This window comes from Vitis vinifera, chromosome 5 (genome assembly GCF_030704535.1).
Source record: "Vitis vinifera cultivar Pinot Noir 40024 chromosome 5, ASM3070453v1".
NCBI lineage: Eukaryota > Viridiplantae > Streptophyta > Magnoliopsida > Vitales > Vitaceae > Vitis > Vitis vinifera.
This window is the reverse complement of record NC_081809.1, coordinates 8,173,041-8,245,129: the sequence shown is the minus strand read 5'-3', so window position 1 is coordinate 8,245,129 and position 72,089 is coordinate 8,173,041. Positions and strand designations below refer to the sequence as shown.

Below are 72,089 nucleotides of genomic sequence, written 5' to 3'. Positions count from 1 at the left end.
ATAACTCCCCTTATTTCACACTTTTTCAAAAGGTTCCGGATTACAAGTCCCTTAGAGTCTTTGGCTGCTTGTGTTACCCATTCATCCGTCCTTACAACAGTCACAAACTTCAATATCGTTCTGTTCAAAGTCTATTTCTTGGTTATAGTCTTCATAACAAAGGATTTTTGTGTCTTGACTTTCTGACTGGACGAGTTTACATCACTCCTCATGTTGTTTTTTATGAGGGACAATTTTCTCTAGCTAAAACTCACCCTCTCTCCCCAACCAAAGACACTTCAACAAATACTTTAACTCCAGCCATTATAACTTCCTTTCCTTCTCCAACCTTTTGTTCTAATGGCAGCCACACATCTTCACTTTCTTCCTCTCCTTCCACGAGTGAAGCTTCTGATTGTGTGAGTAGTCCTACTGTTACTCCTGCCTCTAGTACCTTACCCGAAGCTATACATGAGGATCAACCTCCTTCTCCTTCCCCTGCTCCACGCATGACAACAAGGCTAATGCGAGGTATAACCAAGAAGAAGACCATTCTTGATCTCTCTGCTGTAAAGATCTCAGAACCGTATACACTCAAACAAGCTCTCAAGGATCCAAATTGGATTCAAGCTATGGATTTAGAAATTGCTGCTCTTCATCGGAATCAAACTTGGGATCTTGTTGAACAACCTTCTGAAGTTAATCTAATAGGCTGTAAGTGGGTATACAAGTTGAAACACAAGCTAGATGGGAGCATAGAGAGATATAAAGCCCGACTTGTGGCTAAGGGGTATAACCAAACTCATGGTCTTGATTATTTTGAGACCTTTAGTCCGGTGGTTAAGGCTGCAACCATTCGAATCATACTAACTGTGGCTCTCAGTTTTCATTTGGCAGCTTGATGTTCACAATGCTTTTCTCAATGGTGAGTTAGAAGAGCAAGTCTACATGTCTCAACCTCATGGCTACTTGGATACTACATTCCCAACCAAAGTGTGTCGATTGAAGAATGCTCTATATGGTTTGAAACAAGCACCACGAGCCTGGTTTCAACGACTCAGTTCTGCCGTTATACAGTGGGGATTCAGCAACTCTAGAACTGATAGTTCTATGTTTCTACACTTTGGTGAGTCTACTACTTTGATTGTTCTTGTCTATGTTGATGATATAATCATCACTGGCTGCTCCTCAACACAGATTTCCTCACTCATTGCTAAGTTTGATTCTATTTTTACTTTGAGAGATTTGGAACAGCTATCATACTTCCTCGGTATAGAAGTCTCTTACCATGAAGGCTCTATGAATTTAAGCCAAACCAAATACGTTTCTAATCTGCTTCATCGAATTGAAATGTTTGATACCAAACCAGCAAAAACACCCAGAGCTGTTGGGAAGAATTTGTCCAAGTTTGATGGTGATCCTATGGACGAAGTCACTCAATATCGAAGTGTGGTAGGGGCACTTCAGTATCTAACAATAACAAGGCTTGATATAGCTTTTGCAGTTAATAAGGCATGTCAATTCATGCAACAGCATACCTCAGCTCATTGGCTTTCAGTCAAAAGAATTCTTCGTTATCTTAAAGGAACAATGCAAGATGGGTTATTGCTGAGTCCTTCAAACAATTTGACAATCGAAGGCTTCTCAGATGCAGATTGGGGTGCTCAACCTGATGATAGGCGAAGTTCTAGTGGCTATTTGGTGTATCTGGGAGGTAACTTAGTCTCTTGGTCCTCTACCAAACAAAAGGTGGTGTCTCGCAGCAGTGCCGAGTCTGAATATCGTGGCCTTGCCTTAGCTACTGTAGAAATTATATGGATGCAAGCCTTGTTGCAAGAGTTATGTGTTCCTATACCTGTGATTCCCCTGCTCTGGTATGATAATATCAGTGCTTATCATATGGCAAAGAACCCTGTGTTTCATGCTAGAACGAAGCACATTGAAATAGATCTTCACTTAATCCGAGATCAAGTCATACGAGGCAAAATACAACTGCATTTTGTTCCTACTGAAGATCAGCCAGCTGATCTTTTGACTAAGCATCTTACAAGTTCTCGGTTCTTGTCTCTCAAGTCACAGCTTTGCATAGCTCCAAGACCCTTTCACTTGAAGGGGGATGATAAGCCAAAGATAGAGAAAGTGGTTATAGATCTCACGTGATAGTCTTTACTTGCTTTCTGTTTCCTTTATTTGTGTTGTTCTGTTGTAACAACTTCTTTCTAGAAGCTCTTGTGAGTTGTACTTTCTGTTATGACAGCTATCTCTACAGCTGTCTTTACTTCTTGTAATAGAGTTTCTTGAACAATATATAAACTCTCTTTCACTCTTGTTTCTCCTACGAAGAGAACAGAGTTTTGCCTTCTCAAATTCTAACTAATATGATCTAATCGTTTGTAGCATTTCGACTTGTGGAACAATGGATCAACTTTCTTTTATAGAGGTCTAAGCACTTTTACTGAATCAAGAATGTTGTGATAGAGCTTCAGAATCCTTCTGCAAATGTCATCAACAAGAATGGAGGCAACCATGGTTGTGGAAGAGGCAAATTCAATCATGAGGAGAATGCAATTAAGGTTGCAATAACTCTGGCTTTTCTGGTCATGAACATACTATTGGCAATAACATGTATGTTTACCAGATTTGTGGACTTCCAATTGTTTGTGCTACCCACATCTAAGGATCTGCAATAATCGTAAACTTAGTTTCATACTTTGTAATATCTTTTTCTCAAATATAGTTCAATCCAAAAGGGATATTTGTGTCTCCATCCCTCTGGCCAAATATTCATTTCACCTGATGTAATCTTCAATAAGTTGGAGTTTCCTTACATTGAGTTTCTCTCATCTTTAATCAATGTTTTGTCCTCTCAATCCACACGTATACTCCCAACTTTGTCTTCAACCTTTTGTTAAGGAAGAGAATATTCTTTTGAGTGATGGGCACAAGTCAGAAAGTATGAGTGATCTTGAGAGAACCAACATTTCTTCACAATTGCATGATATACCAGCCCAGCCTACACCTTCTATTTTAGACATCACTCTACCTCTAGAGATTGATCCACCCTTACTATCCACTCTTGGTCAACCACCCTTATAAAAGTTTGTACCACTAAATCAAACCTTTCTACTCATCCCATGGTGACTTGGAGTAAAGCTAGAATATACATGCCCAAAATGTTTAATACTCTTAAGCATCCATTGCCTATTTCTCTTGGTCTTTTTGAGAAAGAGCCTCCCTCAGTCAAACAAGCTCTTGGTGATCTTAATTGGAAGAAAGCCATAAATGTTGACTTTCAAGCTTTCATGAAGAATCACTTAGATTGAGTTCCTTATCATCCAAGAATATGTTGTTGGGAATAAATGAGTTTTCAAGCTAAAATACAATCCTAATGGTAGTGAAGGGGTTTCATCAAATCCTTTTGGTGGATTTCTCTGAAACCTATAGTCTAGTTATCAAACCTTCTATTATTTGGGTCTGTTTTGAATATTATTATGCAACAAGGATGGAATATTGACCTACTAGATATAAAAAATGATTTTTTCAATGACTATTTACAAGAGGATGTTATACAAGTCAATCTATTCTACAAAACCTCAATTTGCATGCAAGTTAATTAAGGAAACCCTTTGTGGGTTGAAGTAAGCACCAAGGTCATGGTTCAATGGACTTAAGTAAGCATTCTTGAATTGGGGTTTCACTAATTCGCAACTTGATGTATCTCCATTTATGTACGAGTCAAGAGGTAATTATTAATTTTATTGGATTATGTCGATGATATCTTAATTCCAGGTAACAATTTAACAATTATGTTAAAGTTAGCAAGTGCATTAAATTCTAGCTTTGCCCTTAAGGGTCTTGGCTCCACTTCTTCCTTGGAATTCAAGCATTTTGGGACTATTGGGTTGTATGTAACTCATTCCAAATATATTATTGATTTACTAAAAGACGGATGGAGCTAAACCTCTACCAACTCATGTTAACTTGGAGAGAATATTACCAAAGAGAGATAAAAATCCTATGGCAAAACTCTCACTCTATAAGAGTACTACTAGAGCCTTACAATATGTCATAAGTATGCATCTTGATATTTCCACTATGGTTTACAAGTTGAGTCGATCTTTACAAGCTCATGTAAATGTTCATGGGCACACATGTGAAAGAGTGTTTTGTTATTGCAAAGGCATAATAACTCATAGTTTTCACTTCCAAACTAGAAAACATTTCATCAATGTTGATTGGGCAAGCTACCTAGATGACAAACAATCTACTAGTAGTTGTAGTGTATTTTTAAGAGGAATTCTCATGTCTCGGAGCTCCAAAAAGCAAAACGTAGCATCATGATAAAGTATATATAGAGTAGGAATATTATGCTCTAACTCAAGTTGTTGCAAAATGAACTTGATTGCATTCTTTGCTGAGAGAGTTAGGAATTCAACTTAAATTCTCACTAGTAATTTAGAATGACAACCAAGGAATAATTTTGTCGTCAATTAACCTAGTTTATCACTCTCAAATAAAGCACATTAAGATTGACATGCATTTTGTTTGAGGTAAGGTTCTTCAAAAGGCTATGAAGATATACTTCATTCCTTCAACAACCTAAATAGCAATGTTTTTACTAAATATTTACCAATGACATATTTTTAAGTTCAAAAGCAAATTTGAAGTGAGTGAATCCACCTTTTGTTTGAGGGAGCACATGTAAATATAGGTATGCTCATCGCCATGTCTATTGTGGCCTCGGCATTTGCTAAATAAAGTTTGTTTAATTGTTGTACTAAATTTATAGGAATAGTTAAGACCATAAAATTTCTGAAAGTTAGTAACTTCTTCTATTAATACAAGTTTCTTTTCTAGCTCCATTTATATTTTACAAAGACCGAGCTCATGATTCCACTATATATCAAAAAATATATATACAAAAAATGAGTCAAAATTGTTGTGAGGAATCATGTGAATAAATATAAAGGCATAAGATAATTCTTATTTTTATATAAAAATTGACACTACTCTTTATTTTAAAATCGGAATCAGCTTAAATTTAAATTTTATATTCATGATGCTGATATACAGAAGCTAATGTCAATGGATTCTATAGGGCAAGACATTTTGAAGAGCTAAAAGTGTGTTTTACAAAAGGAAATTAATGTTGAATGTGATTTATAATTTACAAAGAAAATAATTTTTTTGCTTCAAGAAGTAAAGCAATTGCAGTCAAAGACTATAGCCAAACTGCTATCGGTTTCATACTCCCTTTTTTGGGATAATTGTGTTTTGGACACAGTTGAACCCAAAAATTAAGTTTTGGTCCATAAAAGTTTACTATATAAACTTAAGATCTAAAGGAAGTGTGCTAATTGAGAAGAAAAATGTGAATTTTTTATCTTTTTCAAAATGACCTTTGTTGACTATAAAAAAAAAGAGTAAAAAAGTATTAATTTAAATTTTATTCATTTTGTAAACCTCACTAAAATTTAATATAATTTAGTAATTTAGAAAAAAAATACTTTTTTTCCAAAAAATAAAAATAAGTGTATATAAAAAATAATTAAAAATATATCAAATTTATTTTTTAAAAATGATATATTTTTAGAATATATTTTTAAAATAATAATAATTTTTTAAAATAATTATTAAAAAAAATAAGATAAAAAAATTAATCAAATATTATAATAAAAAATAATTTTTAAAAAAAATTAGCCTTTTCATGTTTTATATCCTCCCATGTAACTTAACTTTGACGTAGTCCGAAACACCGTCCGCCTTTTTTTTCTTTCTTGACAAGGTGGCATGGTGACGTGCATCCTGTGGAAAATGTCACGTTGGTGCATTAAATGATGTGGATAAGAAACGAGAACATATCGTCCTTTCCTTTGTCTTTTCACCATCACATCGTCCGACCCTTGGCAATGGGTCAACAATTTCTCCCTATTCTATTTAGGCTCTAATTTCAAGCGCCAAAGCCGGCCGGCATGGCAAGTAGGACCTGTTGTCGTTGTTATGTGGAAAACCATATAGTTCCAATTTTCTTGATAAATTCTAAATTAAATTAGATATTTTTTTTTTTATAAAAATATTGATAGACTGTCCTAAACTTCATGCATAAGTAAACTCCAAAACACTGCCCTTTAGACTTGGGATTGTCCTCCCCGCCTATACTGTTCACACCAAAAAGGACTAGTATAAAAATCATATGAAACCTAACAAATTATAAATACAAATTATCAATGTGAGTTTTATATTTAAAAAAAAATCTAAAAATCCAACATTCATGATAATCATGAGCGTTTAGAGTAAAAAATAAATTCACAATCATAGCAATATCCTCCTTTTAACCTTATTCCCTTTAAATTGCTTGTGATAGTATTATTGTTTCTCCAAAAAAAAAAAATATTATATAAGTGATTTTATTTTCAGATTTTTAAAATTGTTTCTTAAAATTTGTGAATCATATATATAATTTTTCTTTAAAAAAAAATATTTTTTAAGCTGAAAATGCTTTTTAAAATCACTATTAAATGGACTCTTAAAATATGTTTGATGATGATTTTAAAAATTATTTATAATATTTTTAATACTTAAAAATAAAAATAAAAATAAAAATTAGTGTTATAAATATTATAAACGTTTCCTATAATCATTATCAAACGTATTTTTATAGCTGTTTGATAGCAATTCTAAAAATTATTTTTAATATTCTTAATACTTGAAAATTTTTATCATTCAACTGTTAAAAATATTTTCTAAAATCATTTCCAAATGCACTCTTAATGTATGTTTAATAGTAATTCTAAAAAATATTTTTGATATTTTTAATACTTAAAAAATAAAAAATTTTAAATATTAAAAAAATTAAAAATATTTTTCAAAATTATTATCAAATACACCCTTAATTTTCCTCGGGTATAAGATGACATATGACATATGAGTGTCATGATTACTTCTTAATCTTTTGACATTTAAGATGGAATATATTATTAGTGAGTGTGACTATGACTCCTTCAAAATGCTTGCCACTTCAAACTTTTATTTTTAAAATTTTTTAATTTAGGCCTACCATACGGGCTTTTTCTTTAATACGAAGGCATATATAATACTAATGTAGGATAAAACTACTGTCTTATTATCAAATAATGTCGTATTATAATCACAATGATCTTATTATAATCACTTCGATGACCAAATCTTTGAAGGCAACATGATATAGTTGCTGCTGTAAGTTGCCAATTTGCTACTCAAATCCAGGAGAGCTAGAAACATTTTCCACACAAACATTAATTGGTACCCAAAAGAGAAAAAAAAGTTCATCTCCAACTTGTACATAAATCCATACTTCCCCAATCTTTCATAATCAATTCCAAAATGGAAGAATACATTTTATTACAGGCACTGAATCTTATTCAATATCTAGACATACAACTGATAAGGCCCAATGAGATCATGTTACAACAATGAAGAAATCAAGTAATAAGAAATTTTCTGGGAAATATGGGTTTCTTTTCCATCCTTTTCTCGGACTTTTCTGTGGATTAATTTCTACATACTCCTACTTTACATTTCTATAAAGCAACTTTTCCTAAGTCAATTTCTTGTACTTCTATCTTTTTGACCCGTCAATCACTATGAAAGTAATCATCAAAGGATGGAGAATTCCGCTTTTTGCTTTCTTGGTCAATGACCCTTTGCCCCACTGGAATTTGCCGCATCCCCATCTTCTCACTAACCGTCGAAAACTATGCATCACTATGTTCAGATCCTCCAAAACAGGAATCAAAGCTCCTGTAAGCCGCCAGATCTAATGAAAACGTCATACCAGAACTCCATGCCATCATCCATCATGTTTGAAATTTGTCCATAGGCGAGTTCCGGTGTCTGAAGCTGTAATTCGTCTGCGACTGCTGGGAAATCTGACGCCATGCTTGAATTATCAGAGGACAGCGCGTCTGACCAAAAACTTTCATCGATTTCAGGAAATGATTCCGTTGAGTACTCCTCCATCTGTTCATTCTTGACGCCAGTGCTGTGTGTTTCCATGGTCCTTGTTGAGGAGTCTGTAAATGAAGAGAATTCACTGGAGGACGGTTGAGGGGACATTTTTCCGGAGGAATTAAAAGAATCCGAGTCACATGTGGAAGCTGCTGCAGTAAAGTGGCCTTTGGAATCCGGAGTGGCCAATTTTTTTTTGAGCCTCTTTTTCAGGTGTGTGTGCCAGACATTTTTTATCTCGTTGTCGGTCCGACCCGGGAGGCTGGCTGCTATGGCCGACCATCTGTGAAGGAAGGAAACCGATTCCATATAAGATACTTGCACAAATTTCATGATATATATAAACTCAAAAAGTGATGTACTTCATTGACAATTAATCTAATTTTAATAACAGGTGGAGAATCTTTTGAGCTCTAATATTTGATTCTTTGATAATTGAGAAGGCAATATATGATCTAGATCCTTACTTATTGCCAAGCTTTTCATGTAACTCAATGATGGTATCCTCTTCTTCTCTGCTGAAATTTCCTCTCTTGATATCAGGTCGTAAGTAGTTTATCCATCGGAGTCTGCAACTCTTCCCACATCTTAGTAATCCTGCATATCACAGGAGATAGAGAAGGTTAAGCCACCACAAAAAGTGCTATATTCACTGAAAAAATTGGATGTTTTCCTTCCTCGCTAGAGGGTAGTAGAGATATGGAAACATGAGAGAAATAGCAGATGGGTTTTGGAGGAGTACCGGCTTGTTTTGGAAGGGCTCGCCAGTTTCCATGGCCATGTTGTAGAACGTAGGCCGTCAAAATTTGATCTTCCTGAGTCGTCCATGGCCCCTTCTTCAATCCCACCTTATCACAACAAGGAGCTCTTACCATCTTGTTTGTTCTCCAATAGGAACACCACTACTCTAACCTCTGGCTAGCTCTGCTTTCCTCAATCTGGAAGTGATTTTCCCTGTTGTCGTGTGGGTATTTATCCTACCATATAGACGTACTATTCCAAAGCCACGAGGGTTAATGTGCTGGAAGATTAGTAGTCCAAGAAAGCAACTTTGCTGCAATTTCCCGGAAGGAGGATATTTTCTCTCTCTCTCTCTCTTCAAGTTTGAATGAGTTAGGTTAGCTTCAATAGGCTTTCCTATTTCTATTTTTAATATAAAAGCAAACAGTAGATTACTAGATTCTACATTGGATGTAAAAATTCTTAAAAACCGATTTTAATAAATTGTAAAACGTTGAAAAACATAGGAAAAATTTAAGGCTTGTTTGTCTTCTTCTCTTAAACTTGTTTTAAAAAATTATTTTTAAATTAAAAGTTAAAAAATAAAAGTAATTTTTAAAATTAAATTTCTAAAAATATGATAAGACGGATCCCAATTTTTTTTTAAAAAAAAAAAATAGATGAAAATAATTTTAATTTATTTTTAAAATTTGTTCTTTATTTTTAAAAGTTAATTTCAAAAAACAATTGATGAAACAAGATTACAAATTTTTAAAAATAGTTTTTTACTTTTAAAAACAAAAAACAACCGAATAAATTTGAAAAACATAACAAAAATTTAAGGTTTGTTTGCCTTTTTCTCTTAAACTTGTTTTTTAAAATTATTTTTAAATTAAAAATTAAAAAATAAAATTAATTATTAAAAATAATTTTCTAAAAATATGATAAGGTTGAATCCTATTTTTCTTTTATTTTTAAAAATAGATAAAAATAATTTTAATTTATTTTTTAAAAATTGTTCTTTATTTTTAAAAGTTAATTTCAAAAAACAACTGATGAAAAATAATTTTTATAAATTTTTATAAACAGTTTTTTATATTTAAAAACAAAAACAACTGAATAAATTCTAATATTTTTTTATATATAAATATTTTTTAATTTTAGGTCAGGAACTGTTAATTAATTAAAATAATAATTTATGATCCTCGTGAGTCATGAACCTCCATAAGCCCTGGCTATTGATTCCAAGTGCAGGAGTTGGCCATGCACCGTGGAAAAATTGTGCATACACTTTTGAAATTAGAAAAAGTAACCTTAACGTGACATATCATATATGGTCCCGACAAAAATAAGTCACATGTTTCCGGATCGTAAATTCCAAGATTGATTGGATTATTTTAATATTTTTCTCTCTTTTTTTCAACCTGTATATATTATTATTATGAGTTCAAAGTTTAACTTGATAGTCTAAAAATGATATTTTGATTGTTCAACGTTTATTTAAATTAGAATAAATTCGAAAAATTAATTTTATTTTTAAATTTTTAAATATAACTTTACTCTTGAAAATGATTTAAAATTATATTTTAAGAAGCATTTTTAAAATGTATTTTTTGATAAAGATTTCAAAAATTTGAAAAAAAAAAAAAAAGAAGAGCATCTCAAGTCTGATACACAAGGCATGTATGTCAAAGAAGAGGATCATAATTTGACTCCAGTAGCCAATGAAAGTGATGGGGGAGAGTACACATTTGTTGACTGAGGTTACTTGGGTGTAAAAGGAATGTAAGTTGGGAGGATCCGGGAAGCAGGCAAGGGCAATAGCTTGCAACTTAGAACAATAAGACGAATGAAAAATGACTGGTCAGCCATTTTCCAAGTCAAGTCCTTGGCCAATGTTTTTATTAAGTCACATTCCATTGACGACTTGACACATAGATATATATATAATTTTGACCCAAAATAGAAAAAAAAAAATCACATATCTACATTCTTTAAAATTTTAAAGATTTTTTTTTTAAAAAAAAAAATAGAATCGAACCCATTTTAAAAATAAGATGGAAATCACATTTTGAAAATGCCCACTCATATTTTATAGCGAAATTGTATTTTTAAAATATGGTTTTATATTTATTTATTTCTCTACCATTATTTATGATTTTTAATTTAAAAATAAAATGAATCATAAAAAATATGTAAAAGGCATGCTAGAATAAATTTGTAAGAAAAGGTTTTTTTTTTTATTTTGATTAGTTCTTTGCAAATCCACATTTGTGGTGAGTAATATAAATTTAGGAAAGTATTTAGGAAGGGAAAAAATATTATAAATTTTTATATTTGATTTTATCATCGAAAAATTAAAAAAAAAAATCCAATATAATTAAATTTAATTACATATTTATGTATTTTAAAATTATTTAATTCAATAATTTTACATAAATGAATTAGATTTAAAATGATTTATTAATTTTTGTTTCAAAATTCCTAAAAATCAAATGTAGCCTAAATATTTCAGATGGGATTTGCCTCATGTGCGTTGAAAACGAAATTTAATGAAATGGAATAGAATGGAATGGAATAGTCTAACTAAATATCTTTCATGGTTGGCGGTGGTGACTCTGCAGACAACTGGCTGCCTTCATTTATTCAACACAAGATATCAAGATGGTCTGAACTCTGAAGCTAGTCCAGTGATATTGTGTCTGCAAATGATCTCATTCAAATGATAACTCAATGATAACCAAGATGTTTGTGTGGGGCCTCCCTGCTTAACCACTCTTGTCGTTAACCGCCATATATAATATGCCTTTGCCTCCAGCAAAAGGATGAGTACAGAATCAGAAGACTATTTACGTACGTCTTCTGCCTTTTTTTTTTTTTTGTTTTTTTTTCCACTCAATAAGAAAACCTGTAACTCCAAAATCAAAGAGAAAGAAAAAATTATTATTGCTACTATTTTTTATTTTATTTTTTAACTTTCATCATTTATGTCTTGTGAGTTTGAATTTCATTCCACTTGGCCTTCATTTGTCCGTTTTATTTATATATTTAATTACTTGTTGATGCATATTATTCAACTAGGATGAAAAACATGTGTAGGACTTTACTTCTTGCGTCCACATTCAAACATTAGGAAAATTGATGAATGTGACCAATTCCCTAGTGACATACTTAAGGTTTGAATCAATGAACTCGATTGTAGTATTGTTGCTTTTAAGATAATTAATAGCATTTAAAAGTGTACGATGTGATTTTTTTTATCTCTTTTGAGTTTTACTTTATGAAATGAAAATTAATGATAATTATTCTTCAATTTGTTTTTTAAAATTATTTATTCAAAAAATTAATAATATGATTATAAATCATTACAAGCATTTGTTAGTGCTCGTTCTTTCAATTTATTTACAATTTAATATATGAAACTGATAACTTTTTAATTTATTTGTTGATGTATTAGATTAGGTTGGGATTGCATCAAGCTAATTTGGTCCACCCAATATTCAAATATCTCATGTGGGGCATTCAAGAGAATTTTTTATAATTGAATTTTGGAAAACTTATCCAAATATTATTTTAAGGTTTTACCATATAAACCTAATATTTTAACACTAAATAATTACTTTTTTATTCTAATATTCCATTTCTTAGAGTTTTCACACATAGTCTTGAAAGAAAGTCTAATAAAGATAAAAGATACATCCATCTATTTATCTCGATAAAGGTCAAATCGAAGTAATCCATAAAGAAGTGCTTAATATTGCATCGAAAATGTTAAAAAACAATACAGGTGTTGATCGATGTAAGAGATTTCATATATGGTTTTTATTTTTACATCTACTATTTAGTAAAAATAAAATAAAATAAAATCTAAACAAAATTAAAGAATTGTGATACATAAAATTTAAATTATTTATATGCCCTCTAAATAAATCCATAATCAAGAACATAAAATAACGTCAATAACCCAGTCTTACACGGAACTTCTATAACCAATTTTGATAATAAAACCAAATCTTACACGAAACTTTTATAACCAAATTTGGTAATAAATCTCAATTGAATCTTTTCCACTTTTTGAAATGTTTATTCTAATTTCATGACTCATACTTCATTGCCTTGTGTATAAGTAATGTCATTTTTCTTAGCATCGACTATTCTCCATTCAAATTCTTCATCCACTTTCTTTCAAGGAATACAACGGAATTAAATGCTTCCCAATAGTATGATACTTTTCAAAATTTTGCCTCTTTGCAACAAAAGCCAATTGAATTAAATATTGTGTATTAAAAATATTATTATTATTATTATTTTTCATTTTGAACCTCTAATTGGTGAAATTACAGATACGTAATAGGAAAACATTAACCTCAAAAATGCAGATTATCAATCCTCAATAATTGTGAAGATGCTATAAGGCGATCAAATTCAATGTTGGCAGGCTCATAATTTTCATTACAAATCTATGTCCGATGTGCATTAGAATGCATATGGCATTCTTCAGTAATGGACTTGAAAAAAAACTTAGACAGAATAATTATTAAAGTCAATTAAATAATAATAATAATAATAATAATAATGGTATGTTACATTTTTTACTAAAATAAATCTTATTATATATTTCTTATAAAATCAAGCACATACTTTCTCATTATCAGTCTTGAACTTCATTGGTTGGACAGCATGGTCCCATTGAATGGGCAGATAGGCGGGGTCCTCAAGTGGGCATAGTGGCACCACGTGTCCAAGTCAACACAATAGTATGTTACAAATTTGGAGTGCTAATTTTTCAAAGTCAATATTTTGGGCTACATTGAACTTGTATACAAAAATCTACCGCAACTTATTGTTTATACATTTATTCATATCTCGTGCACGTGGTGTCTTCAATATATATATATATATATAAATACACGATTTCTATGTAACTATGGGTTTTTTTTTCTCGTTTCATTTGTCCCAAACCATATTAATAATTAATACTATCTTGACTCAAAGAAATTAAATTTTACACAAATGATTATTTGTCGAATCTTTCAATAACTCTTTTATATTAATAAATAATTAAATAAGTAGCAAGGTACGACCCTTTTAAGGCTAATATTACTTGATATCTAAATACTATTATTTCTTAATTATGGTCAAAAGTTTTAATTATAAATTATATAAGTATTTGAAGAACACTTGCCGTGACCAAAATTTAAGATGAACAAGGTAAGATGTTTTTGAGGTAAAAATAATTTCATTGGCTTAATTAAAAAAAGAAAGAGTTAAAGTTGGTTACTAACATTGAAATAACACATTGTTTATTTTGAGTTGTTTTCACCTTTGTTATCTTGACTAATCCATCATTAATTATTTCAAATTTTGACTATTTCCTTTGATCCAATCTAACCTTTCTTTTATAGATATTGTTGATTATTTCCATGAACTTTTGTTTTGTATTGGTCATTAGTGATCATCAACTTTCATGGCACTTTGCCTTTATTTATTTTTTAGGTAAGCCTTTTTCCCTTGAGACAATCTCCAAGGGTAGCAAACCCAAGAAGCAAAAAGTTCACTTGGCTAGTTTGGTCATTCTTTTTATACCAATTTGTAAGAATTTTGTGTATAATTTTTTAAAAGTAAAGAGGAGGTTAGCAAACCCAAAAAGTAGAAAGCTCACTTGGCTAGTTTGGTCATTCTTCTTATACCAATTTGTAAGAATTTTGTGTACAACTTTTTTAAAGTAAAGAGGAGATAATCATAATGGTGGCACTATGTCGAAGGCCAAATCTTTCCTTACGGACCATAGTGATCATCGAGCTTGAAGTTGAGGTCCATGTATCCTCGTTAGAATGAATATATATATTCATTCGAGGATTCCATCACCTTATAGCCTGATTTGACACAAAATAAGATGGAGGTGAGGAATAAATTTGCAAGTCGGGATGGAGGAGCCTTATCTAACCTCACATCATCCTATTCATCTATTTTAAGCTTAATAAAAATTTCTACACGTATTCATCTATTTTTGTCAAAATGGTGTAGGGCTTAATTAATGTTGACAACTTAATATAAAAACTAAAAAATGGTAATTAGTATACTGACTCTATCTAATTAGATCATGCAGAAAGTCAAGAGCTTAGAGTGGATACACACTGTGATTAGGTACGCGGTTTATAAATTCAAATCTATGTGGGGGTTGAGCTTAATCTATAGCCTGGTCTTCAAGTAAAGCATAAACTAGCACGCTACTTCTGTTGTTGGGACTATCAAAAAAAATATTTTACATGCGTGAAGATTAGTTCAAAATGATCCAAGTATACGTAAGCATTGTCAAGTCTGGTAATATGGAGAAATCTGTGAGCGGCAACGCAAAAGGACTAAAATTGAATGCATCAAACTGACGCGATTCGAAAAGTCTACACTGGGTTTAAAAGGTTGTCAAAAAATTTTGATGTTCAGAACGGTTCAATACGAGCAGTTGAGAGGATTTTCAGTATTGTAATGAGCAGTTGGAATGGTTGAGTGATGTCTGATGAGCTCCGGTCCCTGTCAAAGACACTAAAAAATATTAATGGACCGAGTTCAGCAAAGTTAAGTCGAATAAATGATTGTCAACTTTCGTACGGGCTAAAGTTATTTACTTATTAATTCATTTTCAGCCTGCAGTTTGAATTGAAACGTTCAATCAGACATTAAAATTTCAGATTTAAGGCCCATTTCAATGTCTAGATGATTTGGTCGTGGATTTGTCAGGTAGGTGGGATCAATTCCCAAGGATCATGGATGCCCTAGTTGATTTCTCACTTTCCATCCAGGATTTTCAACACGGAAACTCAAAGGTGAATTGCCAATATAAAATTGCAATCTGATTGTTTTTGGGACTGATTTCCAATATTCGACAGCTCATGATTGTATCAGTCCAAAACTACAGTAGACCTCTTATAATGAAGCCATAAGTCATTATCTAGATTTGGTCACCTTAATAATTATAATAATAATAATAATAATAATGCCATTCTCATTGACCTGCTCCATGGATTACGCATTTGAAGTATTCGATCAAGTTAAAAATAATAATAACAATGATTAGTTGGATAAAGTCTTTGATCTTTTCTTGTTCTTGAGGCTTAGCATCTAAACTTACATCCGTGCCAAGCCTAATTTCCCCGTTCACTGCTAAACTTGGGTTGATTAAGAGTCGAGCTAATCCAATACATTTCAAGCTCATTCAAGGTAGGGAATCCAAAGATGGTCCATGTCCCTAGCCTTGGCTCCTCCATCTGTGTTTTAAAAGTATGTTTAAAATTTAAGGTCTATTTGAAAAACATGTATGATAAGTTTTTGATAGAAATTTGTTTTTTAAGAAATATTTCTAAAAAAGGTTACCATTTAGATATAAATTGATGGATAATATAAATAACATGACAAATATCGGGTCTAATTGTCGTAAGATAAATGAGAATTCCATCAAGTTTCCTAGAATGAGTAGTAGTGTTTCCATCGATAAAAAAAAAAGCTTAAAATTCTACTCAAGTGGGACATCAATGACATTTTTATACATCAACATAACATGAGAAATAAGATTTAATCCCAATGAGATATGTCTGGCTAAATGCCAAGAAACTAACACAAGAGTTTAAGATCTTTCATCCCAAAAGACTTGTATTTATAGGTAGGCTTTGATATCTCAAATCTCATCTCTATCATTTACTACAACCAAGCTAACATATTGTCCACATAAAAAAAAAAATAACCTAGTACCTTAACTCGATGAGGTAAAAAAATTCACAATTGAAAGCCATATGATTAAATGCACTAAAATTAATGATCTAACAATTAAAGCAATTACCCAACTTGATGAAGAAAGCATAACATTATAACTATTACCAATGTTAATTTGAAATAACTTATCTTATTATTTCTCAAACTTTATCAATAGTGAGTTGATTGATGAGTGTTGTCAAATTTTGCATGTTTGGATCACATGCAAACAATGTTGCAATAATTATGTAAAAAGCTTTTCGAATTTCAAATTTCTATTTCACGGTACAATTATACTTCATAGACCAAATTGATGATAATAATGACGATGAATATTGGTTAAGTTAGTGTGTTGTTACTGGGTGGAAGTTGAGTTGTATTGCTGAATTCTAAACTTTGTAGCAAAAGCAAAATCTCTCTCTCTTTTGTTGTTGCATTGCACCAAACACATATTGATCTTTCTATACTTTGGCTTGAACAAAAAAGCCTTTCCAAGTTTCCTCGACCTTTAACTCATTGATACTAGGAAAAAGAGTATAATAAAGCATAGAAGCTCTAACTAATCGAAAATCAACATGAAGAGCCATTAGATATTGACGAGATGTATTTCTATTACAAATGAGTATCAACAGTCCACTATGGCTCCATTAAAGAACTAACATTTAACCATGAAAGTCCAAAGTTGATGACCCTTCTTTTGTTTCAAATCAAGAATATCAATATCAAGTTTGTATTTACATGTAAAGTTTGCTTTGGACATACGCTTCATAAGAAAATCTCAAACTTCTTCTGCAGTCTTATGTTTACCAAATTGTATATTAATGAAGAGAACAACTAAATCATAATCCATGCTATAATTTTATTGTTGTTTATCTCCCCTTCTTTCTTATCATGTTTTGTGATTTTTTCTTTCTAGATATTTCTTTGCACCAAAAATATCTTTCCACAATCCTTTCCCTATTAAGAGACCTATTCATCAAATAAGAGTAATAATGGCTATAATTTGGTCCATCTTACTTCACACGATAGGTTGAGACAAATCAGAAAACGCCATTGAAAATTCCTATAAAAAGAACTCACATAAAAAAGCAAACATCTTAGACATAATATATCTAACATAAAACTAAAGAGAAAAATTGTCTAAGAGTCCCTACTTTTCCAATTGACATGATATGAATAACGTTCTTGATTTTTTCTTTTCCCAAAGCAAATGTGCATATCCTTTATCCGACCAAGTCCACCATAATAATAAAGTAATGAAAGAAAAAGGATCTCATCAATAAGATTGTAGGATCCTAATGTCTTTAGTGGTCCTCAGTCATATGCAAAGCTAGGGTGATTGCGTAAAATGCTATGTTATGTTTGATTCTAAGAAAGTTCCAACGAAAAGAAAAAAAGCATAGGTTGGTTGCAAACAAGTTCAACTGAAAAGAATAAAAGGCAAGTAAAAAAAATATATATTTTCTTCCACTTAATTTGCTATAAAAAAAAAAAAAGCAAATATAACAAAAATTATTGACCAGTTTAATTATTTTTAAATTATTTAAATTTTATATAGAAGAGGAAAAAGAAAAATAAGCAAAATAAGTTTTAAAAAATATGTAAAATTAATTTATTAATTTAAAATTTTTTCTTTTCTTTTATTTTTCCTTTAGGTTTTTTTCCTTTTATATATATATTTTGGGAATCAAACATACCCTTGGAATCAATACTCTTTTTTCTCTTTATATATTCATATCTTGCAAGGGTAAATTTTTTTTTTCCCTCATTTTTCCATGGCTAACTTGAAATTTAGTGGTACACATCAAGAGCTCTGACTTAAAGTTCCTTATGGTATTGAATCAGTACATTGAGTTGGCCTACATATATACTTTGAAAATATTAAAATTGAAAAACTAAGCGGTATCTTTGCACTGCAGAGGAATTAATTAGTGGTTTTCTTAGTGAGGCTCCTTCCGAGTTCCACTAGCATCAAGGCTAATTTCTCCTCCATCTGGTTTGTGGATGTGCTTTTACTTTAGTGGGATCAATGAAGGATTCTAGCTTTTGGACTCCAGACGACTTTGCCCCACTGGAATTCCCTGTATGATCTCCCCTCTCTACAAACGTTCAAAAACTATGCATCACTGTTTTCGAATCCACCAAAACAGGAATCAATTAAGCTCTTGTAAGCCTCCAGCTCTGATGAAAACGTCATACCAAAACTCCATGCCGTCATCAATTCTGGAACTGTGTCCATACCCAACTTCCAGGGCATCGGCTGGAGATAATGGAAATTGAAGCTGTGATTCGTCGTTGACGGTATGGAAAGCCGTTGGCATGCTTGAATTATCAGAGGACAGTGCATCTGACCAAAAACTTTCATGAATTTCAGGAAATGATTCCAGTGAGTCCATCTGTTCATCCTTGATGCCAGTGTTCATGTGTATCTCCATGTTCCTTATTGGGGAGTCTGTAATTGAAGAGAATTCACTGGAAGATGGTTGTGGGGATATTTTTCCTGGAAAATTTAAATTGACTGGTTCGGACTGGCATGCAGAACCCGAGTCACATTTGGACGCTGCTGCAGTAGAGTGGCCTTTAGAATTAGGAGTGGCCAATTTTTTTTTGAGCCTCTTCTTCAAGTTGGTGTGCCACACATTCTTTATCTCATTGTCAGTCCGACCCGGTAATCTCGCTGCAATGGCAGACCATCTGAAAAATGAAACAAAACGAATTCCAATAAGATACTTGTACAAATTTCATGAATACTTCTTGTTTGAAAGGACTAGCTAGTGGGTGATAGAAAATTAAAGGTCATATATGCTAATCATGAATCCCCCACTAGCAGAGTGCTTTTGCTTATGTGCCATGCTGCCATTATTTTTTAATAAAGGTTAGAGAATCTTTTGAACTCTAATATGTGATTCTTTGATAATAGTACAAATTCACAGAGGGAAGACAGTGCATACAGGCTCTCAGTTTTGTTTGGAGCCTTTCATGTGCAAAAGAGAAAGGGTTTGTTTGGAGCTTTTCATGACTTAGATCCTTACCTATTGCCAAGCTTTTCATGTAAGTCAATGATGGCATCCTCTTCTTCTCTGCTGAAATTTCCTCTCTTGATATCGGGTCGTAAGTAGTTCACCCATCGGAGCCTGCAACTCTTCCCACATCTCAGTAATCCTGCATATCACAAGAGAAACATAAGCTTAAGCCACCACAAGAATGCCAAAAGCACTGAATAAACATGGACTATATGTACAAAAACTTCTTGCTTTTATGGGATTTGTGTGAATGCATGCAAGCCTCGCTAGAGAGGACTGTTGTGGTGGGTGTCTTCATGTTGTAGATATATGGAAACATATGAAAAGTAGCAGATGGGTTTTAGAGGATTACCGGCTTGTTTTGGAAGGGCTCGCCAATTTCCATGGCCATGTTTTTGAACATGGGCCACCAGAATTTTATCTTCCTCAGGAGTCCATGGCCCCTTCTTTAATCCCATCTTGTCACAACAAGGACTTCTCGCCATCTTACTTGTTCTCCAATGGGAGCACCACTATTCTCTGATCCCCAGCTAGCTTTGTCTTCTTCAATCAGGAGGGGACTTTCCCAGTCCTCCACGGCCTATTTATCCTAATTAGATATAGACATATTATTCCTAAACCATGGGGGTAGTGCTTGAAGAATGGTCCAAGAAAAGCATCTTGTTCAAAAGCTCCTGCAATTTCCAGGAAGCAGGATCTTCTCTCTCTTTCTACATAGAAATAATTAAATTGTCAATGCGACTGCTTCCGAGACTCCTCTAATCTCTTCTCGTTGTTGATTAGCTCCTGCTACTAATTAATGGTGCAGAAAGTGTCCATGCACCAAGGAAAAATCATGCATGACCTTTGGAAATTAGTAGAAAATGACTTGAAGCAAATCGCACTATAATTTCTTGTTACAATAACATTAAAGATAAATCTACATGCTTCTCTATCGTTACCTCCAAGGCTCAATGTTAATTAATCTAATGTTTATTTTTGTGGGTATGTCTTCTTCTCTTTCCCCGCCTATGTCACAACTTGCTTTAATTTGCACAATGGGGTTTTGACTAGTTAATTAAGTTATGAGATAAAATTAAAAAATGTTATTTCATCTCATTTTTTTAATATCTAAAAATCATATTGAACTATATCAATATACATTGACTTAGTATAAATTGAAGACCATGTATTATGTAAGCATCTTTATTCAGGTGGTACGGTGGGAGAGTGTAGGACGCGATGCCACTGAGTAGGTAGGGACTGAGACATGAGAGAAACATCCATATCAAAGTCAAAGTCTACTGCCCATGCTGCCACGCCTTCCTAGGAGTCTAGGACAATGGGGTTTTTTTTAACACTCTTTCATTGTCTTAATGTCTTGAGGGATTCTAATTGATTTATATTAAAAAATATAATCAATTATATCACATCACATACATATTTTGAACCAAATTCCTTACTTTATCGAGTACTTGCTCGGAAAGTACTGTAAATAATTTTGTAATTTCTTAAAACGACTTTTTAAATTTTATTAAAGTAGTCGTTTTGTAAGAAAAACATATTTCATAGCATACATATCTTTTAAAAAATACCGTCCAATTGACTTTTTAATCTTATATTATTTTCTCGATCAACTTGGGTGGATAACAATTGAACCGGTAGACGCATTGTGAATTTGGTAGCCTAATTTCTTAGCTAATGGATGGATTACTTGACAACAAGTGGCCTAATTTCATTGCCAATTATTGTCATTTTTCTTCCTATTCACTACTCCCTCCCCATTCAAATACCTTATCCACTACCCTACGGGAATATTCAACATTTGGGACCTTGACTAATTACAGCAAAGAGCTTTGTCCATCTTTTTAATGGGTCGAATCTTTTATCACATTTTTCATGCTAACCTAACTTTTAGGATTGTTAATCCTCACTAATTTTAAAGATGCTGCCAAGTTCAACATTGGCAAGCTAATTATGAATATCCTACATTCATGACCATTATTAAAGTCAATACACAATAGTTATACGATGATGTTACATCTCTTTGAATCATGTAACATGGTTGTATATTTTAATATTTCTTATAAAATCAAACATATTTTTACATTTTCAGTATTGATAGGTAATTAGATGTTGAATGGTAGAGTTTGAATCAATATTTTTGTATTTCGCTTGAGATATCGAGTGTCAAGCTCTTCACAAAGAATTTTTTTTTTTTTTTAATATGATGAACAACGAGTTTATCTATATTATATATTTAACCGTTTTATGTTTTAAGGTTTTTATTTTTAAAAAGTGTGACTATAATTGAAAGATTTCTTCTTTTGAAAACATCATCATTGTATCATTTCTTTTTCTTTTAATTAATGGATTATTGAGTGTTGATACACTCCATGAATAAAAGAATCACATTGACTATTAAACCACATTAAAATATGATATTTTTTAAAATTTTCAATTTGTGTGTGCACATGATTTTGGTGAACACCAAGTACTTAGTTATCATGGTCAAAAATAGGTGGATTTCAATTGAATAGCAAATAATCAAAGTAATGGGTCAGTTCTTAGAGTTTCCCAAGGTCAATGTTTTTGGCTACATTTGATTTGTACAAATGAGAATGTGTATACAACAATCTACACTACATTATTGTTTATACATTTCTACGAACCGAGGTATCCATTCACATGTACGTTTGATAAATTTTCCAGGTTGTTTTCACCTTTTCTTGACTCTTGACTTACCCACCATTGTTTATTCCAATTTATTACTATTTGCTTTCTTCCTTCCTTTCCTGGGATTTTTCTTTTTCATTATTTCCACCAACTTTTGCTTTGTATTGGTCACTCGTGATCGACAAGCTTTCATTGCAGTTTGCCTTTATTTAATTTCTAGGTAGTCTTGTTTCCATTGAGGCAATTTCCACGATTTGGAGAGACCCAAAAAGGGAAAAGCTCACCTAGTTTGCTCACATGATCTCATATGGTCTACAATTTCTCTCAAGTAAGGAAAAGAATGCTTTTCTAAAGTAGCTATTCCCATTGTGTTTGAGGTGGAATCTTTCCTTAAAACATCATTTCTATTCCTTACAAATAGCCCTTTTCTCATGGTTGGTCAATAAAACAATATTTTTTGAAAAAAAAAAAATCTAATATATACACACTTACGTCTAAATTCGTCGATGATGACTATAGTTACAATCATAGTTTTAATTTTATATTTAAAATCACCGTTAATAATTATAATTTTGATGGTAAAATCATTAAAAGTTAAAATCACGATTACTAATTATGATTTTGACACTAAAAAACATATGAACGCTGAATTGACAAGAGAACACTAATTTGATGAATATTTTGAAGAGACGCCTAGATTTAAATTTCTATTTTTCCTAAAACCACAAACTTTTTGGCAAACTCCCTTTGTTATTATTTTTGGAGTCATGAATTTAAAAAAAAAAAAATTGTTGATCGGATACACATTGCAATTAGGTTCCGTTTTTGATAAATTCAAAGCCATGGGTGAGTGAGTTGGACGCGGTTTGTTCGTGTACACCTTTTCTTGCTAGAGCCATGAAATGTAAATATATATGCAGAAAGATTTGTTCAAAATGATCCAGGTGTTACCATAGCTGTGAAAATTGAATGCATTAAGGCAATAGGAAAAATCTACAGAGGTTTTAGAATGTTTCCAAAAATTTGAAGTATGGATGGTCCAATATGAGCACTGAGCAGTTGGGGGTTGTTCAGCAGAGTAAAGAGCAGTCGGAATGGTTGAGTGCGGTTGAATCGCTCCAAGTCAAAAGAATTGAACAAAGTTCAGTGAAGTTGAATGAATGACTGCCAATCTTGACACGTACATAACTCATTTTCAGCCCTTAATTTGAGTCCAAATGTTCAATCACATTTGAAATTTTCAGATTTTGTAAATCATGGATCATGGATGGCAGCCTGTAAACCCACAACACGAGCCTGACCCAGTGAGTTCAAATTCCGATCGAAGATTTTCATTTTTCACCACGCAAACTGAAGCTGTGGATTAGGAATAAGTTGTCTTAGGTGGGGTTGTTTGGATTAGCTAACAAATTACTCTCTTAAATTTATGTATTTTAAGTTCAGTTAAAGATGGGACATGCAAATTGATTAAAAAGCTGCATTTCATTAAATATATATATATATGAAGCTTGAGTGAGTTGAAACAATCAATTGGATGAAGCCTTTTTATTTGATATTCAGGAGACCCACAATGTCTACTTAAATCATGCCCAATTTCCAGGTTCACTGATGGTCAAAGCCAACCCAATTCATTTCAAGCTCTGGTTGGATATAGACCGGCATCTCAAGATGGTCCCTCTCCCTGTCCTAGGCTCCATCATCTGTTCTAGGAGTAGGTCCAAAATTTTGGCATACGCATTAAAAGGAATATCATTGACGATATATTGGTCACTGTATGAAAACTCTTAAGTGTTGATCACATCCATCTAAGGTGTTATGAATGGAACATTATGTTTAAAGAAGCAATTAACAGTAGCCGGAAAGTGTCTCCTTGGTCATTTAGAGTTACAAATTTGTAGAATGAGAAGAGTAAGTATTATTGACCATCACCAGTACAAATGAGAAGAACCTTGAATAAATTAAAGATGGCTTCTAACATTTCACAATGCACTTCTAATGCAAATACATACATTCTGCTTCAGTTCTTGAGCTACAGTCCTAATCTACATTCATGGGTTAAGTTACAAGTCTACAATAGAACTGAGCGACTATCTCAGGCTCAAATCCGGATCATCTTCGTCATCAAGATCAGCTTCACTTGATGGCCTAATTCGCTTTCCATCCCTTGGTGCTGTTCTTCCCTTTTTTGGCTTCCCCCTAGAGAGAAAACTCTCATTATGTATAGGCAGATATGCAAATAATTCTTTCATGGCTGCTATGTTGTTCTTGAAACATTTAAAAGACAAAATCCACCTTTCCACTCTTTCTTCATATTAAAGGCTGAGAAAGCTTTAGGCCTTGTTTGGTAAATGTATTTGAAAACAGTTCTAAAAAAATAGTTTTTAAGAACAGTTTTTGAAAATCATTCTATGATGTTTTATAGAATAAAAGTCTGTTTGGGAATCAAAAATTGTTTTTAACTTGTTTTTAATATTTTTAAAATTAATTTTTATGTTCATAGCTTTATTTTTAATTATTATATATGTTTGTATAATTATTCTTTAAAACAACTTTCAAAAAACAACTGAAAATAACTAAAAGAAATTTTCTTAAAACACCCAGTTTTTTGTTTTCTGATAATAGAAAACAGAAAAACAAAAAAAAAAAAAACAAAAAACAGTTTCTGATTACCAAACGTGTTTTTCAGTTTTTTTGTTCTAAAAAACAGCAAACTGTTCCTTCACTTACTGTCCATTCGTAGGTAAGCTTCCACCCTTGGGCCGGCCTTGACCAAAATCAGATCTTCCATCTGCAATGAGCAGAAAGGGAGAAAAAAAATATGTTCAATCAAATTCAATGCACAGGAAAAGAATATTTGTAAATATATTAAAAGAAGCTCACCATCCCGTCCAACTCCAAGTTCTTCAGCCTGGACATTAGAAGAAGAAAAGGAGTCAACAGAACAGCACCATTAGATCTTAATAACAACAACTATCATAGTTACAGGTGAGAGACAGCCTCATTATATCCATTTTGCATTTGTAGTTTTTGGCAGAATACAAAAAATCTGAAAGTGTAAAACAAAAGACAATGGAAATAATGCAAAATGCCCAAAGTGGAAAACGGTTATTAGAAAACTGCAGATGAAGATATATTAATAAAGCCACGTGTCTTCAGCACTTGGTGGGAGACCTAGTTCATTTCAAATCAATGCAGAACCGCAATTTACTTGTACAGAATAATTTGCCACAAATACTTTTAACAAGCAACTGCTATTGGTAATGAGCCACTGGAAGACTCTCTAGCAGTTTTCACCATCAAGTTCATGATCTTCTTACTTTCAATATAAATAAAGGTTCCCTAAAGCAGCTAAACTGTTAGGAAAATTGTATGGAACTATATATTGATTAAGTAGGACTCACTTTAGCACAGGATTAAACTGGTTTGAACTTGGCATCTCAGCCAGCATAGTTATCATCATAATAGACCATGACTTTCACAACAAACTCAGACCTACTCATCCTAGATGTGAAACTTTTTGATAAAAAACAGAAATTGCGGCATACAACAAGATAGCAGCCAGTTTAGTTGTACAAGGTATGGGATTAGATCTCATCCTTAGATTGAATCACATTCTTGCTTATCTAAATTCAAAAACCACCAAGCCTTTATCACAAACCTGATACAGCTTCTCTCTGCCCTTTATTTCAATGAGTAGGGATAGCTTGCACAATTTAGTCCAAGAATTAAATGACAGGAGTACATTTTCTTATGAAGATGTAGGTTGGCAAGTTCAATTTTAGAAACCAGAGACACAGGTGTAGGGGTTGTTTCAGCCCTTGCCTACTAAACAGAAATCCACTTGCATGCTGAAAGATCCTTTTACTCCAAGCAATGTAAGTAAAAATATATGAAACATCATGCATAATGTTTATATAACATGGTAAAAATCATCAGAGACAATTTCAAAATATAGCAGTATTTTTACAATAAAAGTCAAATTTCTAGGAAGGCCAACTCTGAGAAGATGAAGTATCCCGGTTCACAGAAAACACCCTCTGAAACATTGACCGAGAGACAAGGCTTCAGTAGTTCATGTGTAACATAACTATGGATACATGAATGGGTACACACCCAGAAATAAATTTGTATCATTGCCAAATAACTATCAGAATTGGACAAAAGATCAGCCTTAAAGATGGTGAAATTGGTTGATCAAATTCAGCAGAGAGAATACTACTAAACTAGTGCCAGTACTACAGTAGTCACTTCTCATAACTCCCTTAATGATAAATAGTGATGACAAATGAGGCAGACCTGCTAAACTAGTGCTCGTAGCCTACAACATCCTTTTCTTTTCTAATTATGATTAACATTCTATATTGGATTACATCAGGAGAAACACACTACAAGATGCATAATTTACCATGGTTAATTGCATTGTATTTTTACTACAAAAAATAATAATAATAATAATAAAAAGACAGTATTTCTTGTCTAAAGAAATATAACCAGCATACAATTCAATAGGTGCACTCTAAAGATGAGAGAAGCTTTTGGTATGGATTTAAGGAAAGCAATTAGAAGAGGATGGGAGTCAGTCTTAGGACCTCTATTCTGATTAAGAATGACCTCATAATCAGGTTCTAGTTGGATAAATGAGTGTCCTCTGAAAGAGACATTCTTCAGCTGTTCAGTATTGCCTCTAATAGGAATGTAACAGTAGCAGACTAATGGGTGGCAAGGGAGGAAGAAGGCTCTTGGTCCCTTCCATTCAAAAGACATTTTCAAGATTCAAAGTTTGGGAGTTGTGATGAAATTTATGGAGCACATCCACAAGATGAGAATGCTAGACTCGGGGAGGATAGCATACTTTGAAGGGAGGAAAAGAAGGGGACTTTCCGTGTAAAATCTTTCTATAACTATTTACTTGATGAGAAAAGTGTACAAAAGAAATTTGGTGCACTTGTGCCCCTTTGATTTTACTTATTTATTTATTTATTTTATTTTTGCTTGGAAGGCTACTGGGGGAAATTCTAACCATTGATGTTCTTATAAGGAGAGGATGGTCGACGACTAATAAATGCAATCTTTGTAAAGTTGGTGAGGAATCAACAAACCACATTCTTAATCCATTGTAACAGAACTACAAAGACATGGGACATGCTGTCAGCAATCTTCAGGCTATGAAAGAGCTCCTTCTGAGTTGGAAGGTGAAGGGGATGACAAAACGGTGGAGGGTGTGGAGCCTGGCTCCTCCTTGTTTGCTTTGGTGCATGTGGCAAGAAGAAACAGGAGTTTCAATGTGGAAGAGCTAAACGACCCAAAGCTTAGAAACCCTCATTCGGTCTCTTATGGAATGGTCCAGAACCCTGTTAGGGAAGGAATATGCTTCTCTATTGGATTTTACTGATGATTTGAATTGTGGATAGTGGTTTTTAGTTGTTTTTGTCTTTGGTGCCACTTCTTTTTGTCTAGGTGGCTCCTATTGTATATTCTCTATGTACATAGTGTGATTCTCTAAATTCTAGAAACAAGCTCACGCACATGAGTACACACTAAATTATACATATTTGCAACAAATAATTAAAACTATTAATAGGTGGCACTTAGGCTCTCAGTCCAGCAGTTTGCTAACATGTAAATAATGTGCTACTATAGAGTAGTTTTTCAAGCAAGCTTTTTTACACTTTTCCTTCAAAGAAGCAAATCCCAAGTGATATGAACCTTCTTGTGATATTCTATATTGGATAGGGGCAGCAATTCTTGGTATTATATATGTAGCGGACTCCTCTTAACTATATAAGCGCATTTTAAAGCATAAGGCAAACAATATTTGCATGGAAGGGACCGAATCATTACAAATGGTATCAAAATCGATCCTTAACTCCGGTATGGTACTCTATTTGTCCGAACCCATAAGGGGTGTTCTTTCTGGCCCCATCTCATAAGACACAACAAGTATGTTGTTTTTGCCTAGTGGGTTATTGTGATATTCCACATCAGATAGACGTATTTTAAACTTATGAGAGCCTATTGGGCTCAAAGCAAATATATTTATCTCGGAGGAAGTGGGTTGTTACACTACTCCACAATCCACCTTACACCACTTAAATATGGGAGAATCAAACCCTAGGTGATATGAATTCGCCTAATTAATTAAAACTATTAATAGGTGGCACCTATGTTGTAAGTCTAGTAGTTTGCTAAATAAGAAAATGTAACCGTGTTTCAAGCGAACTCTTATTTTTATTTTTATTCTTGTTCACATATTTTTTTGTCGAAGAAGTAAATCACAATTAAAATGTACCCTAGAGCACCTAAATAAGGGAAGAGCAAACCTCGAGTAATATAGGTCTGCCCCTTTACACCATTTAAATACCAAAGAAACTCAACCTTGTGACCCCTTATTGATTGCCAAAGGGCACTATAACAAGCTACATCCTAGGGTTTTACTTCAAGCAAACATTTCTACACTTATTTCACCATAACTCAACTTAATGGCCACGATTCTTTTATTGATCCGAGGTATAAAAAATATAGCAAATAAAAAAGAATAGTATATTTTAAATTAAATGGATAAAGAAATAGTGAGCCCATCATTTCAATGGTTACTTCTTATTGGAAACTTGTACAGATCACACACTTTAGCTCTACCCGTGAATTATCCCATAATAGGCACAAGTCAAATTACACCGAGTTGAGAACAACATGAAGAGGGAAGCAAAAGGGGAAAACAAAGTAAAAGGGGAAACCACTTGGTTATTAGAAAATATTTGGAATCTAATACATACTGCCGGTGAGGTAACTGAAGACAATGAAAAGAGCCTATCTTCAAGCTGGAATTTCCTGGATCTCTTAAGGCTGCAAGCACAATTAAAAGAGTTTTATGCACTAAAGAATCCTGCCAAAGTCACATTACATCAATTAATAAATGAAGAGTATTATACTTAATTGAAGTATTAAGATGATATATGCATCTCCAAGTGGTTAATATGTAATTTCCAGTTTCAACTTTGTAAGTTGATTGTAACCCTTTTTGATAGGCAAAGCAAAGCTAAAATGCATCAAAAGGCACCTAACAAAAAGTGGTCGCAAGTGCAACTTATAAGCTAGAAGTATCCAAAGAACAGTAGAGGGAGAAAAAACTATGGAACCATCTTATTCCCTTAATAAACAATCAAGGAATAAATAAATAAAAGAGGAGAAAAAGTTACAATTCAGAGCATAGGTGGACCAAGGGTACATAGTATATAGAAAACAAGTCTTCACCATCATCTCCCAACACTCCACACCATCAAAGTATCTTTTATTATGCTCACAACATCAGGCAAAGGAGCATAATCCTCCATAACCTCTTTGGATTTCCCCAACTAGAATCCTGTGCCAACCTAACAGTAGCTCCTTGATTGAACATGAAATAACCCAAGAGATACCAAATAAGGGGAACATCAAGTCCAAAAGCCATCAGCCAACAACACATAGTGAATATGAATATAATTGGTTGACTCTTCATCCTTCTTGCAAAGAAAACACCTACCGGCTAATGGCCAGCCCATGTTAGAATTTTCTCCTATGTGCCTCCATATGAAAAAAAATTTAACTTAAGAAAGAGTCCTCAGAGCCTAAATATCCCTAGAAGAAAAGTTATCCTGTACCCTCAGGCTCAAGAAGCTATAGAAAGATTTGATTGAAAGGTTGTCATTCTTTGTTATCCTCCACCAAAGCTTATCAGCACTACACCTTCACACACACCCCCTGAGTACGTTGCATAAATGCTTGCAACTTCTCTACTTCCCAGCTTCATCCTCCCAGACCACCTATGCATTTTTACCTGACAAAGCACCACACAAAGTAGGCAAGGAGATTTTCAACGGACAATCCCCACACCAAGCATATATCAAAACTTAGTCCGATACCCATCTCCAACCACAATGCACATGCAACAAAAGAAAGGAATCCTACCCTTTTGTGATTGCTTTTCACAGAAATCAATGAAAAAGAATTCCAAAACTTCAATCAAGTTTCATGTGAAACTTCTGCGTGGAATAAATCATGAAAATGGAGGCATTATTTGCATATTACGATATATGCCCCAACTCCCAAGATATTTCTATATCTCAGTGGTAGTTGGTTATCAGATTTCAAATGGATGCTACATATTTTTAATTGCAGTCCATAAGTGTCTTATGTCACCATATTTTGAAGCTTACCCTCAATTACCACCTTTAGATTTTTTTCCCCTACTCAATAGCTCTCCACCTTACCTCAGAATACGTCCCTTTTCTGTAATTTTTTTAACACTTAATTCAAACTTTTGAAGGCATAAATTATTTATATATGTCAATATTCCCAAACATGAAAAAATTTTCAAGATTCTCAAACCTGTTCCCAAACTTCCCACTAACTGAATTTTTTGTCTGTACTTCAAACTTTCAACTATCTTATGTGTCAAAGTTCCTACCAAAAAAGAAAAGAAAAGAAGAATCTTGCTCCAAAAGTTCTTTATAATGCATTACTTTGGGAAGCAAGAAGCAACACCTGAAGTTAGATTACATACCACTAATATTTAAGAAGAAAATAAAATGATTGATATAAAATAAAATAAAAACCCTCAAATGATAGATATACTACTAATATTTACACTTGAGAATCATAAAGTATTGGACAGTGATGACTCAAAGTCCCTTGAGTCTTTGCTCTCCGAGGAGAGGTTGCTTCAACCCTTTCAAGTTTGTGTCAGGATAAAGCCCCTTGGCCAAATGGCTTCTCTATGGATTTTTGGTATTTCAATTGGGAGTTTGTGAAAAGAAAGGTGAAGGGATTCCTGTGGAGTCCTTTGAGCAAAGCTCCTTTGAAAGAAGCCTAAATTCCACTTTATTGTGCTAGTCCTAACAAAAGCAGGTGCCAAAGAATTAAAAGACTTCAAGCCCATAAGTTTGGTTGGAAGACTTTACAAGCTTCCAGCAAAAGTCCTAGCCAACAAACTGAAGAAAGTGGAGGGCAAGGTGGTTTCATTTACACAACATGCATTTGGGGAGGGTAGACAAATTCTAGATATGGTACTCATAGCAAATGAAATTATTGACTTAAGGATGAAGAGCATCAAAAGTAGGGTCACACGTAAACTGGATATTGAGAAGGCTTTCAACCATGTTAATTAGGATATTTTTGTTAGTACTTTAAAAAAAAAATAGGCTTTGGCTTTAAGTGGATAAAGTGGATTAAGAAGTACATTTTTATTTCTCGATTCTCTATATTGGCTAATGAGACCTTGTTAGCCTTTTTCAAGAGCACCAGAGGTTTGAGGTAGAGAGACCCACTAATTTTCACCATAGAGGCCCCTTCCTGTATCCTTTGTAGGGCTAAGGAAGGTGGCTTCTTATAGCACGTTTCTCAGTAGGTGGAAAAGGAGGAGAAGATGTGGAGGCGTCCCATCTGCTTCACACTGATGACACTCTCATCCTTTATGAGCCCAGTAAGGAGATATGGAACATTTGAGTTGGGTTCTCATGTAATTTCAAGCAATCTTGGGTTTAAAAATCAATTCAGAAAAGAGTGAATTGATCCCAATGAGGCTAGTTGCTGATATAGAGGACCTTATCAATATTTCAAGGTGTAGGGTGGGTGCCCTCCCCACCAGTTATCCAAGCCTAACATTGACAGCCTTTTTAAAATTTTCTCAGGTTTGGGATATGGTGGAAAAAATATTTTATAAATGGCTCGCTATGTTAGAGCAAGAGTACTTATCAAAATGGAGGAGACTAACTTTGTTAAAAAATACACTCTCTAGCCGCCTAATTTATTTCATGTTATTATTTGTAATCACAAAAAAGGTTAGCTTAAGATTGAAAAGGATTTAAAAGGATTTCTTTGAGGGAAAGGTGTTATGGAAGAAAAAGCCTCATCTAGTAAATTGGTTGATAGTTTGCATCAACAAAAGGGAAGGGAGTTTGCATTAGAAATCCTTCTAATCTCAATAGGGCACTTCTAGGTAAATGGTGTTAGAGATTTGCTACAAAGAGGGAATTTTTTTGGAAGAAGATGATTACAAGAAAATATGACGAGGAAGAGAGAGGATAGTACCCAACAGTAGTTAGGGAAAGGTATGAAGGGAGTGTGGAAGGCAATTAGAAGGGAGTGGGAGAATTTCAATAGTATGATCGAGTTTAGGATTGGGAATAGGCAAGGGGTTAAATTTTGGAAGGATAAGTGGTATGGTGAAGTTTCCTTAGAGAGGCTTTTCTTGCTATGTTTTCCATAGTCATTACCAAAGATGCTTGGGTAGCTTAGATGTGAGAGCAGGAATAAGAAAGGAGACATTGGAGCCTTCTCTTATCAAGATAATTCCATGAAGAAGAATAGATGTTATAGATAAAGTAGAAGAAGAAACAGTTGACCATATCCTCCTTCACTGCTCTAAAGTAGTAATTTTATGATAGTTGATTTTTGTTGGTTTAGAATACAGTGAGTAATTTACTCTTAATAAAGATGGTCCTCCTAAACTGACATGGTTCCTTCATTGGAAGTAAAAGAAAGAAAGCTTAGAGAGCTACTAAAAGAGTACTACAGAAGGCATGCATTTAGGAATACTGAAAAAGATTAAGCTTTCAAACAATCATTTATGTATAACTTTTTGAAATGGCTAAGAGTATACATAGGAGAGCAATCTTTGTCCATGTTGGACTTTGTCTATTGACTAAGCTTTATGCAGTGGGTGAGAGTTAATTTTTTGTGTATTACTCCACTTGGTTATGGACTTTTGGTGCCTTTATATACACCGTGTCTACTAGTGTGCTTTTTGTTATGCATTGTTAATATTAATGTTTTTTTGCCTATAAAAAAAAATTATCTTCAACTTCATAACATGAATATCTTCATTTTATACCAACCCATTTTGTAATTAGTCATAATTGGATCCAACATGCTATCATATCTTTCCCCATTCTAGAACCAAGACTATGAACAACTAGAAAGAGGGAAATTAAAAGTGTGTGCTCATTTAGATTGCAAAGTAACAATCATACCCCATAATTCACAATCATTCAATTCTCATACTTGTTAAAACCTTATGGCATACAATATGATATAATGATAGGCTACATTATTTATGAAAATTCATACACATCCACCATCATTGCTCAAAAGCAATAATTTAATGTCAGTTGACTTCTACTATGTTTGGAATGAAGCGAGTAATGTACTCCTAAAGAAGGTCCTCCTGAGCCAATATGGTTCCTTTATTGAGAGTAAAAGGAAGAAAGCTTGGATGGCTATTACAAGAGTATTGAAAAGGCATGCATTTAGGAATACTAAAATGCCAATCAAACTCTTAAACAATCATTTATGTATTGCTTTTTGAAATGGGTAAGCGTGTACATAGGAGAGTGATCTTTGTTCATGTTGGACTTTAATTATTGACTATGCTATGTAGTGGGTGAAACCCTTCTTTTTTTTTTTTTTACATATCATCCCACTTGGTTACAATCTTTTGGTGCCTTTATATACACCATGTATACTTAAGTACTCTTTTTGTTAGGCCTTGTTATTATTAATGGTTTTTTTTTTTTTTTTGCCTATAAAAAATATATCTTCAACTTCATAAAATGAATTTCTTCATTTTATACCAACCCATTTGTATTTAGTCATAATTGGATCCAACGCGCAACTCAGTATCTTTCCTCATTCTGGAATAAAGGCCATGGACAACTAGAAAGAGGGAAATTAAAATTGTATGCTCATTTAGATTATAAAACAACCATCATACCCCATAATTCGTAATCATTCAATTCTCGTAGTTGTTAAAAACTTATGATATATCATATAATACAATGAAATGATACATTTTTTATGAAAACTAATACAAATCATAGTTCATATCTTATTTCAGGCATATCTTATGATACATATACAATACATGATACAACAATACAACAATATATTCATATTTAACTATGTTTCATAATTTTTTAAGAAAAGTCAAATTCAAATTTTTTTTTCTTAACAATATTATTATATGAATTGTTTAAAATACATGGTAAGGTTAGAAATTGATCATAAAAGAAAGAAAGGTGAAATAATCCTATATGAAAAGTTATAATTTTATTTTCCAAGGTTATATCTATAGTCAAGAAAATTTATTCTAAAAATGAATATTGGGGAATTCATTTGGATGATTTAAATATTGACGTTGAAAATGATTGTCGCTAGTGTGTAAAAACTTTAACTTAATATATTAGTTTTTTTTTCACCTGGTGGGGAAGGAATGATAACAAACATGAAAAAATTGAACTTTTGAGACAATACATGAACACATAGATATTGACAACACATATAAGTATAGATGTCTCAATTCTAAATAGAATTTAAAACTAAAAATCAGATCTAAATATGTAAAGAGTTTATTTTTGCAGATTTTGTGATGAACCTCTACATTGAACTCATATTATATATACATTTTTTTTTTATAGGTTATATTGAACTCATTATATTAAAGTAAACTTTTTTCAATTCTAGTATTCATTGCCTTCATATGATGATATAGTTTAACAATATTAAGTTCTATTACCTTTCAAAAAATTGGTTATATATCATCATATAATTCATGCTTCCAATATATATGTACATATATGCATATTGTTTTTATTTATTTTTCATTATATAAAAAAACTTACAAGATAATACAACACACAATCGAAAATTAGACACATGGTGCACAATTGATTCTGAGTTAGCAACTATGTCAGTACTTAATAAGACAAATTTGTTGTGAAAAAGAAACAATTTAGCATATTCAATCTATCGTGGATACATGCACTAATTACAGCAAACGCCATTGAACAAAAGTAAATGGACCAAAGAGAATTGTTTTTGTACTAAATGCATTCAAAAGTCTAAAAGACCAACCAAACCAATAATGAATTCTGCCTGTTAAACAAAAAACTGCAATAAAACCAAAGTTCACATGTAAACAAATCTATTGCTCTAAAGAAGTAACAATATGCTTATATCTAATGTTCCATACTTTGTTGTGTTCTTGGATGAAGAAAGAAACCCTTCAAAACCTTTCAATACATTCCCAAAATGGCTTGAATCTTGTAAATAATTCGTCTCCATCTCATACACCTATAATTGATGCACAAAAATTAACTTAAACCACTTTAAGAATCAATAAATGAATCCCATAAACAAATTAGTGGCTAAAGATTACTAGAAAACACCAAGAAAACAAAAGAAACCATCGATTTCGATACTAAAATCCCTTAAAATTTGTTGAAAGAAAAAAAAATCCATTTCATTGAGTTCTATCTTTCACAATACAGTTCAAAAATTTTCATTTTAGTTTTTGGCCATATTTTCTAAGCAACCAACCAGAGAGGGAATCACCTGCTTCTCAATGACCCGAAGCTCATCTTGAAGTCTCTCTCTCTTGCTCACCAGAGATGCAAGCATAGCCGTTGGATTTGTGGAACCTCTTTGTCCTATAAATCATACTCTTCAATGGTCAAATATAATCAGATAATCCTAAAATTCAAGATGATAGGAATATTAAAAAAAACAAAACAAAACAAAACAAAACAAAACAAAAATAGACACTTAAAGTATAATTTATTAAACTCAACTAAGAGTTCGTTTAGCATTTACTTTTAGAAAACACTTTTAACATAAAATCACTTTTGAAGAGAAATTAAGTGTTTGGCAAAATCTAAAAAAATATTTTAAAAAAGTTAAAAAAAAAAACCACTTTAATGTTTTCTAGAGAAGCATTTAATAGTTTATTCTCCTAAAAACATTGCTAGAGAAAGGCCTTCAATTAAAAACACTTCCATTGTAAATGTATAAATTTATGTGAAGTGTTAAGTGATTTGTTGAAATATATGGCAAATGAATTTAAGCTAATAATTTTTGTTTAATTTATAAAATTATGAGTTGGATGAATTTTATAACGAGATCAATGCAATATGACAATTAAATAATGGAAAATGTGAGCAATTGAATGACATTCCTATTTTATGACAACTAAATTAACTAAAGAAATTCAAAGAGTTTGATACAATTAGAATCCAAACATAAAAATTATGTTTAATCCAAATTCATTACTTTAAATTATTCTCAAACCGATGTGGTTAGGTTTCATTTGGAATTGATGTTAGTCCATAATTGTGAACTCATTCTTGATTCTCAGAACTACGGTTGAATAATTCAAGCAACAATTATCAGATTTATTGATAGTAATGATTTAAACAATAGATATAGAAAATATCAAATACACATAAGAATACGAATGTATGTGGAAACCACCTATGGATGTAGATGTAAAAAATCATGAGTTGACAACCATAATAAAATCCACTAAATATGAAAGAAATTGTATGCAATTTTACCCGATTCAAATACACTTACTCCTAAGGATCTAATACCAGTCAGCACCTATACAACCATTCATATCATCGATGCAGCACTACATGTTCCTTACCAGATACCTCAATCTTATGCTGAGACTAGTGGATTGAAGCACCTTCCTTCTTGCCAAAAAAATTTTCAAGATTGTTCATGAAACCTATAAGAGATGGATTTCTAGGGTAGAAAGATCACTATCTTTTTGTGCATATTTTCAACTTAAAAAAGTTTATTTTTTATACCAAAACCCTAAGAAAGCATTTGGAAAGATTTTCCAAAATTAAAATTACCAAAAAAACAAACACTTAAAATATGAAAACAAGTTGAAAATATACAATTGGAGGCACCAGTAGTATTCAAATGCTTTATAGGGAATATTTAAACATTAGTAAGGCATTTGAACATCCCTCAAGGAGTCATTTGAACATCTACTGGACGCTTGCACACCAACCAGCAAAACATTTTATTATCTATGAACATTTGAATGTCCCATGTGCGGCATTCAAACGTGGAAGCTCCAATTCATGCGTTTGGCTCCATTTTATATTCTTTCCAAAATTTCACCTAGTCCATATTAATAATTATTTCTTACTATAATACATCCAATGCATATGGTATACATACATCAAATATGAATCGACAATCTTCTTTGTGACTCCATCTCAGGTACACCCCTTTTCCCTTTCTTCATTCTCTCTCTTTTCTTTTTCTTTTTCTTTTTCTTTTTTTTCCTTAGTTCCCAAATTCACCACCATAGCCAGCTTTTTTTATTATTATTATTGCTTGTTTTTTTCATCTAACACAGCTACAGTCACCAGATTCTGGTTAGTGGAGACCAGGTTCTGGTTTTATTTTTTTATGGGAAAACAAGAATCAATTTTTTTTTCCTCTTTTTGCTTGTGGTTTAACCAAACCACTTTGTTTTTTTTTCACCTCACACAACTACAGTCACCAGAATCTAGTTTCCACTTTCTCACATTTCACCTTTTCTTTTTTTTTGTCTAATGAAAAATCATAAAATTATATAAATAATTAGGTATTTATATTTATATTAAATTATTAATAATAGCTATGCTAATATTTAATTTTGAAAATTTTAGAATTGAAATTTTATACTTTTATGTTCTAAAATAATTATGTAATTTATTTAAAATTCTTTATATAATTGAATTGTTTTATTTTTTTCAGTATAAGTCTCTCAGAATCCAAAGTTTCAAGAAAAGGTTTTGTATGGAAATATGCTATTTTGTAATCAAAGAGATGTATATAAGATGCAAATTTTGTAATCAAAGATGCACGGGAAGGTAAATAGACTTAAACATTACTTGGCCAAAACTCATCATAGTATAAAACCATGTACCAAAGTTAGTGAAGATGTAAGATTGGAACACAAAGAGGCATTGAACAATTTAAGAGAACAAAAATAAAAAAGAAATGAATTGCTTGAAAAAATTGGCATGGGCCCAAATCCAATGAATGAGAATGCATTTTGTAACACAAATGGGACTGGAAATAGGAGTGTGAGTGGGCAACTTATTCTTAGGGGACCCATGGATAAGTTCACCATTTCAAAACCTAGACAAAGTACTTTGAATTCCAAATGAAAGTAAGAAGAAAGAAAGTAAGTGTATAGGAAAATGGGTCATTTTATGTATTCAAAGGGTTTTCCATTCAATACAATACAAGAAATGATCCATATTGGGTTCCTATGGTTGATGCTATTGCAAACTTTGGGTTTGGGTTTGGGTTTAAGGCCCCATTTATGCATAAATTGAGGACATGGATTCTTAAAGAATTGGATTTTTTTTTTTTTTTTTTTTTTTTTGATAGGTAAGATCAAAAAGTATATATATAAAGAAGAGATGGCAAATCAACCCCCAAAGTATATAGGAAGTATACAACGGAGGCCTAAAAGCACACCCAAGTGGGAAAGGGAGAGAAACAAAAAATATCATCTACCCTCACTTAGAGTCTAATCAATCAATAAAGCTAACAAGAGAAAAAGGGTTCATATCTACAGACACCCTAGACCAAGATCACAAATTACATACAAAAGAATTTTTTATCCTTTAGACCAATAACTCCACATTATCAAATGCTAATAAGTTCATTTCCTTCCACACTATCCAAAAGATACATAAAGGGGCCACTTTCCAAGACTTTGGCGAGCTTTACCCACAAAGGACCCATGTCACCTAAGGAGAGTCTCCTTAACCGAGTAGGAGAGAAACCAAGTCACCCCAAAGAGAGAAAAAAAGTAGTTGCTAAAGAATCCGCATCTTTACACAATCAATATTATTAAAGGCGACCACCTAACTTGCCTAGGCCATCAAGCCAAGCAGGGTAGATGAAAGTCGCCTCTTAAAGACCCAAACAGGGCGGTTTCAAAGAGACAACGCCTAGGCAATCGCATTAGGATAAGGCCAAGGCATAGAGACGACTTCCTTGGATTTTCATTCTCTTATTTTGTTTTTTATTATGATTTTTAGATGTTTAAAAAATTAGAATATCCATTTAAATAGGATGAATATCACTAAACAATGTGATGTTTCTTATGATGTGGGGTATAATATTTAACATTTTCAATAATTATTACTATTTTTTTAATTTTATAAGACATCATGAGGGATGAAAAATAAGTAGTATTGATTGTTGAAGACAACACTTATATTGGTTAAGTATTGAATAGGTAAATAAATGTATTTTTTTATTGCCTTATTATAATCAGACGATCGCCTTGTTTTTCACCTTTCGCCTTAGGCTGAAAGGAGTCTTATCACCTTGACATTGCCTTTTGCTTTTAACAACACTGTGCACAGTGAAGAAGAATATGATCGATAGTTTCTTCTTTGGAGTGGAAAAGAAAACACATGTTCGTCAAAGAAAACCCCCTCATTTAGACCTGATCCAAAGTTGAGGCTTTCCCCCAAGTCGCCTCCCATGAGAAGAAAACCACCTTAGGTGGTGCATAAGATCTCCAAATGATGCTACTTGGGAACAAAAGAGGGACGCTTGGCTCTAAAACCATATAGAGATTTAACCAAAAAGTTCCCGCTCCTTGAGGCTATCCATATCACCCTATCTTCCACATCCCCATGCACCCTATTTTCTTGGAGCTTCATCAAAAAGCGTTGCACACTTTCCATTTCCCAATCATTAAAGAGCCTACAGAACTGAGGAGTCCATCCACTCCTTTCACCTTCCAAACATCCACCACCCAAGCTTCCTTAGACAAGGATAAGGCAAATAAGAAAGGGAAAGAAACACATAGTGGCTCAGCACCACACCACTTGTCCCTCCAGAATCTCTCTCTCTAACTATTTCCCACTAAGAAAGACAATCTACTGCTCAAAAAGAATGGAAGAACACAAAAAAACATGGAAACAATTTGAATGCTCCATTATATCAAATAGTTGGACAAATAAAAAGAGTAGGTGTCTCATAAATTTTCTTGTGAATAGTCTAGTTGGCACATGGTTTTTAAAATCAATTGATGCATCTGACACAATGAAAAATGGAGAATTGATGTTCACATATCTTGATGAGATGGTTGAAGAAATTGAAGAGGAGAATGTTGTGCAAGTTATCATTGATTATGCCTTTAATTATGCGAATGCTGAAATGAGGCTCATGAAAAAAAGGAAAAAATTGAGGTAAACTCCTTGTGCTACCCATTGCATTGATTTGATATTAGAAGACATTAGAAAGTTAAATGTTCATGCTAATGCACTTTCACAAGCTAGGCAAGTGGTGAAGTTCATTTATGGATGCACCTGGGTTCTTAATTTGATGAAAGCATTTACAAATAATCATGAACTTATTCATCTAGTAATTACATAGTTTGCTATAGCATTTCTCGCTCTCCAAAGTCTTTATAAACAAAAACAAGCTCTCATAGCAATGTTCTCCTTCAAGAAATGGTGTTTTAGCGGTTAGGCAAAAAAGATAGAAGGTGTGAAAGCCTAAAATATCGTGTTATTTGATCCAATTTTTAGGCCTCATGTTGCTTTTTATATAAAGACCATTATCCCATTGGTTAGTGTTTTGAGAGAGGTTGATTCAAAGGAGAGACCGGTCATGGGTTATATTTATGAGTTAATTGATTCAGCCAAGGAGAATATTGCAATTTTTTTTTCAATAAGTAAAAGCAATTGTATTAAGAAAGCTTGAAGTACACCTGAAAGTATACACGAAGTATACAAGGCAACAAGGCAACAAGGCCAAAGGGAGAAGAAAAAAGCAAAAAAAATCCCTTACTTACAACCCAACCAATCAAAGAAATCGAAAATGGACCATGAAGTACAATCTACATGCTCCCTAACCCAATCCGAAAACATGTACAAAAAAAACCGTAAAATAGCTTGATCTATTAATTCAGTATCTTCAAAGATTCTTCTATTTCTTTCCTTTCATAAAGTCCAAAATAAACATAAAGGGGCTGCATTCCACACCTTTTTTCTTTTCTTTCCAACAAAGGTGTCGTTCCAACCAAGAATGGTTTCCTTGATAGAATTGGGCAAAACCCAATGAACACCAAAAAGAGCAAAAATAAGGTGTCAAATCATAGCTGTCTTAGCACAATGAATAAGCACATGATTTGTTGATTCTTCATCCGCTTTACATAAATAACACCTACTTGGTAAGACCCAACTCCTACTTTTTAGTTAATCCATAGTTAGAATTCTTCCCCAAATAGTCTCCCAAACAAAAAAGTTGACTCTCTTTGGAACCCAAGGATTCCAAACTAAGCTTGAACGGAACTCTCTACCGATGCATGGAACTAGGGATGAGAAGAAAGACTTAACTGTAAAAAAACCTTTCTTTGAAACCCTCCAAAACATGACATCCTCATCACCCCTTCTAAGCATGACCATGTAACCTACTGAAAAAAGTTTCCACCTCTTCCATCTCCCAATCATTGTTAAGTCTTGTGAATACAAGGTTCCAATGACCCAAATTCCTGAACTGATCCCATAATTAAGCTACCCAAGCATCCCTGGAGGAGGCAAGAGAGTACAAACTTGGAAAAACCTCTTCCAAAGAATCCTCTCCACACCACCTATCTTTCCAAAACCGCACTCTTCTACAATCCCCCACCTTAAAAGCCACCCTTTTGCTAAACTCCATCCACCCGTTCCTAATCGCCTTCCAAAGCCCCACTCCATGACTCTCCCTTGAAGCGCCAGAACACCAATGTCCTTCTTCCTCTCCAAATTTCCTTACAATCACTTGTTTCCATAAAGAATCTTCCTCCGAAGCAAATCTCCAACACCATTTTCCAATAAGAGCCTTATTCAGCCTAGAAAGGTTTCTGATACCTAAGCCCCCATCCTTTTTCCCCACGCAAACAATAGACCAATTCACCAAATGCGGCTTACTTTGAGAAGTTCCTCCTCCCCAAAGGAAGTCTCTTTGAATCTTTTCCAACCTTAGGCTCACCTTGCGAGGAATGATAAATAACGACATAAAGTAAATTGGGAGGCTAGAAAGAGTGCTCTTTACCAAAGTCAACCTTCCACCTTTGGACAAATATTGTCTCTTCCACAAAGAGTGTTGTTTTTGAAATCTCTCCCAGGAGAATATTGCATTTAATTGTGGGGGCATTGAGAAAAAATATAGGCCAATTTGGAGAAAAGTAAATGCAAGATGAACATACAACTTCATCAACCTTTACATGCAGTGGGTTATCATTTTAACCCTAAATTGCACTATGAAGACAAGTTGTTTAATGTGGATGAAGTGAGGAAAGGGTTATTTGAATGCATGGATAAGATGTTGGATTATAAAGATCGTTTAGCAGCTAACATTCAATTGGACTTGTTTGACCAAGCAAGAGGTGAATTTGGAAATCATATTATAATTGATTCTCAAAAATTAAGAAGTCCTACAAGTTGGTGCATGCGTTTTGGGGCTTCAACACCGGAGTTACAAAAGTTTGTTATTCGAGTCCTTAGCCTCACTTGTAATGTTTTAAGATGTGAGAGAAATTGGAGCACTTTTGAATCGTTATTACTTCTAATAGACTTGAACATAAGAGGTTAAATGTTCTAGTGTATGTAAAATACAACACTAGATTTTATTTTTTTTATAATTGAGAAACCTTCCATGGATAAGCCCTTAAAACTCTCCATGAGGACCCAAACCTTAGGGTGCTGACAACCCCGCAACGACCAACACCGGATAAATTCAATGTATCATCAGTGACAGCATTCAAACCCAAAACCATGTACCACTTACTAGAACCAAACTTCCCAATATTCACCCTAACCAACTGGACTACCCTGGCAAGTGTAAAGTACAACACTAGATTGGGAGAGCAGAGTCTGCAAAGGAGACAAAATGTTGATCTAATATTAGTGGAGGAGACTAATTCAGATGATGAATGGATTGCGAAAAAAGATCTCCTCCTCCCACTTGATGCTATTTAGCTTGAAGATGATGAGTTATATTTAATGTTGATACCATTAGAATTGTGTCATCAAAAGGATAAGAGATTCAGGCATCATCAGTGAACATTGTTTCTTCAAGCATCAAAAGAAAACATGATGACTTTGCAAGTAAATATTAAAAATTAAAGTTTTAAATTTTATTAAATTTAATCATGAGTTGGAATTTTTTACACCTACATTACACTTTATGCTAGGTCAAAATCAAAACAAAGGCAAAGAAAAATATGTGAACTTGGCACTAATTGTTGAAGATGAAGAATTAAATGACATGGAGGGATTTGATAGTGCAAGCTTTCCTACTCTAGATACATTGGATGAAAATGATGATGATATTAGAAAGGCTTATTTAAATTGAAACATTTTAGTTATACGTATTTGAAGTATGATGTTTTATTTCATGACTTATTATGGTTTTTTGTCCAAGTGTGGAACTATTTGGACAGTTTTTCCGACTTCAATTAACTTGTTATGAAGGTTTTTAGTATTTATTTTTTATATATATTTAGTATATTTATTAATTATAAAAAGTAGGGTCTCAAAAAGCTTACGCCTCAATGCTTCAAAGCTTATGCTTCGCTTTACACTTTCGCGTTTAAAAACTTTGTTGAAATTATATCACTCATCGAATTCAATCAAAGCATTTTATTTTGTCTTCCCCTTTTGCTTCCATGACTCCATGTTATTCTCAACTTGATGTAGTTTGACTTGTGTCGATTACAGGATAATTCATGGGTAGAGCCAAAAAGTGTGATCTATAGAAGTTTCCAATAAGAAGTAACCATAGAAATGATGGAATCACAATTTCTTTATCCATTTAAATTAAAATCTACTGCTTTTTTTATTAGCTAAGTTTTATATACCAAGGATCAATAAATGAATTGTGGTCATTAAGTTGCGTTATGGTGAAATAAGTATAGAAATGTCTGCTTGAAGTAAACCCCTAGGATGTGGCTTCATTACATATATCTCATAATTTTTAAGTTTTCATTTTTTTTGAAATCATATATGTATTATATTTTTCTTAAAATTACATGTATTATTTTTTTTCTTTGATAGGTTTAAAATTATCTATCTTATGTTACTATGTTACTGAAATTTAAAGAATTACTTAGAATTATTAGTTTTTTATTTTTACTTTTTTTTTTTTTCGGTTTCATCAAATAAAGAGAAAATAAAAAATTTGAGAAATCTTATCATCAATTTTTTTGATAGATGAGAAATCTTATCATTGATATTATCTACCAATTCAAAGTCATTTAATTCAATGTTATTTCTCTTCTTTTTTCTTTTTTAATTACTTCTTTAGTAAACTCATATAAAAATAGACATATGAACCCATCAAAAAATATATGATTAAACATATGACAAGAATGATATTCTCAACTAACCAAACCATATCATTTTGTTATGGATGCCAACCAATTTAGTCATCATTGTATTTTTATTTTTTTTAAATTAACCTTATTTTCAATTCCTAAACTTTTCTTTCTACATTTTTAATTTTTTTATGTTTTTATTTTACTTTTTTTTTCATAAGTGTTCATAATATCATCATTTTATGTTTGATTAATTTAAACTTCAGAAATTTTATTTTGAATTTTAATCTTTTTCTACTGAATTATTTTGAATTTTTTTCTTTACATGGTTGATTTGCTTATCTAAAACTCAAAAAAAAATGAATTAATTTATTTTGTAAGCCTAGCCATAAATAAATAAATAAAAATATATCAAAATCATGTAACTTTCAGTCACATATAATTGTTATCTTCCACATAAATAAATAAAAATATATCAAAATCATGTAACAAACAGTCTTAACAGTATCATTGCTTTTAATTTATGATTTTTAACATGTACTCTTTCTATATTCATATAAATAATTTTTAGTTGCATCAAAATTGCATTCAATTTGGTTACCCTATACACCAGAATTTAAGGTTTTTTTTTTCTTAAAAGGAAAAAAAAAAAAAAAAAGGCTTCTACCATTGAATCGTTCCTATAGATTTCAGGTCTGAACAATTTAAAATCAATCCTAGTAGAAATTAAACTAGAGTCTTCAATTCCTACTCAAACAAACCTAAATTTGTGCACCAAAATCGCGACCTCAATATATAACCATACCCAGTCTTGTTTTTCTTTGTTCTGTTCATGTTCATGTTCATCTTATTCTTTCATACCCCTAACTTATTGAAATCCACAACAAAAATGGCATTGAAACCCAAATCCCTAAATATAATGCTCCATTTGTATCTCAGCAAGAATCAGGGAAGGGCAGGAAAATCGGCAAGAGTAATTTCCAGAAATTTTCGTTCGGTTATCTCTTTTATACTGAGATTCAAAAAAAAAAGCTTCAGACAAAGAATCTGCATTAAAATCATTATCAATCAACAATACGACAAAAGAAAAGGCCCTAGCCCTATTAATTAAAAAAGAGAAAACATAAAAAAAAAAAAAAATTTAAATAATTAAAAATAAAAAACAAAAAGTGCCAACCGATTTACTCCCTAACATCAAGAAAAAAAAATATCAATGCACCAAAAAAGCAATCAAATCTCTAAAACCAGGGTTTCTGCGCTAATCAATCAACGTTGAGAACCCAAAACAACAAATTTCCCCTTCACCACCGTTTGTTTTTCCAGAAACATGTTCGGGAAAACAAAACAACCCACGAGTCCCCTAACAAAATTGAGTTTTCTTCCCTATAAAAAAATTGCAGCAAAATAGAAGAAAGAGAGATAAAACTAGAGACGTACCAGAAGCAGTTGCCATGTCGGAGAGATGAGAATCAAATTAGTTGTTGCAGACAAAAACCCTAGCAGAAGCCGCGAGAAGCTATGGATTGCGCATGGAGATTCGGATGAGAGCAGGACGTCATACTCACCAGGAGATGATGATCCTGCCAGTTCGGATTGTACTCGAGCCAAAACCAAATAAATAGGGCAAACTACCCTGTAAGCCAAACTCTTCTACCCTAAAACCCTGAAAAAATTATTAATTTCCTTTTATATAAAATAATCCCTATATCATTCGACCGTTATTTTCATTTTTCCGGTTAATGATCATTACGTGCCTTGTTGTCCGAAACTTTTCTTCCAATAAAAAACCCTATAAAAACAATTAGTTCTTTTTTTATATAAAAAAAAAACTAAAAGTCAAACCCTTCTTCTAAAAAAACCATTATAATACATTTAAAAAATTTATATTACAAATAATTTTTTATAGAATCTTTCTATTATCTATATTATATTTAATTAGATGACGTCTTCTCTATTATATTTAATAAGATTTTTTTTTTTTTGGAAAATGTCTTTTCAAATCAATTTTTTCAAATGAAAGATGTCTTTTTAATTCATAACCATTATAATGGTCATTATTGATTAGTTTTTCATTTTATAGGTCATTACCTTCTTTAAATTGACCTTCTATGCATGTCTCTTTTTATAAAAAAATATCGGTCTCTAAGGATCAAAGAGTTGTCATTTGCCATCATGATCGTCAAAACCCTCTTTCTCTCTATTTCGACTTCAACAATGGTGAGAATTAACACCCTCTAGGATTTCTTCCATAATGTCTTTTGAGCTAGTTTGAATACCTAAAAAATAAATAAAAATAAGATAAACTAAAAACTTTTATCATTTGCTTATTATTAAGTGTTTTTGTTTGGTTTATTCACAGTTTTAGAAACAAAAGAATTCATGACTTTAATTGGTTTTTTATTAAGAGCCAAACCAAGTTTCAATGTTGATGAATCTGAAACATAACTTGATTGCTCAATACTCAAACTTATTATTATCTTTCATTTTCTTCAATTCTTATAACACTCTTTTTATTGATTATTTTATCCATTTTCTCAAAATCTTGTGTAAATTTTTTTATTAAGTGATAAAAGTTAGTTTACTTTCTTAAACGGTGATTCTATTTTACCTAATGAATTAAAAGTACTTATATTAATATTGTGTTTATCTTTCATTTTTTAGTGCTCAAATACTTATGTGTTATGGTCTTTGTCAAAGCTCAAAATGCCAAAGCTTAATTAAGAAGTACCAAGTTAAATTCACTTGATTTCCAATGTTCATTTTTATACTTCTTGGGTTTTCATTTGTTTGTTTCTTATGAATTTATTTCCTAAAAATGTCTACAAATGCAAAGACGAAATACAATTAAAATATTATATTCTAATATTCAAATATTAAATAATCCTCTCTAAAAATATTTTTAATTGATTTATTGTAAACTTTTTTTGTTTAAATTTTTATTATATTTTATAAAATATTAAAAAAATTATAATTTACTACCTAGCGACATTGCACGTCTCTTTTAACCAGTATTATTAAAAACATAATTTTGCTTTGATAATGTAAGGTGTAAGAAGAAACACAAAAAACAAAAAACAAAAAACAAAAACTTATCATTAAACACATAATGTAAACAGGTATAAAAAGTAAGGATTAAAGTATCAGAAATCATGAAAAATATCAATATTTGGGTTTTATGAAAATATAAAAAAAAATATTGAAGATATCAATAAAAAAATTTAGGATCTCAATCATAAGTCAAATCTTCTTGTTGATTTTGACACAAACTCAATATCCTTTCAAAGTTGAGAGTTCATATAGTATAATAACTTGCTGAATAATGATAATTGATAGCATTACATCATAATTCATCATAGGTCCTGTCTAATATGCATCACATGCACTAATGCACTTACCATGGAAAAATCATCTCAATAATTAAAACAAATCATCATTCTAATTAGGAAGTAGTATATTGTAATCTCAAATGAATAGCCCAAATTCATTAACCAACTGTGGACAACTCATCACTCTACAAAGAACCCATAACTTAGATCTTGTGTGCAACTCTTATACCCAAGTCATGTACAATACAAGTGATGTGAGACATGTATGCTCAAATAACCAATTAATACAAATAGGATATTTAATGGAAGCTACGAAATATAAATAAATAATTTTATAAATGAATCTCAATCTGTTATGTCATATCATACTTTCTAGGTTTCAATCCCAACACTATTATCCATCCCCATGTGTGAATTTTGTTGCTTTTATGAATCCATCCTCTTTTGAATGGTTACTTGATTTGAGTGCCTCTTATCGTGTTATAGTAGATCTTAACAATCTATCTTTTCACTTCAATTATGAAGACAATGATGATATTATGGTTGGAGATGGAACTAGTCTACCCATTGAAGGGAATTAAGCCGAATTCCCAACTTGTGAGAAACAAAAATAGAGAAAACACACCCCAAAGAAAAACAATCACACGCACAAGACAGTATTTACGTGGTTCAGCAATTTGCCTACGTCCACGGAGTTGCATGGATATCACTATTATTAGGGAAGAATACATAGTAGCACACTCGGCTACAATCTTTTCTCTCTACATAAAACACGGTAACAACACCACACTAAAAAACCCTAATTACAAAAGGTGGTTCCACAATGGGCTATCAGCCCAAGCTTTTGCTCCATGAACTAAGCCTCAGTAAATCTCCCACTAAAAAACCACATAATATTATTTGGGTCGGGTCGTCGAACCGGATCAAACAAAACTAGGCTCCACAAAGCCCAACAAATCTCCTACTTGGAGACTAGTTCAATCACCAACATCAAACCGCTATCCTTCAAGAAACAATCATTCATCCTTGCAACTCATCCTCCTGTCCTCAAGTTAGAAGACCAATTGAAGTTGCGCACAGCTTCAATTTCTCAATAGTGACACCCTTAGTCAACATATCTGTCGGGTTCTTAGATCCATAAATCTTCTCAAGTATTACCAGTTTATCTTCAACAAGGTAACAGATAAAGTGGTATTTTGTTTGTATATGCTTCAACTTTGAATGAAAAGCCGAATTTTTGGTAAGAAAAATTGCACTCTGACTGTCATTGTGTAGAATGCCCATCTTCTGCTTCTTACCCAATTCATCTAAAAAACCATGTAGCCAAATCATCTAATTTCCAACTTCAATTGCTGCAACATACTCAGCTTTTGTAGTAGACAAAGTAACAATCTTCTGTAAATTTGAAGCCCATGATATAACTGTACCACCTAGAGTAAAAACAATCCCAGTAGTAGTCTTTCTACTATCAATATCACCAACAAAATCAACATCTATATAACCATACAGTTTTAAACTTGCACCTGTGAAGCAAAGACATGTATCTAATGAACCCTTCAGATATCTTAGAATCCACTTGACTGCCTCCCAATGCTGCTTTCCAGGCCTACTCATGAATCTGCTCACAACTCCCACTACATGTGTAATGTCTGGCCTTGTACACACCATAACATACATCAAGTTGTCAATAGCTGAGGCATAGGGCACCTTGCTCATATGGTCTCTTTCTTCTTTTGTCTTCGGTGACTATTCTTTGCTTAATTTGAAATGACTACCCAATGGTGTGCTCACTGGTTTAGCTTCATTCATGTTGAACCTACTGAGAACTTTCTTCACATACTCTGACTATGAAAGCTTCAATGTACCATTAGCCTTGTTTCTAATGATTCTCATACCAAGGATTTGCTTTGCAGTTCCCAAACCCTTCATTACAAACTGTTTAGACAATTACTTCTTCAGATTATTAATCTTCTCAATGTCAGACCATGTAATAAGCATATCATCCACATACAACAGTAATATGATGTAAGAATTGTCAAAAGACTTAACATAGCAATAGCGATCAGCTTCACATCTATTGAACCCAATTCTATGCATAAAACTGGCAAACTTCTTATACCACTGTCTAGGAGCTTGTTTAAGGCCATACAAGCTATTTCTCAGTTTGTAGACTAGATTTTCTTGTCCCTGAACAATGAACTCTTCTGGCTGAATCATATAAAGGTCTTCCTCCAAGTCACCATGAAAGAATGTTGTCTTCACATCTAACTGCTCAATATGTAAGTTTTCTATAGCCACCATTCCTAGTACAAGTCTGATTGCTGACATCTTCACAACTAGAGAAAATATCTCTGTGTAGTTAATGCCCTCCTTTTGCTGGAACCCTTTAACAACTAATCTGGTCTTGTAATGTTTGCTACCATCATACTTATTCTTTATTCTGTATACTCACTTGTTGTGCAAAGCCTTATTTCCTACTGACAATTTAGTCAGTTTCCATGTCCGATTCCCCAACAAGGAATCCATCTCATCCTTCATGGCTAACTCCCACTTGCTTGAATTCTCATCTTGCAAGGCTTCATCATAACACTCTGGCTCACCGCCATAAGTCAACAAGAGATAATTTAAAACAGGTGAATAACGCTGTGGAGGTCTAATGTTCCTGGAAGATCTGCAAACTTCAACTACAGGTGTACTCAGATCTACTTGTGAATTTACATTCTCTTTATCTTTTTCACCCTCTTTTTGGACAGTACTTTCAGTCAATTCATCTAAGTTGACAAACTCAGATTTCTTTTAATCTATCTCTGTAACATTTGATACTACAATTAACCTGTCATTGTACATAACCTGTTCATTAAATATCACATTTCTATTTCTGATGATTTTCCTGTTTTGTTCATCCTAAAACCTATAGCCAAATTTCTCATCACCATAGCCAATGAAAAAACATATTTTAGACTTTGCATCAAGTTTACTACAAGCATCAAAATCAATATGAACATAAGAAACAGAACCAAAAGTTTTTAAATGTGAAAACTTTACCTCTTTACCGCTCCAAACCTCCTCAGGAAGTCTAAACTCCATGGGAACTGATGGTCCTCGGTTTATCAGGTAAGCTATAGTGCTAACAACATCAACCTAAAAAGTTTTTGGTAGTCCAGCATGCAACCTGATACTTCTAGCACACTCATTGAGAGTTCTATTCATGCGCTCAGCCACACCATTCTGTTGTGGTGTCCCAGGAATGGTCTTCTCCACCTTAATTCCCTATGCAACACAATACTCACTAAACCCTCCATCTATGTACTCTCCTCCATTATCTGACCTCAAACATTTTACTTTCAAACCTATTTCTGTCTCAACCATGGTCTTCCACTTCTTAAAAGTTTCAAATATGTGAGATTTATTTTTCAGAAAATAAACTCATACCTTTTTGCTTGAGTCATCAATAAAAGTGGTGTAGTACCTTGAACCTCCAAGAGATGCAACCGGAGAAGGCCTCCACAAATCAGTGTGCACTAGTTCCAATTTTTCAGCCTTCAGTGTCTTGCCAGTTTTCAAGAAGCTCACATTTTTTTGCTTTCCTAAGATGCAACTTTCATACATGTCAAAATCAATGGACTTCAATTATGGTAGTTTTCCTTTTGACAACAACATCTTCATCCCTTTCTCACTCATGTGACCAAGTCTGCGATGCCATAGGCTTGTATCGATACTTGCATCAGCAACTGCAATTGTGTCTCTTGGACATGAAGTCATATACAGAGTACCGGTCTTCTTTTCACGAGCCAATACCCTAGCTCCCTTTGTAACCTTTCAAGTACCACCAACAAATAGTATTGCATGTCCTTCATCATCAAGTTGTCCAACATAAATCAGATTCCTCCTCAGGTCAGGAATATGTCGAACCTTCTCCAGTAACCAAACAGACCCATTGGGCAACGATATCCAGACGTCTCCCAGATCCACAACATCCAAGGTTGAACCATCAGCCAAATACATCTTACCAAAATCACCTGCAACATAATTCTGTATGATTTCTCAGTGTGGAGTGGTGTGAAACGAAGCTTTTGAATCCAAAACCCAATCATCAAGTGGACTGTCTACTGCAAGAAGTAATGCATCTTGTACCTTTTCTGTTACAGCATTAGCAGAATCATCTTCATTCTTCTTCTTAGAACTTTTGCATTGCTTTCTAAAGTGACCTGTTTTCCCACAGTTCCAACATTGTTCTTGTTGGCCAGATCTAGATTTGCTTATGTTCGGATTAGAATTTCTGGATTTTGATCTACCCCAGTTTGAATTTCTGTCATTACCTTTGTCTCTTATCTCAAAGTTTAAGGCAGAACAAGATCCTGAGGTTTCACCTGCATCTCTTCGGCGAATCTCCTCAACCATAATTAAATCTCGTATATCATTGTACTTGAACTTTTCCTTTCCCGTAGAATTGCTTACTACCATCTTCATTGCCTCCCAACTGTTTGACAAAGAAGCCAAGACGATCAGAGCATGAATCGCATCATCAAAATCAATTTCTATAAACGACAATTGATTTGTGATTGTATTAAATTCATTCAAATGTTGTGCTACTGATGCATTCTCTGCCATCTTCAAATTGAACAATTTCTTCATCAGATGCACCTTATTGTTTGCGGACTGCTTTTCATACATATCGGACAAAGCCTTCATCAAATCTGTTGTGGTCTTCTCTTTTACAACATTGTGTGCAACAGATCTAGACAGAGTTAACCTAATAACTCCTAGAACCTATATGTCAAAAAGCGCTCATTCCTCAGCCTTCATACTCTCAGGTTTTGTCCCCAAAAGAGGTAGATGCAATTTCCTCCCATAGAGATAATCTTCAATCTGCAGCCTCCAATAGGCAAAGTCTGTGCCATCAAACTTTTCTATTCCAGACGTCTTTCCTGCTTCCTCTGCCATTGCTCCCACTCAAACCTAACCCTTGGCTCTGATACCAGTTGAAGGGAATTAAGTCGAATTCCCAACCTATGAGAAACAAAAATAGAGAAAACACACGCCAAAGAAAAACAATTACACGCACAAGACAGTGTTTACGTGGTTCGACAATTTGCCTACATCCATAGAGTTGCAGGGGTATCACTATTATTAGGGAAGAATATAAAGTACCACACTTGGCTACAATCTTTTCTCTCTATATAAAACACGGTAACAACACCACACTAAAAAACCCTAATTACAAAAGGCGGTTCCACAATGGGCTATCAGCCCAAGACTTCGCTCCATGGACTAAGCCTCAGTAAATCTCTCATTAAAAAACCACGCAATATTATTCGGGTCGGGTCGTCAAACCGGATCAAACAAAACTAGGCTCCACAAAGCCCGACACCCATCACTCACACTAGTTCTACAAACTTAACCACTTCCTTTAAAACCTTTTCTTTAAATAACGTTCCTAGTATTCCTAGTATTAAAAAGAATTTAGTCTTTGTTCTTCAATTTGTGCTTCTAATCATGTTTCTATTGAATTCTTACCTTAGTCTTTCTTTGTAAAGGATCTTCATGCGAGGGAAATTTTGTTGCAAGGACCAACTAAGGATGGGATTTATGCATCATGGCCAACTTAAGCTTCATCTACTCCGCTATTGCTTGCCTTTTCTGAAATCGTTGTTTTCAAGTCTAAGTGGCATAATCATTTAGGTCTTCATCATTTAAAGTTTTTAAGCATCTTGTCTCTTCCATTAGTTTACCTATTATATCTTTCCTTTCTACTTTCTCTTGTCATGCACGCAAATGGAATCAAAGCCATAAGCTACCATTTTATGAATCCACTCTCACAAGTTCTTATCCTCTTAAATTAATTTATTATAATGTTTGGAGTTCTCCAATTGAATCTTTTGATGGAAACAAATATTATGTTATTTTCATTGATCATTTTACTTGTTATATTTGGTTTTATCCTTTAAAGCAAAATAGTGATGTACATGATTTCTTTATCTATTTGAAACCCTCTGTGGAGAATTTCTTCAAATGATCAATTATAACTCTATATATACTATAATGTAGATGAATTTCAAGCTCTAAAATCTCTTCCTACCAGAATGACATCACTTATCTCACAACTTCACCCCATACTTCGAAACACAATGGTTTCTCTGAGCGTAGGTATTGACACATTGTTGAAATCGGTTTTACCTTTCTAACTATGTGTCCATGCCTTTACAATGTTGGTCTCATGCTTTCTATACTACAGTCTACCTTATCAACCATTTGTCTACACCAATTTTGTCTATGATGTCACATTTTAAGAAATTGTTTGGTCATCGTCATAGTCTCACAAAGCTTTGAGTCTTTGAATGGTTGTACAATATGGGGCTCAAGCCTTACACATCTCACAAGCTCAGGTCTCGGTCCAAACCATATGTTTTCATAGGGTACTTTTCTTACCCAAAGTGTCTACCTATGCTTCAACTCTTTTATCAAAAAAGTCTATGTATCCTATCATGTCAAATTGTTGAAAATATTTTTCCTTTTTCTGGTATTAATCTCAATCTTCAACGTCCCACTTCTTCTACTCTTAACTCTTAGGCTTCATTCTCATATCTTCCTTTTACCCAAACATTCCCTTTGCTTAGAGTTGTCTGTTTTTTTAGCAAGCTTTACTATATTGGATCACATAATTCATATTATTAATAAATAAATAATTTTAAAATATTTATCAATAATTATGAAGCAAGGATGTTATAGAAATCAAATTAATATCAATAAAAAAAATATTTTAAAAAAATAATATGAAAAAAAAAAATTATATATTTTATAAATATTTTTTTTACTTACTAGAATAGATTATTATAAATAAATATATTTTATACCAATATATATAAATATATGTATATATGTATGTATGTGTGTGTTGAAGATGATGATGATAATTATTATTATCATTATTATCATGATAATCGCCATTGCATTGTGTATATAAAAAATATGCATCATTATCTATTATAATAATGCATCTCATCGGATTATATATAAATTTTATATAAAATTTTGGTTTTTTACAAGTTTTTACATTGAGAAAAGTTTAAAATCAAATGAGATTTTATAAATTTTATTTTTTTAAAAAAAGTTTTCACTTTTCTTAATCAAACATATTTTCAAAAATATATATATAAATTGAAAACTAAAATGAAAATAGAAAATTAAAATTAATTTTTTTTCGGACCAAACACAACTTAATAATTAAAATTAATTTGCAAAAGTTATAATATTGATATTTAACGTATCTAAAATTACCATAATACACATGAATTTGAAAATTGAATAATCTAATTGGTCTATTATAAATATTATGAGTAATATATGTTATGTCATTTTATATATAATTTTAATTAGTTTAAATTATTTATAAATGTTTAAAAAGAAATAACTTGCCATAAATCACCTTTTTTGAATAATGAGTATATATAAAAAAAAATTTTAAATATAATTTAAATTAATGGAATATGATAAAAAAATAAATTAGAAAAAAATGATTTATTTGAAATAATAAAATGAAATCTTCATAATAGAGATTACCTTTTGAAGTGTTATTTGTTTAGTCTACTCTTCCTCCATGACATTTTGATTTAAACATTCTGAAGTGTTCTTAATTTCTTCTAGTTCATTCCCATCTACCTTTATGATGTTCTAATTTAAATATTTTTGAACCATCTTGACTTAATTTCTTAATCAATTAAGAATGACATAATTTAAATAATATGATACAAACCATAACTAATTACTAAAAAATAATTAAAATTAATTATTAAACATTAAATAATTTGATATTTAAAGTTATTAGAATCCATCTCCATTTAAATTAATTTAAATAATTTAATTGAAATAATATCAAATAAAATATTAGATGATGTACAAATACATATATTAATTTTAATTTTATATAATAAATCTATTACTTAGAAGTGAAATTTTAAAGATGGTTATATAACTTAATATTTCCATATATTCCCTTTCTTCCAACCAACAATCAGAAATTAAAGCAAACTGATCCAAGGGTCAAGATTTCACTCATGTTTTTTTAAAAAGAATCATTGGTCATATTTATGACCCGTGTATTTTAAATTTGCAATATCTATGTTATCCAATTATTTTTAATTAGTTTTCATATTTAATTATTTATCATATTAATCCAATTTTTTTTTGAAAAAAAACTACTATCACTTCACTTTTAAATATTTATCCTTTTAATTTTGTTTAATTTTAATTGTTTTTATGTTAAAATATTAAAAATATGAATTTATTAAAAAATTACTAAAATATCAAAACAATTAATAAAGTTCTAATATTTTATAAAATATAATTTTAAATTAAAATTAATTTGATAAGATAAATTATTGATATAATTTTTAATTATTTATTTATTTAAATAAATTAATATCAATATAAAAAAATTGTCACCACAAATTTTTAATAAAATTTTAGAAATGATTTAATTTTTATTTAAAATATAATCCAACATGTTTTAATAAAAGTAGTTTTAATTTATAAAAATAAATGAATATAAATATATTAAAGGAATTTAAGATAATTTTTTTAAAAAAAAATTGATAAATATTATTAGAATTTTTAATTTAGATTTTTTTAATAAAATTAAAAAAATTTTAAATTAGTGATCTGATTTAAAGCCAAATTAGAAAAATTTTAAAAATTGGATAAACATTTAGAAATTATTATTTATTTACTAATCATGACTCTAATCTAATTATGAAATAGAATGCAATAATTAATTTATTATATATATAGATTTATTATTACATCAAAAAATAATAAATTGTAACAAAATCTTATTTTAGTAAGTAGCTTCTAACAAAATTATTTCAAATACATATAAAGTAATTTAATTTTTAAATATTGAAATACAATATGTTTTAAATAAAATAAAAAAAATTATTTTCATATTAATATTTTTCTACGCTTATTAATTTCATTAATTTTAATACACATCAATTTGTTTAATAAAACAATATGAACATGCATATTACTCTTCTTTTTTTTCTATCATTTATATTTTTTTAGTTTTGATTAATTTTCTCACACCAATATTTTGTATCAAAATTTTCCTTAATATTCTTTTATATATCCAAATATATCCGAAAAATTAATTTAATGGTAACTTATGGTATTATTACTATCGGTGGAGCAAATTCCAGACTTGGTCACAGGGGAGATAAATGTGGAAGGAGCAGATACAATTCATGACCGACGCCTTAAGGGATCAGTAAAATGTGGGGTTTCTGACACGTGAACGGTGAATAGACAACGTTCTCTCTCCTCCACTGCATTATATAGTGGTGCCATGGCCTCTCCTCAGGCTCGTGCCACCGGAGTTTTTGGGGACTGATCATTTTCTCCATTTCCATCCATCTCTGAAAATGCCTGGCTGCGGAGGAGACTGTGATTGTGGGTCTAGCTGCAAGTGCGGCAGCGGCTATGGAGGGTAGGTTTTCACTCTCATTTAGATTTGTTTGCTTGTGGTTTTCAGAGAAAAGCTTTTGATGGATGGAAAAAGCGAGGTTGGCAAGATGAAGCATCTTTAAGCGCCTTAAGCCATCCTCGTAAAAATTCTAGAACTTTTCCCCCCACGCTTTGTTTTTTGTCCTTCTAATGAGGTGGGTTTTTGTAAAAACTAATAATTTCACCTGGATCGGCGCTAGTTCTCCTGAAAATGGAGACAGAAATTTTTGGTTCTAGAATTGTGTGGGGCGTACGTGTGCTTGATGGGTAATCCTGACTGAGCAAGTGGCCGGCGTTTATGGTGGATTTTTAAAGATATTTATCTGTATTTATTTATTTATATAATTATAATTATTTTTTCCGATGATGATGATGCAGATGCGGATGCAAGATGTACCGGGACAAGAGTTTCTCAGAGGGCAGCACCACCACCGAGACCATCATTGCCGGTGTTGCACCTGTGAAGACGTAAAGTATCTTCATAACCCATTGTCAATAATTGTAAAAACCAATGTTATCATGATTTTTGATATGCAGGCACTTTGAGGGAGCTGAGATGGGCGTGGGAGCAGAGAACGGATGCAAGTGCGGAGCCAACTGCCAGTGTGATCCCTGCACTTGCAAATGAGACCACCTTAGAAGAAGGAATTGATAATAGCATGTGTGTCTTGCATGTGCGTACAAGGTGGTTTTAGCCTTTAGGAGTGTTCTAAAATAAGAGGCAGTCACTAGCAGATCTCTATAGTGATCTAGGGTTTGTTATGGCTTCTACCATGGCTGCTTGGTATTTGGTCATTGTAAAAAAGAAAAAAAAGAATTATTAATTTTCAGTTCTCTTTGGGCACTTGGAAGATTGCGAGTTTGAAGCAATGCATGAGTCAATGACAACTCCGGGCTCAACCTCTACCTGAAAATAAGATCAAGTTTGTTATCTTGATAAAGTGATGATAAGAAAATTAAATACATTTATAGAAAAAGTCAATTTCTTAAATAGAAAAAGTCAAAATATTAAATTTTCTTATTCAATTAAATTTTTTTTAATATTAACTGATATAATTAAATTGAATTATTATTTTAAAAAAAAATCAAACCAAACATTAAAAATATGAAAAGTTTTAAACAAAAACAAATGAAATTTTTAAATAAAAACAATTTTAGATGAATTGATATCTTCTCAAATTTTTAAAATGAAATATTTTATTTACTTAAGAATTTTAAAAATTAAAAAACAAAAAATGCAAGCCTATCCTCCTAAGAAAATGATTTTGTGTGAAAAAAAATGCATATAATAAAAAATTAGATAAATATGGATGTTCAATAGATTTTTAAAATATCTCTCAATTTTTATTTTATTTAATGTTTATAAAAATATTTTTTACAATTTTTTTAATAAATATTATAAAAAAATTTAATAAAATAATCTCTTTTTTATTTTATAATTTTGCATCTAATATTTTATTGAATAGTTTTTACTAGTAGGTTATCATTGGTTTGATTTTTAGAATTTTTTAAATGTTTACACATTTAGGTTTAATCAAATTGTTACTAATTTAGAAATGTGTAGATAGTTATTTAAATTACATGTTATTTAATTATTGATGACATTAAATCAAGTACAAGATAGGTTTGTGGTAATACTAAGGTTACATTATTAATAAGGATTGATACATTTGATATGTGCCTAGTCAATGTTATTTTTTATTGGTTATATTGAATTAATTATAGTGGTTGAGCTAATATTTGTTCATCTTTCTGAAGTATTAAGGTTTCAAATAAAAGGTTTTTATTAGCTTTAGTATCTAACATAACATCCATTTTTAATTCTAAGATTTTTAATTTAATTGTTGCTAGAGGAAATATAATAGATTTAACTTTATTTGTCATATTAATTTGTTCTTTTATTTATATAGTCTATCTACAAGATCTATTGGTTTTTCTATTTTTTAATTATTTAATTTGTTTTTATTAGTTTCTTTATAGAGGTATTCTTTTCATTATTATTTATAAATCTTTCCAAAAATTATTTCTAAAGATTGTACGGGGTTTTATAAATTTAAAGAAGCCTTCTTGGGTCAATTTTCTTTTTGTTTTTTATAAACATACAAATTTCTTCTTCTTCGATTTCACTATCTAAACTATACCCAATTGGGTTTTCACTTTCAAAATGTAATTCACTTGTAAGTTATTCTTCTTCACTATCTATTTGATGTTCTTTTATTAGGTTAATTTTTACTTAAAGTTTTTCTACTTTATTCGTTTGGTGGTTTTTTAAGTTCAAAACATGCAAATCTTATATGACCTTATTGACTCTACACAAATAACATTTACATTCTCTCTCTCTCTCTCTTTTTTTTTTTTTATTCCAAGGTTTTTATATCTTACTTGGAAGTATTGTTTTTTTGTAAAAAGTTTGGATACTCTGAAAATTAATTAAGTTATACAATTTTCTCCTCACTAAATAATATAACATATAATCCATATTTAACTTTGATACCAATTAATGAAGCCAAAAATAGATTTTTATTTATTGCAACAAGACAAAGAGAAAACATAAAATAGAAAAGACTAAACTCTTTTTTTTTTTGTACAAATACCCAATTTTCCTTAAAAAATAATATATTAAAATAAAAAATTTAGAACATCACTTCATGTTTAGGTAAATCCTCTTTTCCTAATTAGACAAAGTCTCCTTAAACACACCACTTTTTTGCAAAAGACGGGTAGAAGTCAAAGGTTAAAAAATGATTTTAATAATATAATTTGGTCCCCATTATTTTAAAAAATAAATTGGATCCATATATATTATAAGTGATATTAAGTAGTAAAAGTGAAAAGTTACTATTTAAACAATTTCCATTTCCTTTTCTATATCTTTTACCCCTTAAGGAATAAATAAAAATAAAAATAATTAACATAAAGTAAAATTAAGAGTTGGTTTTTCTCTTATGCTTTTTTTTTTTTTTTTTCAATATCTCTCTTTGTTTCACTCTTCCCTTTTCATACAAAAATTCTTTGCAAGATGACAAAAGATAGTTACGTGCATGTTACAAATATTTGGATGATAGTAAATGAGGGGATGACTATTTTTTTCAAAAAGGAAGATGAGATTTGTATATTTACGTGTATAGTGTATTATGCATTTATGTGCATAGTGTATTCATTTTTGTGCATGGTATATGCATATTACAAATATTTATGTGCATAGTGCTTTTTATCTTTTTATATTTCTTACTTCCATCTTCATCTTTCCTTCTTGTCAAGCTGTCGCATATTCTTACTGATATGATTGATTGTTAATAAAAACCATGGATATATATAACGGGCAACCCTATAGATATAAAGAAATTTATAATTCAAATAGAAGAACTAATGTATAATAACCCCATTATACCAAATTTTAGTTTTCATAGATCATCATCCTTTTTAGTCAAAAATCATAACGAAGAACAAATGAGGAAAAGCCGACATGATGATTAATTATAAAGGATTAAATGATATTATAAAATATCAAATAAAGTTTCTTTAATTGATTTCATTTAAGGATGCATATGCTTTTCTTAGTTAGATTATAATAGTAGATTTTGGCAAATTAGGTTAGGTGAAGAAAGTAAACCATAGACAACATTTTCATATTCTTGTGAATTATACGAATGAAATGTAACGTCATTTGAACTAAAAAAAATGTGTCATGGATATTTCAACAAATGATGAATAATACTTTTAGTAAATATTCTTTTATTCTTGTATATATCGATGATATTCTAATTTTTTTTTCATATTCTTTTGAAGAGCATGTACAACATTTAGAACTTGTTTTTAAAGAACTAATTAGTCATGGATTAATCGTGAGCAAAAAAGTAACTAAAAGTATTTAAAACCCAAATAGCATTCTTAGGATTATAATTAGGAAATGGATAAACGTTTTTCCTATAGCCTTTTAGTATTTACAATGAGTTTTATTTTTTCTGTGAATTCTTAAGATTTATACAAAATTGAGATGGAAAATAAAGAAATTCATGATATTGATTTGGTAAGTATATTTTTACTTAATGAATTTTATATTGCATGATAGTTTAATGGTAACAAATTTTCTAGAAGGCACAAGAGTGAGAAATTATAAAATATAAGATAATTGCACTTATTAGGATGAAAATGAAATATTTTTGAACAATAGAAACAAGAATTTTACTCATATAGAATTTGAGATGCATATAGATTCATTTCAAAATTCAAAATAATTATTTAAATTTAATATTTAAGTTTTATTTTTAAATTTAAGATTAAGTTATTCTGTAATTATGACACGTGTCATATAATAGGAGGTGTTTATAATTACCACAAATTCTATACTTACCTTTGACACATTTTGTAAAAGATTTTGATTGAAATATAATTTTTTTTATTTATTTTAACATTATTACTTCCTAAAAGTTAAATATTATGTGTAACCTATTTAAATAAGATTAATATTTTGTTTTAATTTATTAAAATTTTAGAAAAAAGTCTAGGCAACCAAATCCTATTTAATTAATTTATACTCATCATAATAAAAAATTAATTAAGTATATTCTTTTAATTATGATTAATCACTTTGATAAAAATAATTAATTACTTTTTTATTGCTCTTAAAAATCATTTAAAAAAAATTTAAATATATGTAAAATATAAAAGTATATGAATTTACCTTTTGTTATTAAAAACCATTTTAAAAAATTTTAAAATTCGAGGAAATAAATAAAATTTGATACCTTAATTTTTTAAAATAATTTTTAAAAATTATTATTCTTGGATTATCTCGGAGAATGGTTGAACTTGAACATGACTTGAGCTCCAGCTCTGACTAATCCCACTCCTCACTTTTCAATGTTTTCATAGACGGTCTCACAGCTGGTTTAGTGTAACCGGCCGAATCTACACCGTTTGATCTGAACAAATCATGGGCACTATACGTCTGTGACCTTAGATAACTGTGGTCCTAGCATTTTTCCCTAGTGGCGGTCTTTTCAGAAAAGCAGACACGACGCGACGCGCCTCGTTTATTTTCTTTTACTCTTTTACTTTTCTCCGACACCGAACAACACTCGAATCTCTCACTCCGAAAAGTAGAGTGTATTTTACTATTTTTATCTTCAAATTCGTTTCAAATTTTCCTCCTTCGGTGGCTGCTTTTTCTTCTTTGTTTCCCTGAAATTCTCTCTCTGCAGATCGCATCAGGCAGCTATGTCGTTCAGAGGGGTAAAACTTCTGTACTCCACCGTTTGATCACTTCTTTTGGTTTCGTTTGGATCAGACGTTGTTTGCTCTGATCTCCGCCAATGCTGTTTTCTTTCTTTTTTTCTTATTTGATTTCCGTTTGAAGAAAATCGGTTTGGATTTTAGTGTTTGTGCGGAGTTTGGTTATATCTTCAATTCTAGGAAGTATTGAAGAATCTTAAGGTGGATCTTAAGGTGTTTTAATATGTGCGCATTCCGTTTAGTTGTGAACATTACTCCGAATCTGCGTTTGGTAGCGGCGAATTGGATTTGGTTTCGAGAGTTGAGAGTTCTATGGAATTATGGAACCTTGATTTATCGTATTTTTGTAAAAATGTTGGTGTTGATTCGAAGTCGATTAGTTCAGTGACACTCCGATTATGCTTCTTATTAACTAAACATAGCCTGAATCTACAGCCGTATAGCTGTTCTTATTTAGAGCTGATGGGAGGTTTTTGATATTTTGATGTCTTTTTTGTATCATTTATTAAGTTTGAAGCGGATGTTTAGTACTTTTATTATTTTGAGATTTGAATTTAATTTAAAGACTAGCAAATTTGCAAAAACAAATCCCTGGGAAAAAGCAAGGTTTTAGGCCCATAGAATCGAAATGCCCCAAATCTGATTTTGTGAAACCAAGCAGAGCCTTCCATCATTTATTGTTATTTCTTCATGCATGTTTATTGGATTATAATTCTAACAATAAATTTTGGATATTTGAACTACTTTAAATCATTGATTTTCAGAATCTTAGAAAACTTAACTGTGTTTGGTTATCTAGAAGAATGGAAGACAAGAAAGTCCTTAAGAAAGGATTATTTTCACTTAGATTCATATTTTAGAGAATGTGATGGAGGGAATTGGTGAGAGGAAAAAAATTTATTGGGAAAGGAAACTATTTTTAAGTGATCAAATCCATGGGGACTCGGGCTCTCGAACAAGGAATTATGTGTCATTTGCTTTCCCTTGCTTGGAAATGGGAAGAATTTGAATCTGAGAGAAATTCTCTATTGTCACCTTTTGCCGTGGCGTTGTAAAGAGGATGACTGAAGGTAGGAATAAGGGAAGATTTTAAATTTTAAAATGAATGTGATTCAAATTCCATTACTCTCAGGCAGAACTTTTACATGTATGCAAATTCCATTATGTTTAGAATTTTTCCAAACAAATGCATTCTTGTCCCTTTGAATTGCTTCATTTCAAGCCCAATGTTAATAAAGCGTTCGCTTATATCATTTCATGCTTGTGCATTTGGTTCAGTGTTTGAAGCACTATGGGTGTGGGAGGTTGCGGGGTGGGGGGTGAAGGTTTTCATGAAAAACAAGCTCTTAGATGTGGCATTACCATTATGTGAATCAGAGAAGGGGTTGGGCTGTGGTGGCAGTTGGGTGTGGGTGTTAATTGTTTATATTTGGAAATCAAGATTTGATGTTGGTATTTAATTAAATTGAGATGTGAGGTTGGTATTTGTGGAAATTGGGCTTATACTGTACTTTGCAAAGCCTACAATTTATAACTGACAATTTTAGTTTCTTTAATCTGGATTGGAGCAAGCATTTAGGCATTTGGTTTTGATTTTCAGTCAAATGCTTCATCTGGCATGGGTGTTGCTGATCACTGCAAAGCCACATACCTGGAACTACAGAGGAAAAAGGTGCACCGTTATGTGATTTTTAAGATTGATGAGAAGAAAAAGGAAGTTGTGGTGGAAAAGACTGGTGGTCCAGCTGAGAGCTATGATGATTTCACTGCTTCCTTACCTGAGAATGATTGCCGCTATGCAATTTATGACTTTGATTTTGTTACTTCTGAGAACTGCCAAAAGAGCAAGATATTCTTCATTGCATGGTGTGTTTCTTTTTGAACTGATCATTTTACATATGATTGTAGTAGCTGTTTAAATCAAAAGCACTTCTCCTTAGTTGTTCGAGTCTTGCCTCATTATATTGTTTCATATGGTTCTCTTCACAGAGTCACTTAAGTAGTAGTTTGACTCAGATGTGCCTACCTTTTGATTTCTGTAAATTAATTTGGAATTATCTCCTTATGGCCTTAAGATTGGAATATAATTTTTGTTAGTCTGCATTTGTAATTGTCATACATTGGTCATGAACAGCTTTGTCAACTATAGGAGTCAATTACCAGGGCCTTAGCCTGGGTTTTGTAACTTAAACTATGTTTGTTTCTTCATTCAGAATCTCAAAAGACCGAAGTATTTAGTACATAATTTATTCATGCCCCATGTGACCTTCTGTTTGGCTGTTTTCAGCTGATACTCTGTGGTTTTCCTTCTTACATCTCCATAAACATCAAACCCCAATGCCAAACCACACCTCCTCGTGACCACCACCACAAAACCCTGTCCCCAGAAAACAGAATTGATCAATTCAAATCTCTCAGCTAAGGTAATGTGGATATCAGGTTTTTTTTGTTTTTTGTTTTTTGTTTTTTTGTTTTTGTTTTAGCTTCTCTAATCATGGATTCTTTTTTAGAGTTCACAACTATGGGTCATAGGATGACTGGGTTGATACCGACAATTACAAACTAAAATTGGAACTGAAGGATTACATGTCTTGGGTTCTTATTTTCCATTTGGATCTCAAACAGTACAGAGAGAGAGAGAGAGAGAGAGAAAGATTAAGTTCTCTTGTTTGGTTGGTCAAGTACGATATGAAGAAAATGAAATATAATGAGAACATTAAAATTGGAAAAAGGGGAATAAAATTTTCATTTTCTATATAAAAGGGAGAATAAAATTGAAAAAGGGGATCTGAGAATAACTTTATTAAGCTTAAATTTATTTATTATTTTTTTCCTTTCCTTTCCTGCACACTTTCCATGATCCAACTGTAGCCTTAGGTCTGTTGTGATAAAGATTTATATGGCATTTTCATCATGCCACTGGTTTATTGATTGGTACATTGTGAAGAACCATCTAGTTTGCAAACCTTATAGCTTCTTTGGAAGTGGAGAACTAAATATTTTCTTTTCCAGTTCATATTGAAATTGGAATTTACCCGTCATCTTGAAATTTGATATGGATATTGGTACTATGGTAGTTGATTGTCATGATAAAGAAAAATGACAGGCAGTGGTCAAATAATTTCCAGCTGTTTGATCCCAGCTTATCGTTCCCATGCTTGCAGGAGATGACGTTTTCCTGTAGGTTTAAATTTTTGGGGAAAATGAACTCTTCTGTCTCTCTCTAATATATATATATATGTATATATATGTATGTTGAAATATGACTGTCACTGGTGAAATAATTTCCAGTTGTTTGATCTCAGCTCAGCTTATTGCTTCAGTGCTTGCAGGAGAAGGTGTTTATCTGTAGGTTTAATTTTTTGGGGAAAATGGCTTACACATCCACGTATATCCGTTTTTGAAATTCTCATCCTCTTAGGAATGCAAAACAACGGAATATAAAAATGAAAATATGTTAACAATTTTTTTGTGACTATTCCATTTTCATTTCCTACTTCATAAAGATGATATGAAGATGTTTGCTTTCAGGTCCCCTTCAGTATCTCGAATCCGTGCCAAGATGCTGTATGCTACATCCAAAGATCGGTTCAGGCGGGAGCTAGAGGGCATCCATTATGAGATTCAGGCTACTGACCCGACCGAGATGGATCTTGAAGTGCTTAGAGAGCGTGCAAACTGAACGCTTGTGAATCAAGGAGGTTTCAGATCTTGAAAACCCTTCTAGGGTTTTTTGGTGGCCTTAAAGGACAAACTTTCCTACTTAAGTTAATAGCTGATTATGTGCAATATCTGTTCCTGGCACAAGGATATAATCTATACACATATATATAGACAAACATTAAATAACTTCACAGCTGGGAAGGCTGATTAGGGGTGCATTGCCAGGATATCCCAAGTGCAGGAGAATCAGGGCTTCCTTATTGCCATGATGCTTCTCAGGTGGAAATGGGTATGTTATTTATATTGATGATCGAACTCTTATTTATAAAGTGGGTATTTATCGGTGGAATGTCTCCTTTTTATTCTTTGAAAAATCAAGTTTCAGTCCCCTGAGTAGACCAACAAAACCCTGATGCTCCCGCTTACAGAATAACAAACTCCCTCGTTGAGATAGTCTGGTTGGCGGAATGAGCAGTTCCTAAATAGAAACTATGAAAGAAAATTTTAATTAGAAAATGCTAGCTGCGAAGGGCTTTTGGCTTTTGAGGTGTTATATGATGGAAAGCTCCTCATGAATCTATATATCTAAAAATTGCCAATGCTCATTTGGTTTCTTGGATTAGTATTTGAAGATGGCTAGATTGTGCAGATTTCTTGGTGTGAGAAAAATGGGCAGATTGTTAGGTGTCTATACATAATGTGGTTTGCATGTTAATTGTAATCCAGCATGATAAAATGGTACTCTTTTTTGACAGAGCATGCATGACTGCCAAGGACTCTTAGCTCTCTTTTTTTGGTTTTTTCCCTTTATGGGCCCGTTGTAGTCAATATTGTTATTAAGAGAGGATGGAGCACGTACGGCCTAAAGTAGTCCAGAATTTACAGAAGACATCATTCACTTCACCCTCGGGAACCCACCGTAGGGACCCCTCCCCTTGGGAAACACGTGGCACGCAGCTCATAGTGACGCGTGGCACGTGTTATCAGCCGGACCATCATCATCCGGATTCCCCTAAGGATATGCATGGTACAGTTATCCTATCCGGACCGCCTCAAGGTAAGGCAAACGACGTTTCATCTTCTCCTATCCAAGGAAGAGCAAACGACGCTGGCAGAGCGTAGACATCCGGATAGTCTCCACAACACATCCGGATAATCAGCATGAGCCATCCAGATATAAATCGTCTGGATGGTCAATCAAAGTAAAGCGAGTCTTACACGCAATCACAACAAGCAGCCATGGCCCACATCTTGTCACCTGCAGAGTGAGAAGACAAGATGAAGTGATAACAAGTCACTTCCCACGATCATTCTACATGATCACCTTCCCACGATCTCTGACAGTCGCGTAACCTACCATGGTTTCTGACAGTCATTCGTAGGGTGATAATGCTCTTACTGACACCTATTGTCATCATCACAACATAAAATATCTCCTCACCATTAATGAGAGGAACAGTACCCCTGCAGCTGTATATATATACCTTCGCACGAAGAAGAAAGGGACCTCCTGGTAACCTTTTGATACCTAGAAAAAGACCAACTAATTTATATTCCTCTTTCCCACCATGGCTAACAAAACCATCGGAGGGTGCGTCCGGACACCCTGTCCGGATGCCTTTTTGCAGGTGCGACCACTGAATCAAGAACCCTTTATGTGTTGAGAATCGCGTGTTCATCCATCTAGCAGTAACTTGGACAACCTGATACGCGAGGTGACAACACCCACTACTACTTTGTTTTGCCACTCGACTTCAAAATGGTGGAGCCTTTTAGCCATAAATCTTCCTGGTCGGTTGCTTAGGGAGATTGGCATGTAATGTTCAGGTTCCGAGGGACATCAGATTGTGTGATATTCCAGCCTTGGTTTATTGAAGCGAGCATTGAAGCCATCCAGTTTGGACATTTTGATCTTAAGGATCCGATCCAGATTCATTTCATTGTACACGCAAATCTTCAGGTTCCAACCTTCGATATGTTGTGTTTCAAGACTGACACTACTGAGAAATACCGGCAGCTTCCAACTGCCAGACTTTACAACATCAAAGCCAAGCCTACCTAACTTTTGACATCAAAATCAAGCTGCCCACCACTAGTTTAAATCAGTTGTCCGGAAAATATCAGCTTTGTCTGTGGTTTTGAATCAAGGTACATTTGTGGGGCTGAAGAACAATATTTCCTACTGCTTTTAAGATCTTTGCCAAGATGATAAGGTAAGGTAGGAAGGGAAAGAATCAGTTACCAGTCAGGTGGATAGATTTGGGGTTGGGAGTAAGAGTCAACGTGAAATCCGTATGGCCATGCCTACTTATAAAAGCAACAGCTTAAAGGCATGGAACAGAATGTTTGGTGGATGAGGTATTAATGGAAGGCAACTCTGGCAAAATTAGGTAAGTTAAGTAGAAGCAAGTGGGACTTTGGAGATGCAGTTTCCGGTGGAGTGGCTGGAGATAAGGTGGGGAAGATTTGGTTGATGTTGCTTTTATGATTTTTCGCCAAATTCAACATTTTCTTAGAAAAAGAAAAGATGATCAGAAGAGGGAATGATACCGAAACAAGTAGGCTGCCAATCCAATCTGCTAAGTTGCTAACTAAAGGCCATGCCTACCTTCTTTCTTTATCTACTCAGGTGTGTCAGGTGCGTTTGATTTCCTTCCAATTTTGTCGTGTGGCAGTCCCATTTTGATTTTCATGCTTATCCAAGTTGCTTTTTCTCCACAATATTCATTAAAAATAAATTATGACCCTTTTATGGGGCCCAGAATTTAGATTTTAATCACATAAATTTCTTTTTAATTATGATTTTTTTTTTTTTGCAAATACATCTAAACTCCTCTTTCTAGTTAGAGGTCTTTTTAATTTTACCCATTTGAAGTTAACCTTTTCTTAATACATCTAAATTGTTTTTACACTTATTATATCTCTTTTTAAAAAAAAAAATTTGTAAAAAAATTCAAGATATTCTTAATATTATCTTGGCTTTCCTTTGTCCTTTCTCAAAATTTTCCCTAAGAAATGCTAACAGTAAAAGGTACATCTACCATAACTTCAACATGGCAATGATTTTTATTATTCATTTGTCACCATGGATTGTCTCCAATTTATTTATTTATTCATTTTTAATGTAATTTGTACAAGGGAAAGGTGAGAATAAGGGGAAAGTGGAGGTAGGTGGGTCATGGGTGGTGGGTCTGCCTAATTTTGACAGCCTTGTAATTAGATTAGAGTTAAGTTTGGTCAATGTTGATATGGTAGTTCATTATTCCTACAACACATCATGTTTTATTGGCGGCTTCAACTACTTATTCTGATCCAGCTAATTAATTGCAACTTGATCATTATATCACTCATTTAGATTATGTTTGGATAATTTTTTTTTTACTTTAAAATTTTAAAATTTTAACAACAGTGTCTTAGAACATAAGGTGTTCTATAATTTAGTAATTTATGCCTTTAACAATTAAAAAAGGAAAATGAAATGAAAATGTCACCTTAATTATCCAATTATATTAATATGGTTATTTGAACTTATTTCACTGTAGCTATCCTTTCTGGAATGAGAATAATTCGAATTAGCTTTATTCTTACTCTAGTAATTGGTTGATAAAATCACTTAAATAATAAATCATTTTTATTATATATATATATAAATAATTAAATTTATTTGTTTTTAAAGTTATGACTATAATATCCTACATTGAATAGGGAATAAATTTTTTTTAATATTATATATATATCCTGAGAAAGAAAGAAAAGAAGTCGTCTTGGTATTGGATTTGATTAGTTTTTATCACATGTCCTAGAATAAAGAAATAAATAAAATCGAATTAACCTTTCTAGATGGCTATCCGAGCAATCGACGATTTTGTCGCACTAGCAAATGACGATATAAAGAAAATTAAAGAGCAATCGATTAAACTTGAGTCTATAAATAAATTTCTTTTCATAAAAAATATATAGAAGTATAAAAAAATGAGATGAATATATATATATAAATTCCTCTTTAACTTTATAACAACATGTCTTAAAATCGAAAATCCCTTTAAACTTAAAATGGATAATATATATACGATTTTATGCGAGTCTATTTAAATAATAATATTATTTATTTTCAAAACTTTTTTCAAAATTCCAAACGCCTCGAAGTTATTACAATTCAATTTTTCCACTGAGAAGAACGGTTCATCTTAATGAAGAGAAATGAAACGATGAAAAACAGAAACACAGAAAGTATGAAGAGACGTGAGAACAAGGAGGGAGGGTTTTCATGGAATCGGTGAGTGATTGACATGACAAAGATTTCAGTACGAAAATGGATCAGCCATGGCATGCTGGGCCACTCACGAGGTGCGTGTTAGGCACACCCTCCTCCCCCTTTCCCTATTTTCCTTATTTTATTTTATTTTATTTTAATTTTTGACAATGGATCCACAAAGGGGACAAGAAATGTCTCCCTCCACCGTCGATATTTCATAGCTTTCAGCTTGCCCACGTGATCTCCACATCAATGGAGTGATGCATACATTGCATTTCTTCCTTCCTTCCAGGGAAAAGTGGAATAATACTGGAAATTATTATTATTATATTCACAAGGGCTGAGTCAAATAGTGAAAAATATATTTAATTTGAGGATTGTTGACTCGTAGGCAATTGGGTATTTCATATTTGATAAAATTTCACACTGAAAAGCTCATACAGTTGAAAAGGGACAAAGACTCTTAATTGATTATTGCTATATTTATTATTATTTTATTATTATTATTACTATTATTATTGATTTTTCTTTGCATATCCTAGTTCTCTCTGGATAATATTGTGTATTGTGTGCAAATTAGCAAGGAATCATATGCTGGTGGTTTGTCTCAGATCTACTGCCTTCAGTCACATGAAATCATCTCTTCTGTCTGTTGGACTGTTGTTCAACAGCTCTAGTCTCTAGGTGCACCCATGAGCACTTGTTTGGGGTTTCAGGGAAGTGCTCCTCAATTTGGGGTTGCTTTTCCTGGGAGGATTTTGGGTGTGCAATAGGGCTTCAGGGTTGGAGATATTTTCTGGGATTCTGGAATTTGATTGGTCGTTTGGTAGTGGAGTTAGAGACTGATAAGACCTGTGTGTGAGGCCTAACTGGGGATGGATATATAGGTTGGGTGCAGTAGGGGTTGAAGTTTCTGAACAGTTGTCCGCTTGGGTTTTCTTGAAAACATTAGCGCTTGTGAGAGGCCAGTCACATCTTGATGGCTTAGCTGTTTCAGGCGTTAATTACTTTTTCCATCTTTAACTAGGCAAAATCCTATATCTCAATTTGTTAGGTTTTGGAATCTTCTACCATAATTTGTGGCTTTTGGGTGCTATCATTAATATTTTCTGGATATTTTTGCCAAATCTGTGACCCCAACTTGGGCTTGAAGTGCTATAATTTCGATTTTGTGTTGCTGTATGAGTTTCTTGTATTGGGTATATATATATATATAGATATTGTCTGGTTGAATCAATAACCACTAGGAATTCAGTTGATGTGCCATGTTTTTCATTGCAGTAATGATAGAGAAATTCTTTTAGAGTATTGTGGTGTATGGTTTGAATTGACATCTGAGCTCTCAATATGAGTAGCGACTCGAGGACTGTTGTTTGGTTTAGGAGGGATCTCAGGGTTGATGATAATCCTGCTTTAGCCACTGCGGCTAAGGAGGGTAGTGTTCTCCCTGTCTTTATATGGTGTCCTAAAGAAGAAGGACAATTCTACCCAGGTCGGGTTTCAAGGTGGTGGCTGAAGCAGTCTCTTATGCACTTGAAACAGTCATTGAGATCTCTTGGGGCTGACCTTCTTTTGATCAAAGCCGAATCTACCATCGAGGCTCTTCTGGAGTGTATCCATGCTATTGGAGCCACAAAACTAGTATATAATCATCTTTATGGTATGCCCTGATTCCTTTATGTTATGCAAATTTTTACCCTCCTGATATACAACTATTGATTTCCAAGACAGTTGTGATGAATCATGCCTAATTATTTAATGCTGATGTGATACTGCTCATTTGAATATAATTTAAGATTCATTAGATTGTGATTGTATTTGTGGAGTTCCGATTCTTCTGACAGGCCCGTCTGAAAGAA

The 72,089-nt window shown here is 32.4% G+C and overlaps 7 protein-coding genes across 11 annotated transcripts in view; 4 read left to right on the top strand and 3 right to left on the bottom strand.

Annotated features, from left to right (window-relative positions):
• The first annotated feature begins 927 nt into the window (after positions 1–927).
• Positions 928–2,139, top strand: LOC109122591 (uncharacterized mitochondrial protein AtMg00810). Its single transcript, XM_019219827.1, has one exon. The coding sequence runs from the start codon at positions 928–930 to the stop codon at positions 2,137–2,139; it is 1,212 nt and encodes a 403-aa protein (XP_019075372.1).
• A 5,158-nt stretch (positions 2,140–7,297) lies between these two features.
• On the bottom strand, positions 7,298–9,058 carry LOC100254518 (transcription factor MYB15). Its single transcript, XM_002285157.5, has 3 exons — positions 8,708–9,058; positions 8,433–8,562; positions 7,298–8,248 (listed from the first exon to the last, which is right to left on the bottom strand). Exons 1-3 carry the CDS (start codon positions 8,838–8,840, stop codon positions 7,750–7,752), a joined length of 762 nt encoding a protein of 253 aa, XP_002285193.1. The 5' UTR covers positions 8,841–9,058; the 3' UTR covers positions 7,298–7,749.
• Positions 9,059–18,243: 9,185 nt separating this feature from the next.
• Positions 18,244–20,246, bottom strand: LOC100240829 (transcription factor MYB4). Its single transcript, XM_002281238.4, has 3 exons — positions 19,807–20,246; positions 19,464–19,593; positions 18,244–19,125 (listed from the first exon to the last, which is right to left on the bottom strand). Exons 1-3 carry the CDS (start codon positions 19,937–19,939, stop codon positions 18,585–18,587), a joined length of 804 nt encoding a protein of 267 aa, XP_002281274.1. The 5' UTR covers positions 19,940–20,246; the 3' UTR covers positions 18,244–18,584.
• Positions 20,247–23,961: 3,715 nt separating this feature from the next.
• On the bottom strand, positions 23,962–46,061 carry LOC100259638 (uncharacterized). Of its 3 annotated transcripts, none has more exons than XM_002285148.5 (7): positions 45,691–46,061; positions 35,475–35,569; positions 35,113–35,213; positions 28,883–28,952; positions 24,990–25,017; positions 24,837–24,897; positions 23,962–24,305 (listed from the first exon to the last, which is right to left on the bottom strand). In XM_002285148.5, exons 1-7 carry the CDS (start codon positions 45,704–45,706, stop codon positions 24,197–24,199), a joined length of 480 nt encoding a protein of 159 aa, XP_002285184.1. In that variant the 5' UTR covers positions 45,707–46,061; the 3' UTR covers positions 23,962–24,196. The 3 variants fall into 3 exon arrangements, with proteins under 3 accessions (XP_002285184.1, XP_010650089.1, XP_010650090.1); XM_010651787.3 differs by having other exon boundaries at positions 35,475–35,583; positions 45,691–45,925; XM_010651788.3 differs by lacking the exon at positions 28,883–28,952 and having other exon boundaries at positions 45,691–46,014.
• A 10,864-nt stretch (positions 46,062–56,925) lies between these two features.
• Positions 56,926–57,921, top strand: LOC100264820 (metallothionein-like protein type 2). Its single transcript, XM_002285144.4, has 3 exons — positions 56,926–57,060; positions 57,456–57,545; positions 57,615–57,921. Exons 1-3 carry the CDS (start codon positions 56,996–56,998, stop codon positions 57,703–57,705), a joined length of 246 nt encoding a protein of 81 aa, XP_002285180.1. The 5' UTR covers positions 56,926–56,995; the 3' UTR covers positions 57,706–57,921.
• Positions 57,922–61,932: 4,011 nt separating this feature from the next.
• Positions 61,933–66,317, top strand: LOC100242532 (actin-depolymerizing factor). The gene is made up of 3 exons (XM_002285139.3): positions 61,933–62,312; positions 63,913–64,178; positions 65,844–66,317. Exons 1-3 carry the CDS (start codon positions 62,298–62,300, stop codon positions 65,992–65,994), a joined length of 432 nt encoding a protein of 143 aa, XP_002285175.1. The 5' UTR covers positions 61,933–62,297; the 3' UTR covers positions 65,995–66,317.
• Positions 66,318–70,363: 4,046 nt separating this feature from the next.
• The window catches only part of LOC100247664 (cryptochrome-1), a 12,093-nt gene continuing 10,367 nt past the window's right edge, over positions 70,364–72,089 (top strand). For 2 of the 3 annotated variants that reach the window (XM_010651786.3, XM_019219998.2), the window contains exon 1: positions 70,547–71,890. In XM_010651786.3, the coding sequence (XP_010650088.1) occupies positions 71,578–71,890 (313 nt within the window). In that variant the 5' untranslated portion in view covers positions 70,547–71,577. Of the gene's footprint in view, positions 71,891–72,089 lie in introns of all 3 variants that reach the window. The other variant, XM_002285133.5, reaches the window with a different exon arrangement.

Bases quoted from the DNA above. Each gene is read 5' to 3' on its own strand.
- LOC100264820 (XM_002285144.4), top strand. From the start codon at position 56,996: ATGCCTGGCTGCGGAGGAGACTGTGATTGTGGGTCTAGCTGCAAGTGC. The intron at 57,061-57,455 runs GTAGGTTTTCAC...ATGATGATGCAG, and splicing joins TGCGGCAGCGGCTATGGAGG to ATGCGGATGCAAGATGTACC. The intron at 57,546-57,614 runs GTAAAGTATCTT...TTTGATATGCAG, and splicing joins GGTGTTGCACCTGTGAAGAC to GCACTTTGAGGGAGCTGAGA.
- LOC100254518 (XM_002285157.5), bottom strand. From the start codon at position 8,840: ATGGTAAGAGCTCCTTGTTGTGATAAGGTGGGATTGAAGAAGGGGCCA. The intron at 8,563-8,707 runs GTACTCCTCCAA...TGTGATATGCAG, and splicing joins AGCCCTTCCAAAACAAGCCG to GATTACTAAGATGTGGGAAG. The intron at 8,249-8,432 runs GTAAGGATCTAG...CTTCCTTCACAG, and splicing joins CATGAAAAGCTTGGCAATAA to ATGGTCGGCCATAGCAGCCA.
- LOC100240829 (XM_002281238.4), bottom strand. From the start codon at position 19,939: ATGGCGAGAAGTCCTTGTTGTGACAAGATGGGATTAAAGAAGGGGCCA. The intron at 19,594-19,806 runs GTAATCCTCTAA...TGTGATATGCAG, and splicing joins AGCCCTTCCAAAACAAGCCG to GATTACTGAGATGTGGGAAG. The intron at 19,126-19,463 runs GTAAGGATCTAA...TTCATTTTTCAG, and splicing joins CATGAAAAGCTTGGCAATAG to ATGGTCTGCCATTGCAGCGA.
- LOC100242532 (XM_002285139.3), top strand. The intron at 64,179-65,843 runs GTGTGTTTCTTT...GTTTGCTTTCAG, and splicing joins AAGATATTCTTCATTGCATG to GTCCCCTTCAGTATCTCGAA.
- LOC109122591 (XM_019219827.1), top strand. From the start codon at position 928: ATGTCTCAACCTCATGGCTACTTGGATACTACATTCCCAACCAAAGTG.
- LOC100259638 (XM_002285148.5), bottom strand. The intron at 28,953-35,112 runs GTATGGAACATT...TTGTGCTTGCAG, and splicing joins TCATCCAAGAACACAACAAA to CCTTAAGAGATCCAGGAAAT. The intron at 25,018-28,882 runs GTATGTATTAGA...TCTAATGTCCAG, and splicing joins CTTCAGTTACCTCACCGGCA to GCTGAAGAACTTGGAGTTGG.